The sequence below is a fragment of the Juglans regia genome, chromosome 13 (genome assembly GCF_001411555.2).
Source record: "Juglans regia cultivar Chandler chromosome 13, Walnut 2.0, whole genome shotgun sequence".
Classification (NCBI taxonomy): Eukaryota; Viridiplantae; Streptophyta; class Magnoliopsida; order Fagales; family Juglandaceae; genus Juglans; species Juglans regia.
In genome coordinates, this window is record NC_049913.1 from 37462433 (window position 1) to 37523380 (window position 60948).

General features: G+C 37.1%; 7 protein-coding genes and 1 pseudogene across 11 annotated transcripts in view; 4 read left to right on the forward strand and 4 right to left on the reverse strand.

Annotated features, from left to right (window-relative positions):
- Nucleotides 1–4784, reverse strand: part of LOC109011681 (protein DETOXIFICATION 12-like) — a 5434-nt gene extending 650 nt beyond the window's left edge. The window contains exons 1-7 of one of the 2 annotated variants that reach the window (XM_035683990.1): nucleotides 4435–4542; nucleotides 2619–2725; nucleotides 1091–1635; nucleotides 905–991; nucleotides 699–755; nucleotides 287–525; nucleotides 6–211 (exon numbers count right to left, since the gene is read on the reverse strand). In XM_035683990.1, the coding sequence (XP_035539883.1) occupies nucleotides 6–211; nucleotides 287–525; nucleotides 699–755; nucleotides 905–991; nucleotides 1091–1629 (1128 nt within the window). In that variant the 5' untranslated portion in view covers nucleotides 1630–1635; nucleotides 2619–2725; nucleotides 4435–4542. Of the gene's footprint in view, nucleotides 1–5; nucleotides 212–286; nucleotides 526–698; nucleotides 756–904; nucleotides 992–1090; nucleotides 1636–2618; nucleotides 2726–4434 lie in introns of both variants that reach the window. The other variant, XM_035683989.1, reaches the window with a different exon arrangement.
- Nucleotides 4785–9049: 4265 nt separating this feature from the next.
- LOC109007899 (protein DETOXIFICATION 16-like) lies at nucleotides 9050–10102 on the forward strand. Its single transcript, XM_018987793.2, has 2 exons — nucleotides 9050–9363; nucleotides 9554–10102. The coding sequence occupies exons 1-2, from the start codon at nucleotides 9076–9078 to the stop codon at nucleotides 10100–10102; spliced, it is 837 nt and encodes a 278-aa protein (XP_018843338.1). The 5' UTR covers nucleotides 9050–9075.
- An 11406-nt stretch (nucleotides 10103–21508) lies between these two features.
- LOC118344146 (protein DETOXIFICATION 12-like) lies at nucleotides 21509–26947 on the reverse strand. 2 transcript variants are annotated; one of them, XM_035683934.1, is made up of 8 exons: nucleotides 26598–26705; nucleotides 24775–24881; nucleotides 23247–23791; nucleotides 23061–23147; nucleotides 22855–22911; nucleotides 22445–22683; nucleotides 22164–22369; nucleotides 21509–21806 (listed from the first exon to the last, which is right to left on the reverse strand). In XM_035683934.1, exons 3-8 carry the CDS (start codon nucleotides 23783–23785, stop codon nucleotides 21723–21725), a joined length of 1212 nt encoding a protein of 403 aa, XP_035539827.1. In that variant the 5' UTR covers nucleotides 23786–23791; nucleotides 24775–24881; nucleotides 26598–26705; the 3' UTR covers nucleotides 21509–21722. The 2 variants fall into 2 exon arrangements, with proteins under 2 accessions (XP_035539827.1, XP_035539826.1); XM_035683933.1 differs by lacking the exon at nucleotides 24775–24881 and having other exon boundaries at nucleotides 26598–26947.
- Nucleotides 26948–28386: 1439 nt separating this feature from the next.
- LOC109007873 (protein DETOXIFICATION 16-like) lies at nucleotides 28387–36750 on the forward strand. Of its 3 annotated transcripts, XM_035684730.1 has the most exons (7): nucleotides 28387–28661; nucleotides 28859–29403; nucleotides 29622–29708; nucleotides 29923–30284; nucleotides 30395–30459; nucleotides 30580–30666; nucleotides 36517–36750. In XM_035684730.1, the coding sequence occupies exons 1-7, from the start codon at nucleotides 28542–28544 to the stop codon at nucleotides 36574–36576; spliced, it is 1326 nt and encodes a 441-aa protein (XP_035540623.1). In that variant the 5' UTR covers nucleotides 28387–28541; the 3' UTR covers nucleotides 36577–36750. The 3 variants fall into 3 exon arrangements, with proteins under 3 accessions (XP_035540623.1, XP_035540621.1, XP_035540622.1); XM_035684728.1 differs by having other exon boundaries at nucleotides 30395–30666; XM_035684729.1 differs by having other exon boundaries at nucleotides 28863–29403; nucleotides 30395–30666.
- Nucleotides 36751–37814: 1064 nt separating this feature from the next.
- LOC109007906 (histone chaperone ASF1B-like) lies at nucleotides 37815–40190 on the reverse strand. The gene is made up of 3 exons (XM_018987807.2): nucleotides 39917–40190; nucleotides 38551–38666; nucleotides 37815–38465 (listed from the first exon to the last, which is right to left on the reverse strand). The coding sequence occupies exons 1-3, from the start codon at nucleotides 40023–40025 to the stop codon at nucleotides 38109–38111; spliced, it is 582 nt and encodes a 193-aa protein (XP_018843352.2). The 5' UTR covers nucleotides 40026–40190; the 3' UTR covers nucleotides 37815–38108.
- Nucleotides 40191–42348: 2158 nt separating this feature from the next.
- Nucleotides 42349–46659, forward strand: LOC109007847 (ATP synthase subunit beta, mitochondrial-like). Its single transcript, XM_018987710.2, has 9 exons — nucleotides 42349–42910; nucleotides 44054–44129; nucleotides 44231–44319; nucleotides 44436–44553; nucleotides 44640–44743; nucleotides 44858–45016; nucleotides 45121–45345; nucleotides 45442–45753; nucleotides 46226–46659. The coding sequence occupies exons 1-9, from the start codon at nucleotides 42428–42430 to the stop codon at nucleotides 46337–46339; spliced, it is 1680 nt and encodes a 559-aa protein (XP_018843255.2). The 5' UTR covers nucleotides 42349–42427; the 3' UTR covers nucleotides 46340–46659.
- A 1269-nt stretch (nucleotides 46660–47928) lies between these two features.
- Nucleotides 47929–52985, forward strand: LOC109007957 (annotated as a pseudogene).
- A 2219-nt stretch (nucleotides 52986–55204) lies between these two features.
- On the reverse strand, nucleotides 55205–55938 carry LOC109007933 (sarcoplasmic reticulum histidine-rich calcium-binding protein-like). The gene has a single exon (XM_035684404.1). It carries the CDS (start codon nucleotides 55928–55930, stop codon nucleotides 55205–55207), a length of 726 nt encoding a protein of 241 aa, XP_035540297.1. The 5' UTR covers nucleotides 55931–55938.
- Between the last annotated feature and the right edge of the window lie 5010 nt (nucleotides 55939–60948).

The window sequence follows — 60948 nt, forward strand, 5'->3', positions numbered from 1 at the left end:
CAGACCTGTTTTTCCCAGTTTGTACAACTTGTCACAATAAAGAGCAAAACAATCTGAACAAAAGCACCAGTTTGTACTCCAATCCAAAGGCCCCTTCCTCTATACTGAGCCCAGAAACCCAGTACTGCAGCAGCTGGAATTCCACAAAGATAGAATGCCCCCAGGTTGATATAAGCCCCTATATGCTGCCACCCAGATCCTCTAGCAACACCTGATTTAATGAACTCTTAACATAATTCTGTAAAACTTAAAAAAGACTCAGCTGACAAAAACAAAGATTTTCTACCTGAAAGAACCCCTTGTAAGCTATCAAGTATAATTGATACAGAAACGAGAGGAGCCATGGTTGTTACGTAGTCCACAACTTCCTTCTCATTGCTAAAAGTGTAACCAAAAACATGCCGGCTGGCAAGAAGGGTTGTGCTCACTATACATGTCTCTATGACTGCAAGAAACAACACAGCAAAGAGAGCTACACGAGCAGCTTGTGGGTTCCCTGCTCCTAATTCATTTGAAACTCTAGTACTAAACCAAAAAGGAGACAATTTTTAGAGATGTGCAATTTAGACTACAGTAGACACCTGTAAAATGTAGCAATAGATGTCTTTTACATATATGTGTGTACATGCATGTCTATATCTTTGTATGTGGATATGTTCAATTGAACAAACCTTGCAGAAAAAAAAAAACAAACCAACCTTGCTGCAGCACCAAGTCCATATGGTATCGTATAGAGTGTTGTGATGGTTGAGAGACTGTACAGAGAAGTTGATAGTAAGGATCATTACCCAATGTTGAAGTGAGGTTAGAATCTTTTGAGGAACGCATATTATAGTGCATAAAGATGAGAAAGTTTTAGAAGATCCAAAGTTTTCTTGATCTGAAATACTACAAGAAAATTTACCATACAGAAAGCACTGAAGTTTCTAGCTGTGGATTGGGTAAAAGACCGGACAGTAAAATGAGAAGCTCAAACGACCACCACTCAAGGCTGCATTATTAAAATGAATAAACACATCAGAGAAGAATGATATATTACAGAAAAACACACAAACTCCACATTTCAACGAGAGAAAGTGATAGCAATTACCAAATCATTATAGCAGAAGGGATAGCAAATTGAAAGAACTCCCCAATTCCTTGGAACAGCTCCATAGAAATTGGAATGCGAGTTTTTGCGCAGGCAGAAGAGTACTTCATGTATAATCCAAGCAAAATCACATTTAACCAATATGAAATGCTAATAGCTAATGCTGCTCCGATGTTTCCCAGCCCAGACTTGAATACTAAAGCCCAACATAGAGGTATGTGAAAAGAAAGAATGGCAAGAGAGCTGATAAGCATTGGCATGACAAGACTTTGTGTCTGAAAGTATCTAACAAGTGGCTGAAGTGTTGCATATGCAAAGAGCGCAGGAACAAGCCAGATTATGAATTTGCCAGCTTCGTGTGAAATTAGAGGGTCTTGGCCTATCAAAGTTAGAAACCTCCCAATATAGATCCATATCAAAGACACGGGAAAACAGACTAAGATCATAGAAAATATAGCAGTGTAAGTTTGAACGCCAAGTTTCCGATACTGCTGAGCTCCATAAGCTTGCCCACATAAAGTTTCCAATGCACTTGCCATTCCTAACTGTTCACAGAATACAAAGTACAAATCCATTTAGTTGTTTGAGACAGAACTCTATTCATATAACTAGGTCCCAAAATTCAATTTGACATCTTCTTAAGAACATTTGACTCACAGTCTAAGAATCTAGGCATGATTTCATCCATATTTTCTACAAGCATTAACTTGATGAAACCCATATATGTCAGTAATATTTCAAGTACACTTCTATTGTAAAATTTCATCCATTTGGTAAGCATATCTAAACTAGTATTCGTACAGGCAAGCCAAGCTTTATCATGGTAGCAGAAAGTTTGGTACTAAACTGACCCACCACATTGATCAGCTGCAGTCAGAGGTGCATTCAGAGTAGAGCTTCCTGGGTTTAATTATTAATGCATCGCTGGGTGAAATGTATTGGTGAAAGGGCATATGCATGATAAAAGAGGTAACTTTCAAAGCTATATTAGAGAAATGCCATTGACAAGCTAATCATTCAAAGCTCTGGCCATTACTTTCAAGCCAAATACACCACATGGGACATAAGGAAATCTTTCTCCATACATCAGCAATTTGGGAATTGCCCTGAAACTCTTTCCAACAAGCAAACAAGTCCACTGCCCTCCCTGGCATCACCCATTCAAGTCCGGTCCTGTTAAAGATCTCAGCCCATAACACCCTTGCTACCTAACAGTGAAGTAAAAGATAATCCACAGATTCACCACTCTTCTTACACATGTAGCACCAATCCATCACAAAGAGTCCATGCCGAAAATTTTTTCCAAGATGCAGGAAAAAGAGTGAAAGGGAAAATTGTTTTGAATGTACAAAGTAACAAAGCTTTAACTTCACAGGTTGTTATTATATAACTAAAGGGTTAATGGGGCCTTGGCACCATGATAACTTCACAGGTTGTTGTTACTAAATTTTGCTGTGATATTTTGCAAGGACTATAGTTAGGTCTCCTACTAAATCTGTACAGATATTGAAACCAATTATGTCAATACCTGCAAAAGATGAAGGAGCTACTAATGGACCATTTTCCTCCTTTTGTTATCAGTTGAGTAGAAAAGGCTCTTTACTGCATTTTGCATCGTCTTGTTTAAGAGCTCCCCTACGAATTGACATACCTTAAAATTTATTATAAGAACCTTAACCGTTCACCAGAAACCCTTTTGCCAAAAAATATAAAAAGTACATAAAAATGAGTAGAACTTTCCTATAGTAACTTCTTCAGAAATACTTGAAGAGCACATTATTTCTTCATGCATATTATTACAGGCCTTCATAAGATTCAGTAAGCTATTTCGTGCCTCACTTTGTGCTTAAGGTTTTCGAGTGTCTTCCGGAAGATTGTGCATCGAGTCGTACCATGTGTAACACCCAAGTGTAACACGCACAAAATATAAATAACATTGCAGACATTGATGTCAGGCGCATCAACCTTATGATTGGCTTAACTGTTGGTCACGTCAGAGGTGTCACACGAGTATTACACTTGGAATTCTCTTATCATAACATATAGTTTTTGTAAACTTTTAAGCTATTGTAATATCACGACTAGAATTTTCCTTCTGCATTCTCTTATAATAACTTATGGTTTAAGTAAACTATTTTCTTATACGTAGCACACCTTACGTATCACGGTTTTGTTCTCTCTCTCTCTCTCTCAAGCCCGTTTCTCTCTTCTCACCCATTTTCCCCTCTCCTTCCCGTTTCTCTCTTCTCACCCATGTCCCCGTCGCAGCCTAGATCCGCCGCGGCCATCGATTCGGCCTCCCACCACAGCCACCGATCACCACCACCAAGCCCGTCCTCCTCCCCCAGCCCGAGGCCCATAGCTCCTCCGCACGCATGCCCGTAGCTCAACTCCACGCACTCACGTCGCGGCTCACATTCCGTCACTTACAACCGCGTGTCGCCGCCCACAAGCACGCCGGATGTCCACCCCTCGGCCATACCCTCCTTCCCCAGCCCACACCGACCGTTTCTCTCTCCCTCACATGCCCTCTCTCTCACGGGTCCTCTCTCTCTCGCGGCCAAATCCACCACCAGACTACCGATTGATTTCCGACATCTCGACAATCGCCACCACCTCGATAGTCTACGCCCAAGGATGGGCGAAGGGGGGAGGCCTTGGGCGAAGGGGGTGGTGGGGAGAGGAAGGAAAAATGAAAGAAAAAATTTAATTGTAATCGATTATGCGTATTAATACGAGCATCCATTTAATATGATTGGTCAGAAAATATATTTTATTAAAAATAATATTAATTTGAATTTAAAATATGAAAGTAATAATATTAGTACGTAGATCGATACGTAAACTTGTTTATATATAATAAATTTTAAAATGAAAGTGAATTTTGTTGTCATAGTAATGTTTTGGATGATTTAAACAGTGGAATACTTTTCTCGTGAGAAATAGGCTACATACATGTTATGATACGGAAAGCCTATAATAAAATACTACCAGGCTGCCCAAGTCAGTATGACCTCACCTCCAGCTACCCTTTATTTTCTTTCTTGCATATCTTAAATCGTTGCTCAATCTTCTTCTTTTTTAAATTTTTTTTTAATGCTAATCTCACTTTAAAGAAAAATGGACGCCATTCAAGAAAGAAATGGACGCTAGTAGAGCACGAAAACCATTTTAATTTTCTGATTCTAATTTGTTTTTTTCTTGGAGAAAAGACCTTTTATTAGTCATCAATTTTTATTTTTTTTTGGGCGAGAAAAGACTTTTCTTCGGTATATATGAATCATTGATAGTCGCCAATAAATGCATGCCTTTTTTCAAAAAGAGAGATAATGACGAAGGCTTACAAGAAGACTGAAGCCGGTGACCCCAGCAAGAGAGATGGCAATCGCGGTGCTAGAGAGAGCAAGTTCACCCAGATGACCCACCATCATCGTTGAAATGACCTGCAACATGAACTGTGATAGAGTCACCGCCACCATAGGACCAGCCAAGGGACCCAACCTCTTTAGCTCCCCAGTGAGCAGACCCCATGTTATTGATGGAGTCTCGCTTCTTTTATCTTCTCTTCCTTTTTGTAATAGACTCTCTTCCATGTTCTTCTCAGTGTCTCCCATGGAAGCCAGTGTTCTAAGCCAAAACACTCGCTCAAATTTTGGAATTCAGAGAGAGAGAGAGAGACGTAAAGAGCTTTCCTAACTTTTGGCATTCCATGAGCTATATAAATAGACGTGAAGTGTTTTGGCCATAAACCGAGAAATGACATTATTGGACCATTGGTGCTTGGTAGGCCATAAACGAGTATCTTTTGTCTTCTCAAAATGACATATACAAAGGTATAATCATCTAAAAGTAAGAAATATATTTTAACCATAAATAAATTATATAAAATTTAACTCATCACGTGATTTAATATAATATGTTAAATTATAAAATTATTTTATAATAAAAATAATTTTAACAAATCTTATAAAATATAAATTTACGTCATTTAATTTTATATAATTTTTTTTATATTTATAACAGTTATTCAAAGTAAACCGCGCTTAAAGCCAAACACATAATCGACTATGCGAGCCTTATAATTTGGATGTTTTTAATTTGAATAGTCATCGGATTAGAGAATTTAATTGGATCTAGGAGGCCTTAGATTGGGAAATTTAATTGTTTCTTAATTATCCTTTCAATTATTTGAGATGCATTTGGAGAATTTTTTTTACCAAGAACTTATGGACTCTTATCCCATTTAGATAGTGAGAGTATTTTATCTCATTTCGTCTTATCTTATTATTACAAATTTCTTAAATTCTCACACAAAATATAATAAACAATTTAATTTTTTAAAATATCAAAATAATAATAATAATAATATTAGATAATAATATTTTATTCAATTTTTAACTTTTATTTAAAACAATCTCATCTCATTTCATTATCCAAACCATACCTTATATTATTTAGATTTTGTTCTCAAGTGTCGCATTTAAAGACAAACTATGATGGGACAAATATGATTTTATTATGTTTTGATTAAATTTAATATATAAAAAATAGTCCATACACGAACGAGAGTGTTAAGATATAAATTTAATAGTCAATTGTATCTCTTTCAATCAAGATTTCACATAAATGATGCTTACTTGTGTACTAGCCATATAGATAGTTGCATGCTTTCTTGACCTTATTAACAAAACAAAAACAACTTCACCTACTCCTTAATTTATTGTTTAGACTAAAGAATAGCGAGTGAATGCATCTACGAACAAGTGCATTTTTATGTGCAAAACGCCAAGAAACTGAGTGCTTACTTTCCCCAAAAAGATAAATTTAGTTTTACGATCGTAAGCGAATGTATTCTCTTGGGATTGATGATGATGCAAGTTGTTGATTACATTTTTCAATTCTTCTACAGACAACCGGGCTGAGGACCCGGCGCGGAACCGGCTGACGTGGCAGCCTGCCACGTCAGCTGATAAATAAATAAAAAATTAAAAAAAATAATAAATTGAAAAGAACAAAAAAATAATAAATTAAAAAAAAAACATGAAATGAAATGAAACATACCGTGCGGATTGGGAGGGAAAGTCGAAACGAAAACAAAGCAGAGAGATTTCGAGCGAAATCGAAGAGGGAGATACCCAGTGCGTCTGAAGGAAGTCTGTTCGCCCATTCCGGTCGCCGTCCCGCAGTCGCCGTCGTCACAGCCTACAAGTCTCTGGGTCACAGCGTCATGGGTGAGACGGAGCTCTGCGTGAACGTCGTGAGAGTTTTCTGTCGCTGCTAGCTGCGTGAACGCTGTGAGAGTTTCCGTCGCTGCTAGCTGCGTGAACTCCGTGAGAGTTACCGTCGATTCTTCAAGCCGGTGAAATTTGTTCGGTAATGGCAAGTTTGATCTTCTAGAGTTTTGTTTGCGTACTATCTCAGTAGAATCCGAGTGAAATTGAAGTAAAATGTTCTTGCGATGTTTGTGAAGTGAAGTAAATTCGGGAGCTGCAAATTAGTTGTACATTTTATACCATGTTTTTTTTTTCAATGGGTACTGAATCTAAGAAAGTTACTTCCCTGATGTGTATGATGAATTTGATGGTTGTTTGTCACAAGTGAGAGCTCGGAGAGAGTAAGACAAAGATGGACTAATGATACCACTCTGTTTCTTTAGTTTTTGTTAGGGAAAAAGAAGAAGAAATGGATTTTCAAGGGTTTTGTCTTAACCTCTCACTTGATGTGTGTATGAGATTATATATTGATGCTGAAATTTACCTATAAAAAAAGTCATTGATGCTGAAATTTATTAATACCTGTGTATAGTCAATGACTATTTATGTGCCATCATGGGAAACTTAAATGATGCCCAAACAAAAACAGGTTCTAATTAGACCAAAAAGGTTTAATTAAACTGTCTACATTAGAAAGAATGACACATTATAAAGCTTGATGTAACATTACTTGTGTCTTTTGAAATACAAATGTAGACATGTTCTGATTCATATGCTAAACTAGGGAAAAACAAAAACAAGTTGTAATTCATTAAACTGACTTGATGCTAAACTAAGACAGGTCCTAAAGAGTCGACATGAAGAATTGTAACTTTACTTGTAACATTGTAAGCAAAAAAATCTAATTCAGAATGCAACAAATAAACTAAAAAACTATAACATTACTTGTAACATTGTAAAGATTGATGTAAAAGTAACATTCTAACATTTACATTGTAAACAGTTGATGTAAAAATTAATTAAGAAACTATAACATTACCTGTAGCAGAAAGCAGTTTTCGAAACAGAGGTATTCTATTTGGTGGCTAGGAAAATGTAAATCCAGAGTTAATTACAAACGTCCACATCAGTGTTATTCAGCCTTTCAGAAGCATATATTTGTTATGTTATCGAGAACAAAAGCATCAGCATCACTACAAATGTAATTCAAGTCTATGCTGGAATAAAACAATCCATCAAAAATTATTAAGTATAATTGATATTTAAAAGAACAAAAATACTCTACATACAAAAACTATGCTCGAAAGTAAAACCAAATCCACGTGACCAAACTGTAGGATAACTAACCTGATCTACACAGTGGTTGATGTTAGGGTTAGGGTTTCACTGGCGATTTTGGACAAGTTAGGGTTAGCATCGAAGGGACTGGGGTTTGAAGTGGGAAATGGGTTAGGGTTAGGGTTACACTGGCGATTTTGGACAAGTTAGGGTTAGCATCGAAGGGACTGGGGTTTGAAGTGGGAAATGGGTTAGGGTTAGGGTTACACACACGAACGAAGGTCAAATGCCGTGATTGAGGAAGAAGGAAACCACGGTTTCATGGGTCGATTTTGATGGAATGGGTGAATCGATCGAAGGTTAGGAGTAGGGTTACATGCACAAACGAAGGTGAAATCCTCAACAAAACCACAATTTCGTGGGTATATATTGATGGAATGGGTGAATCGGTGAATCGAACGAAGGTTAAGGTTAGGGTTACACGCACGAACGAAGGTGAAATCTTCAACAAAACCACGGTTTCGTGGGTCGATTTCGATGGAATGGGTGAATCGAAGGAAATCTATGAGGGGAAAGGGGAAAGGAATCGAAGGGAAAAGGAAATCTATGAGGGGTTAAGGTTAGGATCGAAGGGGTCAGGGGGAAAGGGGGGGAAATGTACAATCGAAGAGGGAGAGACGCAAGGAGAGGGAAAGTGGGATTCTGGAAAGGGGGAAGGGGGGGAACGCGGGATAGCGAAAGAAGTGCCGAACTCACTCACTCAACCAAAACGTTACGTTTTCGTTTTGCCACGCTGGCGCCGGTTCCGCGCCGAGTCCCCAAGCGGTTGTATGTAGAGTTTTTGTTCCAAATTGTTTTTGGAAACAAGAATATATATATAATAATAATAATAATAATAATAATAATATAGCAAAAAGCGTCACAGTGCAGTGATTGCCGTTTGGCTGTTCGTGACAGATATTATTTAAATTCATCAATCGTTTGTAGTTATAGTCGTCAATGATATTAAAGATAGCCGACTTGGCTGTCTCATATTCTGTCCTATTAAAACACGTTGCTACCATTTAGATATTTTCCAACATAATTTTTTTTTTTTGGGGAACAACATAATATTAGATTAACTCAACGTTCTCTATTTATTTTCCAGTAATGATATAATCTTATTAAGTATACTTCATTTTTTTTAAAAAAAAAAGGTCCATTATTAAAAAAAATAATTTTTTTTTATATATTTTTTAAATTTATACGCTTTCACCTGATTTCCTTAACGTATTCTATGTCAGTTGTAAAAAATTTTTTATATCAAACAATATTTTCCTATATTTTTAACAGTGGCATGCACTGTTTGATTGATTGCATGCATGCATGTTGCCATTATTCGTCCGTATAAAAGGTAGTTTGTTTCTCTAATGAATAGAATAATACGGTTGAGATTGTAAAATAACGATGCTTCCTCCTTCGTCCTCTTTCTCGCATTGGGTAGAGAAATCGAGGATGAAACGAGGAGAAAGTTCATCAGCTCTTGAGTCTCATCTGATGATTACGATCCAAGAAAGAAGGCATGATGATCAAGAAGAAGAAGAAGAAGATTGTTGGATAGGAAATTATGTGGAAGAAGCAAAAAAACAAGTGCGGTTAGCAGTGCCTTTAATAGCAGTTAGTATGTTGCAGTACAGCTTACAGGTGATATCGATAATGTTCAACGGTCATCTTGGAGAGCTTCCTCTTTCCGGTGCCTCTATGGGGTCTTCCTTTGCTTCAGTTACTGGCTTCACTGTCCTGGTAACAACAGCCTTCTGATCTTCTGCTTTCTCCTACGTACACTACATACTAATATTTTTCTTTTTCTTTTTGGTAAACTGTAATCTTTGTATAGGAATTCATGGAAAGCTTAACCAGTGTTAAATGTTTGAAAATCCTCACAAATTCAGGAAAATTAAATTATTTCCTCTGTTTCAAACATGTCATGTAGCTAGGGATGGGTAGCGCATTAGAGACGCTATGCGGACAAGCCTATGGAGCGAAACAGTACCACATGCTAGGTGTTCACACGCAGCGAGCAATGCTAACCCTCCTAGCCTTAAGCATTCCTCTAGCACTAATTTGGTACTACACAAGCACCATTCTCATAGCTCTAGGCCAAGACCATGAAATATCTACTGAAGCCGGAGTTTTCAATTGCTGGATGATCCCAAGCCTTTTCGCCTTTGGCCTCCTTCAATGCCTAAACAGATTTTTACAAACCCAGAACAATGTTATTCCTATGTTGATAAGCTCTGGAATCACGGCTTTGCTACATGTTCCTGTTTGTTGGGTTCTTGTGTTCAAAATTGGATTTGGGATCAAAGGAGCTGCCTTGGCAATTAGTATTTCCAATTGGGTTAACGTACTTTTGCTGGCAATTTATGTAAAATTTTCTCCAGCTTGCGTGAAAACTTGGACTGGGTTTTCAGAAGAAGCCTTGCATGATCTTCTCAGCTTTATAAAGCTGGCTGTTTCATCAGCAATCATGATATGGTAAGTGCTATTTGCTTCTCATGAGTAATATGTTTCCAGGCAACAGAGCTGATCTTCTATTAGCAAATGAAACTTGGATCATTCTAGTTATCTGCTTATTGATTTGCATGCAGAAAGCATGAATGATATACCATTGTAATTGCTACATCTCAAAGCCACTCTGTTAAAGCCTTTAGAATAGTATTTTATTTATTTAGGCAAGAGTGTTCAAATTCCTTTTAAAAATACTAAACGTCTTGAAAGTGTCTTGAAATATTATTTTTTTATTTAATTATTAAAGAAATACTTTTTAATGAAGTTATAAATTTTTTTTTTATAAATATTTATAATGATTAAGAAAATATATAAAAAATAAAAATAAAAATAAAATAAAATCGACAATTCGTGACAGCAATTCGATAGGTGTAGTATTACTCAATTCCTTTTGTCAAGGAAAATATCGCGATGACAATGAAGACACCTGGACGGTAACAGAAAAACATGTATTCATTTTTGCCTCTGTGTCTCGTTTTTTAAGATTTTTGTTCATTGCTAAAAACAAAATCAGAACGTCTTTTTCGGCCATGAGTCATGACCCTTTCTTCGAGGACGGATTTTCCAGAAGAATATGTCATGTTTTATTTTCAATTTATATTTTTTTGTAGCTGACTCGGGGCCGCCACCCTCTTCTCTTTTTTTTTTTTTACTTGAACTTTTGAAAAGACAATTTCAGAGTTTCACAGAATTTAATCATTCACCAAACGAAACAAAAAAAAAGAATATTCTCTTGGTTAATTATTAGTTATTGGGTTATTAATATTTGCAATAATAATAAAAAGACAAAATAAAAACAAAGATTTGACACGACGCATGACATGATACTCTGTTGCGTCTTTCTTGTAAGTTTGAAGGATCCACCCGTATAGAAATTTTATATTCTTTATATTATTTAAAAATATATAATTTTATTTTTTATTCTTATATTTTATAAATATAAATGTAATAGAGAAAAGTCATTGGTCCCCCCCATCTCTTTCTTGCAAGTTTGAAGGATCGTGCCGTATAGAAATTCTATATTTTTTATATCATTTAAAAATATATAATTTTATTTTTTATTTTTATATTTTATAAATATAAATGTGATGGAGAAAAGTCATTGGTTCCTCCTCATGATCATGTGGTGTGTTAAGTACATGAGTTAGGCCACCGATAAGGTCCAGTCCAATCACAAGAGTCCGAGCTGATAAAACAAAGCTCAATTTGGAACTGGGATAAACGGAGCGGGCCAAGACAAGAGATCCAAAGGGAGGTCAAAGAGAAAGAAAAGAAAAATGTGACATGCCTCGCTAGACGAAGGGGGTGCGGAGCAGAGGCCACGTCACATTTAATGCGGCTCATAACAGAGACCACATAGCATTTAATGCGGCCTAGAGCAGAGGCCATGTCGTATTTAATGTGGCCCAGAATAGAGGCTCTGTTGCATTAAATGCGTCCCAAGGAGTAAGATGTGCGGCATTAAATGCAACCCAGGATTAGAGCAGTGAATGAAGAAGGCCCTAGGGCCATCGCTGCTCGATAAGAAAATAACGCTAAGGCTGCTCGGTATTGAAATACGAAGGACAAATTGCCCGTCCAACCCAGAACACCATCGTGGGGAAATCTAATAGTGTAAATATAAATAGGGGTCAATCCAGCGACAGGTAACATATATAAAAAATACACTACCGTCTTGGTTCAAATTTTGGTTATTTGGTTTTCTCATTGGTTCCATATACTAACTCAAGCATCAGAGGATTAACGGATCAGGAGGTCCCTTCTCTCCATTTTGATTGTGCAAGATCGTGCTTGGATACCGGGGGTGAGAAGTTGCCTAGGCCCGCGAAACATGACATCAACAATAAAATAAAAAAATAAAAAAAATAAAAAAATAAAATCATATATTTTTAAATGGTGTATAAAAGTGTGGAAGTCTAATTTTGAATAGATTTTCTTTTATCTATTAAGGAGATCAGGAAAGGATAGAAAGTTCTGCTTGGTTACCAGAAAAAATCGTTGGTTTTTTACCTGCATATGCTCTAAGATTGACGGCACTCATGTTTTTCATCATTTTTAAGCATGCACTCATGTAACCACTGACATATAACAGCATGCACCAACCTGTAATTAGAGTTTTCTGTTCTGCAATGCTATCTTGACTCTAACTCGTAGTGGCGGACATGCATTTTCAGTGGGCAATTGAAATTTTAGAAAATATTTGAGTATATAACAAATTTTGATCAATAATTGAAAAAAATAATTACCATTAAATGCAATTAAAAAAACTTTGTAAATAGAATCTTTTTTATAAGAGCACTCTCAATGGATCATTCATCCTATCCTTTAAAATATATATTCAAAACCTACTTTTTCTATCTTATATATTGACTTTTACAATATATCATACATCAGCTTATCTATTTTTTCTTCATATCATTTAAATATTATACTTTTTAATCTTTTTTATTTATTTCAAATATTTTTTTTAACTATCAATGATATCCTCATATTTTTTTATATTGTTGAGAGAAAAATTAGTTGATTGGCATATTTTTATGAAAAACTATATAAACTTGTGTTGTAACAAGTGTGTAATGTGTCAAAGTGAAAAAGGGAGGGCCGACTCAAGTCAGAGAGTTCGCTCGAAGTGGCTAGACATTTCGCTCGAGCGAACTTCAAGTCAGAGACTTCGCTCGACATGCTCGACACTTCGCTCGAGCTACATTGAAATCCGAGAGTTTGCTTGACTCGGCTCGACACTTCGCTCAAGCGAACTTCAAGTCAGAGAGTTCGCTCGACATGGTTTAACACTTCGCTCAAGCTAAATTCAAGTCAAAGAGTTCGCTTGACTTGGCTCGAGCGAAACTAAGTTCGCTTAACACTTCGCTCGAGCCAATGTTCTGGAAACCTAATTCTCTTAGGTTTGAACGCCTCTTTCCTTATTTGTATAAAAGGAAACCTTTTGGTCTTTCCTTGGGGTGGAGAAATCAAAGCAAAAACACAACCTATTTCCAAGAGCACTTAAGAGAGTTTTTCTCCCCACATTCAAGTTGCATATCTCTTGGAAATTATACATCCACCATAATACACTCAAAATAAAACACATTCAAAGTCCATTGAAGTGGATGTGTTGATTGTCCGGAAGGTTTTCGGAGCTGTTGTTGATGTAGAGATCGAGAGGTTCTCGTGGGAAGCTATAGAAGGTCGGAGTTCCGACACTACATGCGTGTAGAGATCGAGTTGGTCACTTGTAATGTTGCAAGCCAAGTTTAGGAACTACAAAGATTTTGTGAGTGTCTCTAAATTGGTTGTAATAAACTTTTTCTATAATGGATTTTAGGTGTGGCTTACACCTGGAGTGGTTTTAGAATTTGAAGACGTTTTTCAAATGAGTTTCCATTTCGTGACCAAATCTTTGTGTTGATTATTTGTATGATTTGTTTCATCTTTTAATTGCTTACTTGTCTTATATTTTATTAGACAAGAAAATTTGAACTGCACCTATTCACCTCCTCTAGGTGTTGTATGGGATAGAACCACTGTTTTTCAGATATTTACAATATCTCCTCATATACAATGTCATATAATTATATTCTATTTTAAATTAATCCAAATTTATAAGTTAAACCAAAATATAAATTAATTCAAAAAATAAAAAGAATAGATTATATAATGTTCGATGGATGGCACTTTTAGAGCTTTTACAGCATACGAATGGTTAGCATTTACAACATATAAATTGATTCAACAAATAATACGAGATTATATTGAGTAAGCCAACCATTTTTGTTAAGACAACCATTTAACTTCAATAAATTTCACTAAGCCAACATTTTTGTTTAGACATTTTGCTACCTCATCTATTGTAACACCCCGCTTCTCAAAAAGATCTTTTAGAATTTTCAGGGAGCTAGTGTGCTACTACTATACTTAAACTGAATAGCTTTTCTTTTTAACAAAGCGTCAGATGCGAAAAGTTTTCATAAATAAAACAAACTTCAATAAATACTGAAAATCCAAAAGAAAGTCTGCGGAAACACTTATTTTAAAAAAATACGAAAGTATCATGTACTTATCAAAATAATTTATTTAAACCTTAAACCATAAAACTAATCATAGCATAATTTATCTAGGCCTCTGCCTCGCCTCCCAAGGTCAAGTCCTGTCTTGCAGTCTCATCTTGATAAATTTCATCACCTGGGTAGTTTAAAAACATGAAAACAAATTAAAATGAGTCGAAGACTAGCAAGAAATCTATTACAACGTAAACATAATAAACATAAGGTTTTCATAAAAGTTTTCATACTAATGGCTTAAAAATTCATGATTGTTCATATTGATGCTTATGTTATGCATAACTGATTTATCTGAATTAATTGACTGATCTGACTTATTTATCTGATTTAACTAATTTATCTGACTGGTTAACACACTTAACCATGTGTGCGAGGTTGTGCACCGGCCCCATGTCCCGCTGCAGCAAGGGGAGCTGCTGATAGTATTCTGGCATACTATGGTGGACCATGCTTGAGTCCGTGGCTTTCACATCCCTGATCTGAATTGCATTGGTACCACGTATCTGAATGGTCATCTGATTAACTAATATAATCTTATCTTGCACTTGAATTTAAGAAAGCTCACGTGTTTTATACACATGAGATGCATGACATAATAAATACATAATTAAAATTTCTGAATTTGAACATGATGTGAAATGACATGATCGTATGCTATGTTGGATGACATGTTTGCATATGACATGAGTGGTTCATAAATAATGGATGTCAATGAACTGGCTTGAATAATACTTATATATAAGTTGAACTGTGATGATCCTAATTTATTATCAAATTACTTACCTCGTTGCGCTAATCCACTATTTTCAGCTCGTAATCGATCACCTATACAATGAGCGTGTAATTTCCATAAATTTTCCAATCAAACACATGTTTAAATATTTAACCCTGAAATGCTAAAATTAACCTATTTTAATTCTTCAATACTTAAAATTCTCATAATCCCTAAAATACCATCATTTCTCTAATTTCATCGACATCCAACTGATATTTACTTACCCTAATTTCAAAACAATTCTATTTAAGAAACAAGTCTATCCCACTTAAGTAATATAACCGTTGCTTTAATAAAATATTATCAAACCCAAAATGATGTATAACCCGAATACAGCATATGTGTTTATCGTAATGGTAAATTAAAAAATAACTTAACTATAATTAAGATCGTAATATACTTGTTTAGGCTCATTACAAAACAAACTAAACTAAACTAAAAGGGAAAAATTGTCATATTGTTACAAACTAGAACCTACATGTCGTTTGAAACCATGCAACAACGTAGAGAGACACATAGCAGGGCTTACCGAGAGCTAGGCGTGAGGCCTTCGAGCTTGGTGGTGCTAAACGGCGGAGCTGGGTGGTTCCTCGGTGGCTCAAGGCTGGAGAGATGGAGAGAAACCAAAAGCTTGTGTGTGTGTGTGTGTGTGTGAGAGAGAGAGAGAGAGAGACCAAGTGAGAGGTACGAGATGAACGAGAGAGGGAGGACACGGCGTGGGGGAAAATGGAGACTTACCGTGAGACAAAGAGGAGGCGTGCGAAGGTCTGGGGTGGCTTGAGGTGATGGTGGCATTGGGGTAGCACGACCGAGATGTGGTTGTGACGTGGGTGGCTGGCTTGTGGCTCATGGTGGGGAAGAATATTTCCTCTGTTTCGGTGTAGTAAAATAGAGTATTTTGTTGGTGTGGTTTCTCAACGGCTGGGCAACGGTGGTGGAGGGAAGAGTTATGGTTGCTGCGTGTGGGAAAGTTGGTGGTTCTTGGTGTACTGCCGTGTGTGTGGTGGTCTTGTGTTTGTTCTACGATGAACGTTGGTTGTGTTTGGAGGTGGATAAAACCGAGACTCTCTCGGTGACGACTTGCGGGTTGTGTGGTTCTGTGTGGTGTTGTGGCTGAGGGAGGAGACGTGGAGGAGCTTCCTACGGCACGGGTGCAAGCAGGGGTTAGACTTTTTACTGCAACGTGAAGGTTCCTTTGGATTGGTTCTGTGCAGTGGGCTAGCGGTTTGGGGCGCATGTGAAGGCTTGGTTGAGAGACGGTGGTGGAGGGCAGCGACGAGGGGCTTGCCTTTCTGTTCTAAAAACCCTAGGATATATGAAAGGCAGTGTGTGCAAGACTGTGCATGAAGTGTATAAATAGACATAGTGACATGCATGTGGAGGAAACGGATGAAGCTGTGCATGATGCGTGAGAGGAAGATTCATTGTGGAGGACTTGCGGCTTGCAGTTTTGATGAGTGTAACATATATACATACATATATATTATATATATATGATTGAGAACCCAAAAGAAAACCCTAGATAATAATAATGATGATGATGGAGCCTTAAAAAAAATAATATATCTGATAAATTTTCTAATGGGCTTTTAACTCATTTATTGAGTTTAACAAAATTATCTGTAATTTATCCCTAAAAATATAGGATCAGGTCGTTACATCTATATTCTATCCATTTCTCTTAAATAACATACAACCTAGTAGAAGACTCAAAAGTAATACATAATTAATGATAACTAGAGTTGGTTTTCAACCATAAAAGAGGCTGAACATTCAGCCCAATACCAACTTCATTCACCTCTATACACCCTCTCCACCAACCCATTCAATTCATATATATATATATATATATATATATATACATATAGATGGATAATTGTGAAGAAGAAAAGGCTCAGAGTTCCAAAGAAAGACGCCAATCAACAAAGTAGACAAGAGTTATCAACATATTCGTTTGAGATAATTGTCTTTGTGGTTGTATCTTAAGTTTTGGATGGGAAGATTTTCAATCATGGTGATTATAATTTCCTTTGCAGAATGCTGATAGGCCTACATCAAATCCTCTTCTTCCACAATCTGAAGCTTTTTCTAGTTATAAGAATGCATCCTCGACAGAGCATATTTTAAAGAAAAAAATATGCAACCATCCTCATCCCTCCCAAAGTCTAACAAAAAACCCTAAATATTCGACCATCCCCAAATTTGAAGAAGAAAAGACTCCAAAAAATACTAGCTCGAAAATTCAAGATTTCATCTACTAAAAATTATCACATAACTTATTAGAAAGAGAATAGAGAGATTTAGAGAGAAGAGGTTGAACCATACCCAAAACCCACTCAGAATAGGAGTTGCGCTGGGATAGATGGAAGATGAGAGTAGAATGCAACTCTGGTGATCGTGGAAGACGTGCAGAAGGCACCTATGAGGAAGGGAAGGCGCGAAATAAACAGATGGAGTGTGAAAATGGGCCAAAATGAAATAAACTAAAACACGGTAAGGGAGGAGAAAGTACATAGATGAGAGAGAAATAATTAAAAAATGATTTACAGGTTTGAATAGTTACCACTAGATATAGCGATGATACTGTAGAGAAATGAAAATTACAGATGAAATAGATCATCCGTTGGACGCCACTTTCAGACCATTTTCTTTAAATTATACAAAAATAGAGTTTTTAGATAAGTCGTTGGGAGTGCTCTAAGGGCAGGTTTGGGGGGTGAGATGAGAATTTTGTATTTTGTTTGAGTGTTTAAAATATTATGTTTTGGTATTATTATTGTATTGGGATTTGAAAAAGTTGAATTGAGATTTGAAAAAGTTAAATTGTTTATTATATTTTGTATGGAAATTTGAAAAATGTGTAATGATGAGATGAGATGAGATGAGAATTTTGTGTCTCATCCCACCCCCCAATACAATTTGTGGGATATTATGGATAGGTTTGGAGAGTGAGATGATAATTTTGTATTTTGTTTTAAAGTTTAAAATATTAAGTTTTAATATTATTATTGTATTGGGATTTGAAAAATGTGTATTGGGATTTAAAAAAGTTGAATTGTTTATTATATTTTGTATGGAGATTTGAAAAAGGTGTAATGATGAGATGAGATGAGATGAAAATTTTGTGTTTTGTTTGATGTCCCAAACCTGCCAGAATTCATTAAATTCTAAGAACTTAAATTGCACTGGAATTATATTTTGCTTGTTTCAGAAAATATATCAATTACTTAATTTATTTATTGTAATTCGTCTTTACATCCATTAAGACAATATTATTTCCAATAGAGTAATGCTAGATATAAATTTAAAGTGTACAAGTCGTAAGTTTATGGCAAAAAAAAAATAATTATTTTTTTTAATAATTTTTTATTAATTGTGGAGTCTATTTCTTTATAATAAAACTGCGTGAGACTTGTACAAATCATTATTCTTATTTTTTATTGAAATAATGGAAAAATGCTTAATCTGATTAACGAGAAATGTACTTTTAATTCATCATCAAAATTTGAAACATAGAAGGATTTCTAAATGAACAATTCCTGCATACATCCGTGATGGCCGATGGGTCCTCAATATGGGTGTCAATATGTGACACGACCCATTAACCCAATACGAACACGACACGATAAAAGTGGGTTAGGGTTTACCCTTAACGGGTTCGGGTCAAAACGGGTTGACCCGTTAAGACACGATAGCTTAATGGGTTGATAACGGGGTCAACCCGTTATGACCCGTTAAAAAAATTAAAATTACAATTATACCCTTATGCCTAAAAAATAAAATTGTTGGGATTTTAATTTCGATATTTTTATTATTTAGATTGTAATTTTAGACTTGTAGTTAGTTTTATATTTTTTATAGATATTGTGATTTTAACATTTATATAAAATTATGTTAAACTTAACTAGATTAAAGAGGTTAATTTTGGGTTTGTTTCAATCCATTTACATAAATAGATCAAAACGAGTTGACACGACACGACCTGTTATGTTAATGGGTTGTGTTAGGGTTTGAGATTTTAACACGATAAGCTTAACGGGTCGGGTTAGGGTTGACCTATATAGTATAATATACATGTCTTGACACGACCTGTTAACACGATTTGACACCCCTAGTCCTCAATATCCTCTATTGGAAAGAGTAGTAGTACCACTACGGCAGATGGCCATTGGATTTCTTTTTCAGCTGAAATACATGAAAAAACAGGTCATCAAAATCATCTGCTCGCTCACATCAATCCATTTTCTACTGAAGATCTTCTCAGAAGTATCCTGCTAACAGGAGACCCATGAAAGTAATTTTTTTCCATGGTGGCTGTTGTAGTTCATGATGATCGTTAAGTATGCAGAATTATCAGTAAATTTGTTTTCTATAAGAAAAAAAAAAGAATCTAAAGTTATAATTTTTGTTAGATGAAATTTTCCGGCAGGGTTAGAGTCAAACAATATAGTTGAATGGCACACGATAATGTAGAGAAGTGATCCCTTGAAGTATTGTTAGATTTATAGAGATCCCCTCATTTTATAGAGGTCTTCTTCCTTCTTTGAAATAGTTTAGTGCATGTTTGAGATTGTGATGAGAAATATAGCTTAAAGTTGTAGGGTTTATAGCTTATAATTTAAATAATAAGTTCTATAGTTCAAAAGTTGTTTACTATTTGATAAACATATATCTAAAGCACTTTTAAAGTTAGTTACATTAATTTTTTAAAAATATATAGTTATCTACATGAGTTTTTCTATAAAAACTTCGATTTGGTACTTTTTAAAAAAGTAGACTTTCAGCTTTTTTAAGTGATTGAAGTATTTTTTATAAATTTACCAAACATATAATTTTTTCTTTAAAATAGCTTTTAAATAATTAAAAGCACTTTTTAAGCTTTCAAACTCAATCTCAAATTGACTCTAACTTGATGTAACTTTTACTTTTTTTTTTGTATATCAATCTACTTCTTTTAGTTTTATCTTTTTTTTTTTTTTCTTTTTCATCTTATCTCTTCCTTTTTCTTGGTAGTAAATTTTTAATAGGATGGACTCTAGTTCATTTTATATCCAATAATTTTTATTTTTGTTATTATAAGTGCTTTAATTAGTTCACCATTGTTGTCAACAGCTTCCTTAATCATCTCAATATAATAATGAGAATGGAACTTTGATTAATAAGACCTCATATCTGTGTTTCTTGGAAGTACAATTTTAATCGCATAGAAACACACGTTGTCATCCACCTCTCATCGATACAAAGCCGTTTGTACAAGAAAAGAGAACGAGAATTTTAAGATGCTGAAATGAAATGAATTGAGCAGACTTCACTTGTTAGAATGAGCCTTTTGCTGTTCAGGACATGACATTGTTGCATCTGTGAACGGTGAACCCCCTTGATTGTGGAGGATGGACTATTACTCAACTAGTGATCAGTGAAAAATAAGCTGCTTTGTCACACATTTGCTTCACAATTTTTCTACAAATTCCATCTCATTGACCATCTAAGACATGAACTTGTGTTGAGAGCTTCCTTGAACATGCCCGTAGGGGTGGCAAATCATGTTTCGGTCGTGTTTGTATCGTGTCCAGTCATGAACATTCGACTATATAGGTCAACTGGATTCCAACTCATTAAGTTAAACGTGTTAAATTTTCAAATCCTAACCCAACACATTTAGATAACAGGTCGTGTCGTGTCGTGTCATTCTTTTTGACCTGTTTAATAATTAATTAGAAATATATTAACACGACATGACTAATTTAAATCAGTTTGTTTCATATAAATGGATTGAACTAAAACGCATAACTCATTTAATTTGTTAACATAATTTCACATAAAAGTTAAAATCTATATTTATTAATAACCACAATATCTTAAAAACTATATATATCAATATTTTTCAAATTTTAACATATAATAAAACTAATATTACGAACCATACAATAACAAATATAAGCATATGTCTAAAATTACAATAAAAGCATAAACACTAACAAAAACCAATACTACAACTTAACAATGATAAAATTTTAATTTTGAAATAAATTCTAAATGGGTCAAAACGGATTAATTTCATGTTAAGCAGGTTGACCCGTTTATAAATCGTGTCTTAACGGGTCAACCCGTTTTGATCCGAACCTATTAAAATCAAACTCAACCCCTTTAATTCCGTGTCGTGTTGGTGTTAGGTTCACAGGTCGTGTCACATATTGATACCTCTACATGCACGGCACAGCTCTAAAACCAGACCAAGTTGGTTTAGCCAAGCTGCACAGCCATGAACACCAGATAAATATAGAAACAGATTTAATCAAGCTCGTAGGAAGATCAACGGAGAACAAAAACCTTGCTTAATGCAGTTTTAGAGCCTAGGCTTTATGAAAGTAAGGAATTCAAGTTCTCACTTTTGAGTACTCCCAGGCACTTTTGAGTACTCCCAGGCATCTCTGCCTGCTTGTTTTGGAGGAAGGCTATTAATCTAGTTCCCCATGAAGTCCCCAAAGTGGGTTGTTAACATGAGAAATGGTTGGACAGTATTTGCATGCAGTCTTCCTGTACATGTTTTTGGCAAGGAAATTATTTTGCCCATTTGGCTATGCCAATTCTTATTTAGGGTCCATTTGAATCTTAACCAAGTTCAAATTTGTTACAGCGATATCATTTAGAGTGATTTGGGGCCAAAAGAAACAAAGACAGACGAAAAAGAGCTATTAAGCTTGTAAGCTCTCATTCAAAAGCAATGTTTCTCCTTACAAGTTCAATAATAAGAAACTTTAGCTGACCAAAATTCCTTGTTGACTTGTATCATTATCTTTGGGAAGTCTCCCCACAAACATCCTCTCCCTTGCCTTGCTAGCCTGAAATATCAAGAACCCAATAACCCATGAAAAAGGCAGAAAAACTTACGCAAATAGCTAAGTTGTTATTGACCATTACAATAGAGTTCATTGGCCAATTGTCCCAGTGAGAATGTCCTTAATACCCTTTATCTCAAGAGGTGCTCTCGTGAATTGACTAGAATATAGAGGAACTGATCATACAAAGATATGGAAGAAAAGAAGCAAATTTGAGAATTTAAAAAGCGTCTTAGGAATACAGGGGGTTTCAAAACACTACCAATTTTTCCTCACTTTCCCCCCCAAGCATCTTCACAGCAGACCAGAGCATATGGGAATCTATCAAAAGCATTGAGACATAAAAAGTGAAGGACAGACCTGTTTTTCCCAGTTTGTACAACTTGTCACAATAAAGAGCAAAACAATCTGAACAAAAGCACCAGTTTGTACTCCAATCCAAAGGCCCCTTCCTCTATACTGAGCCCAGAAACCCAGTACTGCAGCAGCTGGAATTCCACAAAGATAGAATGCCCCCAGGTTGACATAAGCCCCTATATGCTGCCACCCAGATCCTCTAGCAACACCTGATTTAATGAACTCTTAACATAATTCTGTAAAACTTAAAAAAGACTCAGCTGACAAAAACAAAGATTTTCTACCTGAAAGAACCCCTTGTAAGCTGTCAAGTATAATTGATACAGAAACGAGAGGAGCCATGGTTGTTACGTAGTCCACAACTTCCTTCTCATTGCTAAAAGTGTAACCAAAAACATGCCGGCTGGCAAGAAGGGTTGTGCTCACTATACTTGTCTCTATAACTGCAAGAAACAACACAGCAAAGAGAGCTACACGAGCAGCTTGTGGGTTCCCTGCTCCTAATTCATTTGAAACTCTAGTACTAAACCAAAAAGGAGACAATTTTTAGAGATGTGCAATTTACTACAGTAGACACCGGTAAAATGTAGCAATAAATGTCTTTTACATATATGTGTGTACATGCGTGTCTATATCTTTGTATGTGGATATGTTCAATTGAACAAACCTTGCAGAAAAAAAAAAACAAACCAACCTTGCTGCAGCACCAAGTCCATATGGTATCATATAGAGTGTTGTGATGGTTGAGAGACTGTACAGAGAAGTTGATAATAAGGATCATTACCCAATGTTGAAGTGAGGTTAGAATCTTTTGAGGAACGCATATTATAGTGCATAAAGATGAGAAAGTTTTAGAAGATCCAAAGTTTTCTTGATCTGAAATACTACAAGAAAATTTACCATACAGAAAGCACTGAAGTTTCTAGCTGTGGATTGGGTAAAAGACCGGACAGTAAAATGAGAAGCTCAAACGACCACCACTCAAGGCTGCATTATTAAAATGAATAAACACATCAGAGAAGAATGATATATTACAGAAAAACATACAAACTCCACATTTCAACGAGAGAAAGTGATAGCAATTACCAAATCATTATAGCAGAAGGGATAGCAAATTGAAAGAACTCCCCAATTCCTTGGAACAACTCCATAGAAATTGGAACGCGAGTTTTTGCGCAGGCAGAAGAGTACTTCATGTATAATCCAAGCAAAATCACATTTAACCAATATGAAATGCTAATAGCTAATGCTGCTCCGATGTTTCCCAGCCCAGACTTGAATACTAAAGCCCAACATAGAGGTATGTGAAAAGAAAGAATGGCAAGAGAGCTGATAAGCATTGGCATGACAAGACTTTGTGTCTGAAAGTATCTAACAAGTGGCTGAAGTGTTGCATATGCAAAGAGCGCAGGAACAAGCCAGATTATGAATTTGCCAGCTTCGTGTGAAATTAGAGGGTCTTGGCCTATCAAAGTTAGAAACCTCCCAATATGGATCCATATCAAAGACACGGGAAAACAGACTAAGATCAGAGAAAATATAGCAGTGTAAGTTTGAACGCCAAGTTTCCGATACTGCTGAGCTCCATAAGCTTGCCCACATAAAGTTTCCAATGCACTTGCCATTCCTAACTGTTCACAGAATACAAAGTACAAATCCATTTAGTTGTTTGAAACAGAACTCTATTCATATAACTAGGTCCCAAAATTCAATTTGACATCTTCTTAAGGACATTTGACTCACAGTCTAAGAATCTAGGCATGATTTCATCCATATTTTCTACAAGCATTAACCTGATGAAACCCATATATGTCAGTAATATTTCAAGTACACTTCTATTGTAAAATTTCATCCATTTGGTAAGCATATCTATACTAGTATTCGTAAAGGCAAGCCAAGCTATATCATGGTAGCAGAAAGTTTGGTACTAAACTGACCCACCACATTGATCAGCTGCAGTCAGAGGTGCATTCAGAGTAGAGCTTCCTGGGTTTAATTATTAATGCATCTCTGGGTGAAATGTATTGGTGAAAGGGCATATGCATGATAAAAGAGGTAACTTTGAAAGCTATATTAGAGAAATGCCATTGACAAGCTAATCATTCAAAGCTCTGGCCATTACTTTCAAGCCAAATACACCACATGGGACATAAGGAAATCTTTCTCCATACATCAGCAATTTGGGAATTGCCCTGAAACTCTTTCCAACAAGCAAACAAGTCCACTGCCCTCCCTGGCATCACCCATTCAAGTCCGGTCCTGTTAAAGATCTCAGCCCATAACACCCTTGCCACCTAACAGTGAAGTAAAAGATAATCCACAGATTCACCACTCTTCTTACACATGTAGCACCAATCCATCACAAAGAGTCCATGCCGAAAATTTTTTCCAAGATGCAGGAAAAAGAGTGAAAGGGAAAATTGTTTTGAATGTACAAAGTAACAAAGCTTTAACTTCACAGGTTGTTATTATACAACTAAAGGGTTAATGGGGCCTTGGCACCATGATAACTTCACAGGTTGTTGTTACTAAATTTTGCTGTGATATTTTGCAAGGACTATAGTTAGGTCTCCTACTAAATCTGTACAGATATTGAAACCAATTATGTCAATACCTGCAAAAGATGAAGGAGCTACTAATGGACCATTTTCCTCCTTTTGTTATCAGTTGAGTAGAAAAGGCTCTTTACTGCATTTTGCATCGTCTTGTTTAAGAGCTCCCCTACGAATTGACATACCTTAAAATTTATTATAAGAACCTTAACCGTTCACCAGAAACCCTTTTGACAAAAAATATAAAAAGTACATAAAAATGAGTAGAACTTTCCTATAGTAACTTCTTCAGAAATACTTGAAGAGCACATTATTTCTTCATGCATATTATTACAGGCCTTCATAAGATTCAGTAAGCTATTTCGTGCCTCACTTTGTGCTTAAGGTTTTCAAGTGTCTTCCGGAAGATTGTGCATCGAGTCATACCATGTGTAACACCCAAGTGTAACACGCACAAAATATAAATAACATTGCAGACATTGATGTCGGGCGCATCAACCATATGATTGGCTTAACTGTTGGTCACGTCAGAGGTGTCACACGAGTATTACACTTGGAATTCTCTTATCATAACATATAGTTTCTGTAAACTATAAGTTATTGTAATATCACGACTAGAATTTTCCTTCTGCATTCTCTTATAATAACTTATGGTTTAAGTAAACTATTTTCTTATACGTAGCACACCTTACGTATCACGGTTTTTGTTCTCTCTCTCTCTCTCTCTTGAAAACCCGTTTCTCTCTTCTCACCCATTTTCCCCTCTCCTTCCCGTTTCTCTCTTCTCACCCATGTCCCCGTCACAGCCTAGATCCGCCGCAGCCACCGATTCGGCCTCCCACCACAGCCACCGATCACCATCACCAAGCCCGTCCTCCTCCCCCAGCCCGAGGCCCATAGCTTCTCCGCACGCATGCCCGTAGCTCAACTCCACGCACTCACGTCACAGCTCACATTCCGTCACTTACAGCCGCGTGTCGCCGGCCGGACGTCCACCCCTCAGCCATACCCTCCTTCCCCAGCCCACACCGACCGTTTCTCTCTCCCTCACATGCCCTCTCTCTCACGGGTCTTCTCTCCCTCGCAGCCAAATCCACCACCGGACTATCGATTGATTGCCAACATCTCGACAATCGCCGCCACCTCGACAGTCGACGTCCAAGGATGGGCGAGGGGGGAGGCCTTGGGTGAGGGGGGTGGTGGGAAGAGGAGGGAAAAATGAAAGGAAAAATTTAATTGTAATCGATTATGCCTACTAATACGATCATCCATTCAATATGATTGGTCAGAAATTATATTTTATTAAAAATAATGCTAATTTAAATTTAAAATATAAAAGTAATAATATTAATACGCAGATTAATACGCAAACTTACTTATACATAATAAATTTTAAAATAAAATTTGAAATGAAAGGAAAGTGAATTTTGTTGTCATGGTAATGTTTTGGATGATTTAAACAGTGGAATACTTTTCTCGTGAGAAATAGGCTACATACATGTTATGATACGGAAAGCCTATAATAAAATACTACCAGGCTGCCCAAGTCAGTATGACCTCACCTCCAGCTACCCTTTATTTTCTTTCTTGCATATCTTAAATCGTTGCTCAATCTTCTTCTTTTTAAAATTTTTTTTTAATGCTAATCTCACTTTAAAGAAAAATGGACGCCTTTCAAGAAAGAAATGGACGCTAGAAGAGCACCATTTTAATTTTCTGATTCTAATTTGTTTTTTTCTTGGAGAAAAGACCTTTTATTAGTCACCAATTTGTTTTTTTTTTTTTTTTTGGGCGAGAAAAGACTTTTCTTCGGTATATGAATCATTGATAGTCGCCAATAAATGCATGCCTTTTTTCAAAAAGAGAGATAATGACGAAGGCTTACAAGAAGACTGAAGCCGGTGACCCCAGCAAGAGAGATGGCAATCGCGGTGCTAGAGAGAGCAAGTTCACCCAGATGACCCACCATCATCGTTGAAATGACCTGCAACATGAACTGTGATAGAGTCACCGCCACCATAGGACCAGCCAAGAGACCCAACCTCTTTAGCTCCCCAGTGAGCAGACCCCATGTTATTGATGAAGTCTCGCTTCTTTTATCTTCTCTTCCTTTTTGTAATAGACTCTCTTCCATGTTCTTCTCAGTGTCTCCCATGGAAGCCGGTGTTCTAAGCCAAAACACTCGCTCAAATTTTGGAATTCAGAGAGAGAGAGAGAGACGTAAAGAGCTTTCCTAACTTTTGGCATTCCATGAGCTATATAAATAGACGTGAAGTGTTTTGGCCATAAACCGAGAAATGACACTATTGGACCATTGGTGCTTGGTAGGCCATAAACGAGTATCTTTTGTCTTCTCAAAATGACATATACAAAGGTATAATCATCTAAAAGTAAGAAATATATTTTAACCATAAATAAATTATATAAAATTTAACTCATCACGTGATTTAATATAACATATTAAATTATAAAATTATTTTTATTATAAAATAATTTTAACAGATCTTATAAAATATAAATTTACGTCATTTAATTTTATATAATTTTTTTTTTGTATTTATAACAGTTATTCAAAGTAAACCGCGCTTAATGCCAACCACATAATCGACTATGCGAGCCTTATAATTTGGATGTTTTTAATTTGAATAGTCATCGGATTAGAGAATTTAATTGGATCTAGGCACCTTAGATTGGAAAAATTAATTGTTTCTTAATTATCCTTTCAATTATTTGAATTTAATCCCATCTCATTTCATTATTCAAATTATATCTTATATTATTTGGATTTTATTCTCAATTGTTGCATTTAAAGACAAATGATGGTGGGAAAAATATGATTTTATCATGTTTTGATTAAATTTAATATATAAAAGAATATAGTCCATACATACAAACGAGAGTGTTAAGTTATAAATTTAATAATCAATTGTATCTCTTTCTATCAAGATTTCACATAAATGATGCTTACTTGTGTACTAGCCATACAGATAGTTGCATGCTTTCTTGACCTTATTAACAAAACAAAAACAACATCACCTACTCCTTAATTTATTGTTTAGACTAAAGAATAGCGAGTGAATGCATCTACGAACAAGTGCATTTTTATGTGCAAAACGCCAAGAAAGTGAGTGCTTACTTTCCCCAAAAAGATAAATTGTCTTACGATCGTAAGCAAATGTATTCTCTTGGGATTGATGATAATGCAAGTTGTTGATTACATTTTTGGAAACATGAATATATATATATAATAATAATAATAATATAGCCAAAAGCGTCACAGTGCAGTGATTGCCGTTTGGCTGTTCGTGACAGATATTATTTAAATTCATCAATCGTTTGTAGTTATAGTCGTCAATGATATTAAAGATAGCCGACTTGGCTGTCTCATATTCTGTCCTATTAAAACACGTTGCTACCATTTTAGATATTTTCCAACATAATTTTTTTTTTTTTTTTTGGGGAACAACATAATATTAGATTAACTCAACGTTCTCTATTTATTTTCCAGTAATGATATAATCTTATTACGTATACTTCATTTTTTTTTTAAATAAGGGTTATTATTAAAAAAATAATTGTTTTATATTACGGTTGAGATTGTAAAATAACGATGCTTCCTCCTTCGTCCTCTTTCTCGCATTGGGTAGAGAAATCGAGGATGAAACGAGGAGAAAGTTCATCAGGTCTTGAGTCTCATCTGATGATTACGATCCAAGAAAGAAGGCATGATGAAGAAGAAGAAGAAGAAGATGAAGATTGTTGGATAGGAAGTTATGTGGAAGAAGCAAAAAAATAAGTGCGGTTAGCAGTGCCTTTAATAGCAGTTAGTATGTTGCAGTACAGCTTACAAGTGATATCGATAATGTTCAACGGTCATCTTGGAGAGCTTCCTCTTTCCGGTGCCTCCATAGGGTCTTCCTTTGCTTCAGTTACTGGCTTCACTGTCCTGGTAACAACAGCCTTCTGATCTTCTGCTTTCTCCTACGTACACTGCAGACTAATATTTTTCTTTTTCTTTTTCTTTTTGGTAAACTGTAATCTTTGTATATGGAATTCATGGAAAGCTTAACCAGTGTTAAATGTTTGAAAATCATCACAAATTTAGGAAAATTAAATTATTTCCTCTGTTTCAAACATGTCTTGTAGCTAGGGATGGGAAGCGCATTAGAGACGCTATGCGGACAAGCCTATGGAGCGAAACAGTACCACATGCTAGGTGTTCACACGCAGCGAGCAATGCTAACCCTCCTAGCCTTAAGCATTCCTCTAGCACTAATTTGGTACTACACAAGCACCATTCTCATAGCTCTAGGCCAAGACCATGAAATATCTACTGAAGCCGGAGTTTTCAATCGCTGGATGATCCCAAGCCTTTTCGCCTTTGGCCTCCTTCAATGCCTAAACAGATTTTTACAAACCCAGAACAATGTTATTCCTATGTTGATAAGCTCTGGAATCACGGCTTTGCTTCATGTTCCTGTTTGTTGGGTTCTTGTGTTCAAAATTGGATTTGGGATCAAAGGAGCTGCCTTGGCAATTAGTATTTCCAATTGGGTTAACGTACTTTTGCTGGCAATTTATGTAAAATTTTCTACAGCTTGCGCGAAAACTTGGACTGGGTTTTCTGAAGAAGCCTTGCATGATCTTCTCAGCTTTATAAAGCTAGCTGTTTCATCAGCAATCATGATATGGTAAGTGCTATTTGCTTCTCATGAGTAATATGTTTCCAGGCAACAGAGCTGATCTTCTATTAGCAAATGAAACTTGGATCATTCTAGTTATCTGCTTATTGCTTTGCATGCAGAAAGCATGAATGATATACCATTGTAATTGCTACATCTCAAAGCCACTCTGTTAAAGCCTTTAGAATAGTTTTGTTCATAACAATATGAATAAATTTTATTGACAGCTTCGAGTATTGGTCCTTCGAAATGGTTGTTCTCTTATCTGGTCTTCTCCCAAATCCAAAACTAGAGACATCAGTGTTATCAATAAGGTATTCCTTATCGTATTCCTAATTTATGAAAAGCTAAGCATCAATGTTCCTGTAACTCGGGGTCACAGACTACAATTTTGCTACTTACATCATTTTGTAAGACAAACTATACATTTCTGCATAAAAATAAAAAAAAGTTCCTTAGTTCTGTAATTTTTTCAATTCTACAGTCTTAACACATGTTGGATGGTTTATATGATCTCTGTTGGTCTAGGCGGCACTATAAGGTTAGTCACACAATATGCTTCAGTAATATCTCATTTCTCTTCACACCAGTGCCATGGTCAATTCCAAACTCAATGACCTGCTCCCAAAAACTAAGAGATTCTTCTTATAGTACAAGAGTGTCAAATGAACTGGGTGCTGGGCGCCCACATGGTGCACGCTTGGCTCTTTCGGTCATGATCATAGTGTCCATCTCAGAGGGTGCAATCGTAGGAATTACTACAATTTTGGTGCGCAATGTTTGGGGAAAGCTCTACAGCAATGAAGTAGAAGTGGTCAGATATGTTGCTAAAATGATGCCATTGCTTGCACTATCAGACTTCTTGGATGGATTCCAATGTGTCCTCTCAGGTCTTAAATTCTATCACAAGTAGTAAGTTCAAATGTTCAATAATCAATGATTCTTTGATTTTTCTTGCTTAGTTTAAGCGCTTTATTATTACTGCTGTTTGGCTATCTAGGGGCTGCTAGAGGATGTGGGTGGCAAAATCTCTGCGCATTTATAAATCTTGGCGCTTACTATGTTGTGGGAATTCCTTCTGCTGTGCTCTTTGCTTTTGTCTTCCATTTTGGAGGGATGGTGCATCTCTCTCTCTCTCTCTCTCTCTCATGTCGGTATTCAAGTTCTGAAATTGGTTTTAAGCAGGGGCTTTGGATGGGAATCATATCAGCACTTTCTGTTCAAGTTATTGCACTAATTACAGTAAACCTATACACCGATTGGAATATAGAGGTATGATCTCATTCTCATCAATGTAGGACCTTAACTTGGATATAACTAATAGGGACATTAAGAGTTAACCAGAAATTTCAACCCACAGGGGGCACTTTAGCTAAAGGTACAAAAATTGGGAACCATTAGTTACACAGATGGCTTAACTAAGGGCTAGAGGAGTGCAGTTCATGTTGGGGAAATCAACACAGCGGAAGGGATAAAAGCGGTAATAAAAGAGTACACTCATGCACTCAGTGACACCAAGAATTTAACGTGGTTCGGCAACTGCCTACATCCACAGAAAAGAGCTTCACTAATAAATAGTGGAACACAAGAAAATATTACAGAGGAGGAGGATTACACTCCACTCAACTCAACTCTCTTCTTTTCTCTCAGAGCTCTCTCGGCTCTCTCTCTTTTCTTTTCTCTTTGGGTGTATTTGATGCTCTCGTCTGAAGCTTCAATTTATAGGCGCATTACTTCACGTATGAATGCATTTATTGTTGCATTCATTAGGTGGTTGGGCGCTGGGGGTTGAGGGTTAAGCGCTGAGCAGTCAACAATGACTGCTCAGGGCATGGACTTCAACAATTCTCCCCCTCCATGCCCATTTACCTATATGTTCTCCATCCCAGCTATGTCTATGCATAGCTCAAGCTTCTCACTTGTAACCACCTTCGTCAGCATGTCTGCTGGATTCTCTTTCGTATGGATCTTCACAAGCTTCAACAGCTGTTGTTCCATCGCTTCGCGTATCCAATGATAGCGGATGTCAATATGCTTGGTGCGGGAGTGGTACATTGAATTTTTGCTCAAGTCTAGAGCACTTTGACTATCACAATGTACCTTGTAGTCCTCTTGACTAACTCCTAGTTCTTGGAGAAAACGCTTCATCCACAACATCTCTTTCCCAGCTTCCGCTGCGGCAATGTACTCTGCCTCTGTTGTGGATAAAGCAACACACTTTTGCAACTTGGACTGCCAAGAGACAGCTCCTCCTGCAAAGGTGAAGAGAAATCCCGAAGTAGATTTCCTGCTATCCAGATCTCCTGCCATATCTGAATCTGTATAGCCTTCCAAAACTGGTTTAGCTCCCCCAAAACACAAACACATATTCGATGTACCTTTCAGGTACCTGAGAATCCACTTGACTGCTTCCCAATGATCCTTTCCTGGATTTGAAAGGAATCTGCTCACCATGCCTACAGCATGAGCAATATCTGGTCTGGTACAAACCATTGCATACATTAGGCTTCCTACTGCTGAAGAGTAGGGGATTGCTTCCATTTCTTCAATCTCTTTCTTTGAAGAAGGACACGAGCTCTTGCTCAATTTGAAGTGGTTTGCAAGTGGAGTTTTGACTGGCTTAGCATCTCCCATGTTGAAACGTCTAATGACCTGTTCAACATATTTTTGTTGTGATAGCCACACCCTTTTGACTTTCCTATCACGAACAATCTTCATGCCCAAAATTTGCTGTGCTGGGCCTAAGTCCTTCATGTCAAAGGACTTGGATAGTTCCTTCTTTAGTTTGTTAATCATGGACCTATCCTCACCAACGATTAACATATCATCAACGTAAAGAAGGAGTATGACAAACTTGTCATTCTGGAACCTTCGAACATAGACACACTGATCTGCAACAAGTCTCTTGTAACCATGACTCATCATGAATGAGTCGAACTTCTTGTACCATTGCCTCGGCGCTTGCTTGAGGCCATAGAGACTCTTCTTCAGCTTGCAGACTAAGTGATCTTTCCCTGGAGCTGCAAACCCTTCTGGTTGCTCCATATAGATCTCCTCCTCCAAATCTCCATGGAGAAAGGCTGTCTTCACATCCATCTGTTCGAGTTCCAAATTCAAGCTGGCTACCAATCCGAGTATGACTCGGATCGACATCATTTTCACCACCGGAGAAAATATCTCGTCAAAGTCGATTCCCTTCTTCTGTTGGAATCCTTTGACAACCAATCTGGCCTTGTGCTTCATCAGCTTTCCTTGGCCATCTTTCTTCAGCTTGAATACCCATTTGTTCTTTAGGGCTTTCTTTCCTTCAGGAAGTTTCACCAACTCATAGGTCTGATTTTTCTGCAAAGAACTCATCTCTTCTTGCATTGCCTGCACCCATAGGCTTCTATCAGCATGAGTTTGAACTTCCTGGAAGCTCTCTGGCTCCCCCTCATCAGTAAGCAGAATATAGTCTGATTCCGGATATCTCCTCGACGGAATCAGTAGGCGGCCTCTTGCCGATCTTCTTGGTTCATCAACCAAAGGAGGTTCATCACCATCTAACCCTTGTGGTGGTACACCAGCTGCTGGTGGAGAGGATTCTTGCTCCCCCTGCTCGACACCCTGAGCTTCTTCTTCTGCTTCTGGATCTCGATCCTGCATTTCCTCATTATCTGTGGCGGACTGTAATGGTGCAGGATTTGGAGTATCGGAACTAAGCTCTCTTGATGAAGCTTCAGTTCCTATGTTCTGGTTTTCATGGAACACAACGTCCCTACTTCTGACAATTTTCTTTGTCACTGGATCCCATAACTTGTATCCGAATTCTTCATCTCCATATCCAACAAAGATACATGGAGTTGACTTGACATCGAGCTTCTGTCTCAGCTCCTTGGATACGTGTGCAAAGGCTTTGCACCCAAATACTCTCAGGTGAGAGTAAGAGACATCTTTTCCAGACCAAACCTTCTCAGGAATTTCAAATTCCAGTGGTGCAGAAGGTGATCTGTTGATCAGGTAACAGGCAGCTAGAACAGCTTCACCCCAGAATGGCTTTGGTAACTTGGCCATACTGAGCATGCATCTTGTTCTTTCAATGATGGTCCGGTTCATTCTTTCGGCTACACCATTGTGCTGAGGGGTATATGGGACCGTCTTCTCATGTCGAATACCGCGATCAGCGCAGTATGCAGCGAACCTTTTGGAGACATATTCTCCTCCGTTGTCCGTTCGCAAGCACTTCAACTTCTTTCCCGTCTCTCTTTCCACTAGGGTGTGGAAATTCTTGAAGTGCTCGAAGACCTGATCCTTTGACTTCAAAACATATACCCAGACCTTTCGTGAAGCATCATCAATGAATGTCACGAAATATCTGTTACCTCCCAATGACTCTTCTTCCATGGGACCACATACATCAGAGTGTACCAGACTCAACAACTCTGATCTTCTCTTCGTAGAGGATTTAAACGAGACTCTACATTGTTTGCCAAACAAACAGTACTCACAAGGGTTTAACGCTGTTCCTTTGGCAACTTTGATGAGTGCCTTCTTCGCAAGCGTATCCAACCCTTTCTCACCCATGTGTCCGAGTCTCTTGTGCCACAGATTCGGTGATGCCTCGTCTTCCACTGCATTGAGGCTATCAGAACCGATCTTCACATGGGTCTTGTACAACGTACCGCAAATATGTCCTCGGGCGACAACCATGGCACCTTGTGACAGCTTCCAAGTGCCTTTGCTGAAGTAGCTGTCATAGCCCTGTCGATCAAGGGCTGTCCCGGAAATCAGGTTGAGCCGAAGGTCAGGAATGTGTCGAACATCTTTCAACACCATGGTGCAACCAACGTTGGTTTTTATCTGCACTTCGCCAACACCCACGATCTTCGAGGAACTGGCATTCCCCATCCTTACCGTACCAAAGTCTCCTGCTTTGTACGTAGTGAAAAATTCACTGTGGGAAGTGGCGTGGTATGATGCTGCTGTGTCTACCACCCACTCAACATCATGGCTTGCAACGTGCAGACACGTCTCGTCACTGGTGGAGAGTATTGCCACATCTCCAGAAAGAGTGACAAGGGTTTCACCATCTTCTTTCTTCAGCTTACTGCTTTGACCTTGCTCCCTTAAAAACTTGCGGCAGTGTTTCCTCATGTGGCCTTCTTTGCCACAGTGGTAACATTTCATGTTACCCATCTGCTGGTTCCTGCTACTGCTGGACCTTCCACGTGGTTGAGGCTTCCCTCTGTTTCTGCCTCCACTTCTCCCTCTATCATTACCTTGAGGCCTTTCTCTACTCTCGGTGACAAGGGCATGAGTTTGATTCATGCTTGTCTCTTTTCGTCTGGCCTCCTCATTAAACAGGGCATCCTTAACCATCGTCATGGTAAGTTTGCCATCTGGAGTAGAGTTACTTAGGGAGACCACCAGCGTCTCCCAACTGTCTGGTAATGAACTGAGAAGTAGCAGGGCTTGTTCTTCATCGCCAAGATTCAGGTTGACGGACCCGAGCTGGTTAACTAGGTTTTGAAACTCGCTAGTATGCTCGGCAACAGAGGTATCGCTTTTCAACTTCAAGTTAACAAGCCGTCTCATCAAGAGGGCCTTGTTTCGAGCAGTTTTAGCCTGATACATATCCTCTAACTTTTTCCAGAGGTTATATGCATCCGTCTCCTGGGCCACGTGGTGAAAAACACTATGGTCAATCCATTGCCTGATCTGACCAATAGTCTTCTTGTGCATCTTTTTCCACACTTGATCCGTAACTTCATCTGGCTTCTTCCCTTCATCTTCCAAAGGGTCAAACAGATCTTTACAGTTCAAGAGATCCTCCATTCGAGGTCTCCAAAGACTGTAGTTTGAGGCAGTCAGCTTTATCATGGCGCCTGATGCTGAATCCTCCATGGATTTAGACTGTTCTAAATACAAAATACAAGTACAGGATCTTTGAGGTGGAATATCACAAAACGGACAGCACCGTTGTGTCCGGAACGTCTGATTTTGTTGGAAACGAGTCTTGTTTCATCAAAATCGGACTCAGATAGCACAAGGAATGAGCAAAAGAACCAAAACAGGAACTCTGTCGCGCGTGCAGTGCGTGGCGCGACAAACAGCGCGTAGGCGCGTGTAACTCACGCACCTGAACTCCTCTGGTGCGCGTGGAACGCGTAGGCGCGTGTCTCTCACGCGCTTTTATGGAGTCAGGGGCACGTCAGGCGCGTGAACTTCACGCGCAATGGCTCCCTCTGGAGCGCGTGTGGCGCGTGGCCGCGCGTGGGACTCACGCGCTAGGTACTCTCCTTGGCGCGTGTGACGCGTGTCGAGAGTGGGTCTCACTCTCCGATCTTCAGACGGCGCGTGGAGGAGCGTGCGGCCTCCGTTTGGCCTCTGGTTTCCACCGCTTTTCTTGTCTGGATGAGACGAATACAGTGGTATACTCAAATTTGAAAACTGAGCTACACACTAAAACCGAATTTTCTGTAAAAAACTTCTTCCAACAAACGCTCTGATACCACTTGTTGGGGAAATCAACACAGCGGAAGGGATAAAAGCGGTAATAAAAGAGTACACTCATGCACTCAGTGACACCAAGAATTTAACGTGGTTCGGCAACTGCCTACATCCACAGAAAAGAGCTTCACTAATAAATAGTGGAACACAAGAAAATATTACAGAGGAGGAGGATTACACTCCACTCAACTCAACTCTCTTCTTTTCTCTCAGAGCTCTCTCGGCTCTCTCTCTTTTCTTTTCTCTTTGGGTGTATTTGATGCTCTCGTCTGAAGTTTCAATTTATAGGCGCATTACTTCACGTATGAATGCATTTATTGTTGCATTCATTAGGTGGTTGGGCGCTGGGGGTTGAGGGTTAAGCGCTGAGCAGTCAACAATGACTGCTCAGGGCATGGACTTCAACAGTTCAAACTTAAAGTTGTAAAACCAATCTGTCATAAATTTCTGCTGCCAAATTGTAACTTCAGTATGATACTGACATACAAAGACTCCAAGAAAAGGCTATCGTCTCCAAAGTTCATGTCTTCTGGCTTCCAAGGCATAAATTAATAGTCACTGCTACCAGAATTGGGTTTTATTTTACAAATATGATTTTTTTAAATAATGTATTTTCTTTCTTTCTTCCTTCAGGCAATGAAAGCTGCGCGTGGTGTTCAGAAAAGTGACATAATCATTGACACAGAAACATAGATTTGGTTTTCAAACCAAGAAAAGAAATTGAACCGACCGTTTAAAATCATTGCCAAACAGAAAAGGTAAGGAAATTGTTCCCACATAATTCCCAGGTGGAAAAACTTTCAGAAGTGTTTGCATCACTTTATCAGGATTTATTTCAAATGCTCGGAAAGAGTGTGTTTATTTCTCCGACTTGGATTTTTTTTTTTGCACTGCATTGTTTGTTTTTACTTCTTCGTGTTCATCGAAGATTTTTTTAAGAGAAATGCTACTTACAGTCGTGAGTGTGCAAGTGCCATGCAGTCGCTTTAAAAAAAGTGAATAAATATGGGATCCACGTAAAAAGAAATTAATTTTTTAATTGTGGATCCCACTCTTTTTCAAAACGACTGTACGACGTTTGCACACTCCACAACTGAACGTAGCATTAATCTTTTTTTAATGTTTGTTGAAGCTTGACACCCTCCTTCTGTATCTGTTTTATAAGTTTAATGCAATCTTGATAACCCAAAAAATAAATGCCAGTATTTGACACAAGGGACAAGGGTTACAAATGGTCCTGCAGAATGATTTGGATACGCACCTAAACCTAGAGAGTTCATAAAATCACGTGAAGCCGTGAGTATTTTCCAAAACAAACCACTTCGGGCTCCGTTCCAACCTCAATGCGTGCAATGCGAAGTTAAGTTTATGTTGCCTATTATATTGTAAGTTTTATCTCTAGCCAACGATGGAATAAGATATATTTATATAGATAGGCAATAGATTTCATTAGAAAATTATGAACTAACGGTAAAAGTCTTATAAATTGACTAGTTTAATTACACAGTTCGGATGAGATGAAATGTTTTGTTGAAAATTAAATAAAATATTATTATAATATAATTTTTGTTTTAAAATTTAAAATAATTGAATTATTTATTATATTTTGTATGAAAATTTGATAAAATTGTAATGATTATATCAAATAAGATTAGATAGTTTGGTTTTATGTAACCAAACCAGCCCTTGGCAGTTATGTGATTGGTGACATATCTATGATAAATTGTAGCACTTTTAACATCACTCTTTTTCTCAACTATAAGGTAGCATTTCTGCTTCCGTTATAACTTATAAAACATGGGTTATTTTGATCATTTCACTTGTCAATAGGAAATGAAATGACTAAAATACTCTATGATTTACACTAAATGGATACTGTTCATTTCAGATGAAATGGACAGAATCCTATTACCCGTTACAAGCAATCCAAGGGAAACAGAAAATACAGCGTTGATGTTTTCTCAATAGAATCGGAACTACAGAGCAAGCAATGAATTACTTGAGAATAAGAAAGTTGATTTCAAAATTTCAGAGGCATGAAACACCATATATACCATATTGTAGCAACACAGACACAAAAATAGTACAAATGAATCCAACTGACACTTCACAATACATATGGATATTTTCAATATTAGCAAAATCAATTTCACACGAAATGATCAGTATGTTAATATTTGAAGTAGGAATGTCCCATTGTGTTAGGCAGCAAGTTCAACTTACAACTACTGGTCGCTGGAAGGATGATCAGGAGAAGGGGGCGGAGGTTCCTCTCCATTCTCACTGGTTTCAATGGCATGTTCTGGTAAAGGTGGGGTTTCTTCACCATGCTCATTGTTCTGGGGATGAAAATTGATTGGGAACTTTGTAACCCTGGGCTTGTCAGCCAAAATATTTCTTTGAACCCTATCGATCAACAGCTTTGGCGGAGGTTCCTCCCTTAATTGTTCATCATCATAATCGTTGTTCACATAGTATCCAACTCGAACAAATTCTTGTCCTAGATAAGAACATGTCAATAGTAGTACCGTGACACCAATGATATCTTCATCACGGATTTTTGATGGGTCTGGAGGCTCTGCCTGCCAGGGGTTTTACGATAAATAATTCAGTATTATTTTCATAAGCAAATTGGCACTCAAATGCCAAGCAGTAATGAAAAATAACCTGAAGGACAAATCGGTAGTTGCCAATGTTGACAGGCCCAACAAGCACACTTTCAAGAAGCTGGTCATAAGTCTCATCCTCAGCAGATCCCACATATATGAGTTTCCATTCCAAATCTGACAAGTTTTACAGAGTTACGACATGGAATCTATAGGAAAAATGGAACTCAAATGAACAATCCTTAATTTGTAGAGGCCTCACCACAAACCAGTAAAGAAAAATACAAAGTTCTATAACTTAGAGAAAAACATATAGTTCAGAGAGAAAGATGACCACTTCTGGTTTGTATGATTATGCTCTGGCCTAAAAGGAAGAGTGGAGGGAGAGAGAAAGATGGCAAGGAATAGATCAAAAGGTCAATAGGCTCCAGTGCCATTTTCATAACATTAGGTCCTTTCTCGTCTCATCCATATTGGCATATCTCAAAGCATTAATTTCAATACAGCACTAATTAAATCACCGTCATTTTTTTACCTCTCTCTTCCCATTGAGCACTTCATCCTAAATTTAGAAAGTCTAAATTTTTAAGTGACAAGTTGTTTAAAAGTAAATACTACTTGTAGACTATATCGACTACAATCCTAATCGTGACTCAAAGGTACACGGTAATGGACTTTCCTTTTGCAAATTCCAACTCTTATAATTTACATTTTGAACTCCAGCTTTACTACCACTTGAAAACATTCCAATGCACTACAGATTCTAGAAAAAGTTCCAACTTTCCAATCCATATGTAACAACTCAAAAAGAAAACGTTAGTCACATTTACCTTGTAACCCCAAAAAAACTGGGTAATTTAAAACCTCTCTAAAATCACTTAAGATTTTACCTAATAAGTAGTCAATGTTAAAGTTAGCACCTATGACTACCTTTATAACCTACTGAGTTATTTGTATACTCAATGTACAAGTTGTTACGCTTCCGGATCAAATAAATATATATCGGGAATTCTATTTTAAAAACTATACATTTTCACCATAAAATTATTTGTGTCGGTAACGTCAGTTTCCCAGCTCTCCCGTCAAATCTGTTCTATTGACACTCTAAATTCCGAATCTTTAAATTTTTTGAGGACCTCATTACGAAAATGCCAAACACTTCAAAGATCAAACTAGATTTTCACATATTTTTCAAACAGGACAACAGTTTGTTGCCCACTACTTTAATTGAAGTATGAATAAGTTCAACGATTAGTTTGGTCATTACTCTAACGAACATCTGCAGAAGAACAAAAGAAATAAATATATGCGGATTCACCACCAGAAGGACCAACTAATGTTCATAATTTCCATAAACCCTAAATGAAGCTCGAGTGCACGAATCACCAAACATGAATCATAAATGATGTTCCTCGTATTAAGATTACCGTCTTTGAGGGGGGCCAAGCACTCGTAGGAAATTTCGAACTGGAAGGGGTTGAGGAACGCGTCTGGGTTGTCCAAAACGGCAACGTTTGTGAGGTTCACTGCGCTCATCGTCTGGAACCGGAACAGGTTTCCGCTGCTTTCGGATGAGAATGGGTCCTAGGCCGGGATTGGATGTCAGTCATCGAAGAGGGGAAGAGTCCGGAATAGCTTTGAACGGAAAATGGCTTTGAGCTTTATATACAGCTTCGAGGACCGAGGTGGGTTTGTTTCGAGGAGGAAGTGCGGGATTACATGCTGCAGCCGGTAGTGGGTCTGGAGGGAAGTGGGGTTCACAATTTGGCGGGAGTTTTTTTTTTTTTTATCTTACTGATTTTTATTTAATTTAGAGATATTACTGATTTTTTCATTGCACAATTTAATACCTAAAAGATAAATATTTTAGTCATAAAAAAGTTATATAAAAATAAATTTATAAACTGACGTGATTTGATATAATGGGTTAAATTATAAAGTTATTTTTATTATAAAATAAATTTAACGAATATCTTTAAATTATATCAATTTATGAATTTACTTTTACGTAATCTCTTTATGTCTGTAATAGGTTTTTATCTAAAAACTTGTTTACTTAAAATGTATTTGTGTTGTTTAAAACACCAAATCGCCAACTCCTAATTCCTAAGAGGTGGGTCAAAAAGGACTTCGTTTGAAAGTTGAGTTTATCTCAACTCATCATTATAATTTTTTCAAATCCTAATATAAAATATAATAAACAATTCAACTTTTTCAAATCCCAAAATAATAATAATAATAAACAATAATATTCTAACAATATTTTATCATCTCAACTCAACTCAATTTACTTCAACATCCAAACCCACCCTAACTATTGTACATATATTTTGAAAGTATCTAATGATTATTTTGATAATAACATGACTTGAATTTTGTTATTCTTGAAAGTTTATATTGCAATGTTACGAAGATTATTATTGCAGTGTGGTTATTATAATATTTATTAAGTATTTTTATATTCATTTTGCTAAGCAATAAAGGTTTATTTAAGAGAGTATCAAATATAAAGGTGTTATGTTGAAATAAAAATACCTACACTTCTGTTTTGTTATTTCATTCTTTCAAAAACCCGAGGCGAATTCTCATAAATATGATAAATAAGGTAACTATGAATAATCTTTAAATTATTATTTTTAATCCAAAAATTAGTGAAAAATGCCACACCAATGTAAATTGTAAAAACTAAGAAGACAAGCGTGGGTGGAAATATACTGAATAAGAGCATTCTAAATAGTTCATTCATCTCATCTTTTAAAATATATTATTAAATTTCATTTATTATATTTTACATACTAATTTTTACAATATATCATACATAAGTTAATATATTTTTTCTTCATATCATTTAAATAATATTTTTTTATTCTTTTTAAACATTTCCTTTTTACCAATAAATTTGTAAGATATATAACTTTTATTTACAATATATTATTATATTCAGTGTAATATAATTTAGTCTTATACACACAAAAATAAAAATATACAAGCCACATAACAATTAAAAAATAAAATCAAATATGAAAATTTTGGATAAATAGTGTTTTCAATATATGTTTTAGGAAAAAAAATATAGGTGTTTTAAATGATCAACAATAAAAATAAATTGTTTTAAAATGTAAAAGTAAAAGGAAATGAGAGAATTTTGTATTTTATTTGAAAATTTAAAATATTATATTTTAATATTATTATTGTTTTGAGATTGAAAAAAGTTAAATTATTTATTATATTTTATATGATAAATTAAAAAATATATAATAATGAGATGAGATGAAAATTTTATATTTTATCTTGTAATCCAAACCAACTCTTATGAAATATAAATAATAATAAAATTGTTTAAATGATGAATAGTATCCGCTATACAGCGGATTGCTATAGTAATTTATATTTTATATATTCTTTTACATAATCGGATAAAACTTATTTTAAGAACCGTTTTTTAAATAATTTATATTTTTTATATTATATATGCTATACTTAACTTGACATCATTCTAACTTGTTATTTAAAAAAAAAAAAAAACTAAGACCAGGATTTGCAATTGGGCTTCGGCCACATGCAATTGCACCACCTTTTGACTTCTTGTTAGCTGGTCACCAAGTTTAGTGGAGAATATGTACGAGGGTACAAAAGTCTTTTACTTCAGTCCATCTCAGACTAAAAATGAACTTTTACGGCTATCACCAAAAAATGAAATGATTCGCCAAGGCCAACGCCAACTATTACAACACGTTAGACGACATCGTTTCCAGGCTAAAATGCCGCAACTGGCCGAAGTTCCGCAACCTTGGCAACGTCAAAACGATAAAAAAAAAAAAAACGATAAATTCAATATTCCCATTTTAGCCACTATAGCTGTACTTAATAGTCCCACACCCGGAGTCCACAAACCCTAGCCTCTCTGCCTCTCTCTCTCTCTCTGAAGCTCTTACACAATGGCTTCTCGAAGGGTCTTATCCTCTCTTCTCCGATCGTCAGCACGGCGATCTTCTGGCAGATCTCCGATCTCCAGCCCTAGCCCTAGACTTGCATCCCCAGCGCCCCCAAGCCGCGCGTTGCCGTATGGCTACCTCCTCACGCGCTTGGCCGAGTACTCGACCTCTGCTGCCGCGGCTGCTCCGCCGACTCCGCCGGCTCCGCCAAAGGAATCCGTGAAGGGAGGCAAGATTACCGATGAGTTCACTGGAGCTGGAGCGATCGGGCAGGTGTGCCAGGTGATTGGTGCTGTGGTGGATGTGAGATTCGAGGAAGGGCTTCCCCCGATCCTCACGGCGCTGGAGGTGCTGGACAACTCGATCCGGCTGGTGCTGGAGGTGGCTCAGCACTTGGGGGAGAACATGGTCCGTACCATTGCTATGGACGGTACCGAAGGGTTGGTCAGGGGGCAGCGCGTACTCAACACCGGTTCTCCTATCACCGTGAGTTACATTCATTTGGTTTTTGTTTTTTGGTTGATTGTTCTTATTTGACGAGATTTGGTGATGAAAGATGAGTAATTTGGTGTTCAGATTTGTGTAAATTAGCTGAGCCATGGCTGTTCTTGTGATTTGTAGATCTGGGTGTTGTTTTTTTTTTTTGGGATGAGCAAATCTGGGAAGGAAAAAATTTTATATTTTTTATTAAACAAGACTTCACTCTGACCAGCTAGTCTTAAACGAACATTTTGTGCCATTGAAAATAATTTTTCCCCGTATTCGGAACAGAATCATTAATCTTTTTTGCGAAAAAATTGAAATGAATAAAGTTTTTATCATAAAAAAAGAATCTCCCCTTTCTCTTATTTTGTAGATATTTTTATCGCCACATCTATCGATCAATAATGTCACTCATTCGAATATGATATATAAGACCATTAATTTTGACATAAATATTTTAGTTTGTCGAATATAATTTAGCTTTTTCTTACTCTTCTAATCTGTTTTCGAGTTATTGTTTTGATATGGAATAATGGACCAATTTCTTGTATACGACCCGTGTACATGGGCTATATGCCTATGCTATAAATAAAAGTTCGTAATTACCTATTAAAAAAATTGGAGCAATTGACCAAGGATATTATGAAGCCTAGATTTTGTTCTGGTATTGGTCGAGGGTTAATATGATGCATGAATCCTTGAAGTGGTAATCATGCTGCTGTGTTGCTGTGTTGCTGATTGTTGCGAAAGGTCAATATCTTTTGACTAGCATAATTCAAACTCTGTGAATGCCTGTTGCGGATCAATATTATGCTACTATAATCAGGGTTAGCCACTGGAACTCCACCAGTACCCAGTTCCTTATTTTAGTTTACTCCAGGATATTCAATTTGGTTTTGTAAAAGCGATATATTACTCTTTTTGAGAAGAATTTCTTTATATTTGCTGGGTATTGTTACTTGTCAAAAATATATAAATATATAAGCTCGGTATTGTACTTTTTTGTTAGAAAACCTGCCGATTTGTTTTCTTCATTTATTTATTTTTTGATATGTGGTTATCAACATGTTTTGCGATTTATTAATTGTGTTGTCATTGATAACCTTTTATTTTCCTCTCCTAAGTTACTTTTTATATATCCTTTAGGTGCCTGTTGGTAGAGCTACTCTTGGCCGAATCATAAATGTTATTGGAGAGCCTATTGATGAGAGGGGTGATATCAGTAAGAACTATATAAACCTTTGAATGTATAGCAGTTCAAGATTACTTGTTGATTCACATGGTGTGAGTTTTCTGACAATTTCACTGCAAATACAACAACAGAAACCGATCACTATTTGCCCATCCATAGAGAAGCTCCATCATTTGTTGAGCAGGCAACTGAACAAGAAATCCTTGTTACTGGAATTAAGGTATTTTCTGCTCGTCCCTTCTATTGTAGAGCCTGGATTCTTGTGTAATATAGAGTTGGATTAAGTGTGTTGTGATAAACTTGGCAAATTTTTATTTTAAATTTTTTTATCTACAGGTTGTCGATCTCCTTGCACCATACCAAAGAGGCGGTAAGATTGGTCTGTTTGGTGGTGCTGGTGTAGGAAAAACGGTGCTTATTATGGAACTTATCAACAATGTTGCCAAAGCTCATGGTTGGTTTGATTTTACTCAATATGCATGTCAGGCACTATTTGCTAATCAATTTTCTTAGTTGAAGTTATCCGTGTTTTTTTTACAGGTGGTTTCTCAGTGTTTGCTGGAGTTGGAGAACGCACTCGAGAGGGTAATGACTTGTACAGGGAAATGATGGAGAGTGGTGTGATTAAGCTTGGTGATAAACAGGTTAATAGAATGCATTAACATGTTTCCTTATCTCGTTGGTTGCTGCACAACTGTCATTCTTTGAATTTTGTTTTCAATTCCTCATATTTTAGCAACATTGTTTCCATCTTTCAGGCTGAAAGCAAATGTGCTCTTGTCTATGGTCAAATGAATGAGCCCCCTGGTGCTCGTGCTCGTGTTGGTCTTACTGGTCTGACTGTGGCCGAACATTTCCGTGATGCTGAGGGGCAGGATGTGCTTCTCTTTATTGACAACATTTTCCGCTTTACGCAAGTAAGTTCAAGGAGCCTTTGCCTTCCCTGAAGGATTACCTTAAATCATTCAATTTATCTCGCTAATGATGCTGTCCTCCCTGTTCTTTCTGGTGCATCCTGCAGGCTAACTCTGAGGTGTCTGCTTTGCTTGGTCGTATTCCATCTGCTGTTGGTTACCAGCCAACTTTGGCTACTGATCTTGGAGGACTTCAAGAGCGTATCACAACCACCAAGAAAGGGTCCATTACCTCTGTCCAAGCTATCTATGTGCCAGCTGATGACTTGACAGATCCAGCTCCTGCCACCACCTTCGCTCACTTGGATGCCACAACTGTGTTGTCTCGACAGGTTTGCCCATGTTTGATGAAGTGCTAATAGTTCCTGTGGAATCATTATTACCCAATTTATCGTGTATTTACTTCTCTGTTGCTTTAATGCAAATAGATCTCCGAGCTTGGTATCTATCCTGCTGTCGATCCTCTAGATTCTACATCTCGAATGCTCTCCCCTCACATTTTGGGTGAGGAACACTACAATACTGCTCGTGGAGTGCAGAAGGTTCTCCAGAACTACAAGAATCTGCAAGATATCATTGCTATTTTGGGAATGGATGAACTCAGTGAAGACGACAAGCTGACCGTTGCTCGTGCACGTAAAATTCAGAGGTTCTTGAGCCAGCCTTTCCATGTTGCAGAAGTGTTCACTGGTGCTCCTGGCAAGTACGTTGAACTGAAAGAGAGTATTACCAGCTTCCAGGTACGTCCTATGTCCATCCAATACTAGCATTCACAGCTGATCGTGAATTTTGGGAAAATTTTCAAGTCTGTATGTCTAGATCATCCATATGAAGAAATCTTTACATCTTTCATTGGATATTTATGCCCACTGGGATTTTAATCTGGAACATATTGAAAGTTCTTAAACTCAATTGAATGAAATAGTTTTTCATAAACTTATTTAGAAGTTGAAAAATTAACAATCCTACGTGTGGGGCCCAAGGCATTGAATGGTCACAGATCTTCATGTAATTTGTCAAGAATGTTGGTTTCATGTGGTAGGGATTGTATACTTAATGATTGTGCAAATAAACAAGCTATGAGGCATCCATCTGCACCCGCCAGCTGACGGATACATGCTCAAAAACAATGGTTAATTTTGGTGCCTAGTTTTGATGACACTGTCCATGAGCTTTACTAATTCAGATATTTTGCTGTCTTTTGGTTGACAGGGAGTGTTGGATGGAAAATACGATGACCTTTCGGAACAGTCGTTTTACATGGTTGGAGGTATTGATGAGGTCATTGCTAAGGCAGAGAAGATTGCCAAGGAATCTGCATCTTAGACCTATACCTTTATCTCCCTCATTTCTCATAATTGCGAAAAATCAATAATTTAGGTGGTGTTGACAATGCCAGCAATGGGTTTTTCATATTTTTTTGAGACTGAATGTATCAGAGTTTTCCATTTCTGTTTCAATCTGATTGCAGAGTGAAGGAAATGGAGAGAGGGTGGCCTGCCCCTTTTTTTCTTAGTTGTCTAATAAGGGGAAAAAGAAAGCGGACATGTATATTTTTTACCCTTTTTTGTGTTCGGAACATTGAAACCTGTTAATGTTTAACCCCTCCTTTTTTTTCACATGGAAATTATTTACTATGAGATTCAATGCCTCGTGTTTTTAAGGACTTCGCTTATATTGAAGTTTCACTTTTGTCCTCCAGATTTGGCAAGGTGTAATCCGTCCGATTTTGGGAGAGGTAACAGACTGAAAATTTTGGTCCCTTAATTTTGCCGGATTGGACCGTTAGTTATCAGTACATGGTCCGATTTGGTCAAAGAATATTTTTTCTCTCTTTTTGACGGAAAAATTACTACAAAATTAATTAAATTATTAAAATTAATGTTAAGTGATCTATTTAACATTTTATATATGATTAATAAATATTAAATAATTTTATTTTATATATGGTTAGTGGTAATTTTTTTAAATAAAAATTACATAATTAACTTATACAATTACTATATAAAATAGTATATTATATAAATAAAATATTTAAAAGTATATAAAAATATATATTCTATAAATTTCGATCTAGTCCGGTTTAAAAAAAATCAAACTCTGAGATCGATCGATAAAATTATTGGTTAGTGATTCGATCGATTGATTTTTTCTAACCTAACCAATGGTCCTACACAAAGTTCTAAATTCCGTATTGTATTGGCTAGTACGACTAATATTTAGCATATTGAGACAGCGATCGGTACAGGAAATGTGTGTTTCATACTAGGTTAAATATCGGCCGATTTTGATGTACTAGTTGATTTTTTGTTGTTGTTGTAATTAATGTAAAAATTCTGATTTTCTTTTATAATGTTCACTACAATTCTCATATCTGAAAACTATTTTCTTAATTTTTTTAATTTTTTTTTCGAGAACTGAAATCAAATCCATAATTTCCTTTTCATGATGAAGATGAGTAATTATTTTTTTAAAATAATTGGATTGAAAACTTTGAGGTATTATATATCGAATTTTATAAATATGTGTTTTAATTTTTTAAAATTTGCATTGATGTTATTTTAAAATATAATTTATACATATATAATTAATTTATTATATATAAATTATCTACCGATACTAAAATATTTCGTAACTTATTCGAAACCGTCACCGAATCGATATTAACTTTAGGAGTCCTACACCCATGGCATGTCTAGTTGGTTGGCAATCCAACAGAATTTTATAAATAATTTCCTTCAGGAAAAATAATATTTTGAAAAAAAATTAGAATATTAACTCCTAAAATCCTCCGTTGGGAAAGCGAGTAATAATTGTAGGAGCTTTCCCGTTTGTTCGATGTAGCATAATACCTGTCGGGTCTCAAAATTCAATACATTGTACGGCTATGATTTTTGTAGGCGACTTATAAGGTTATGAAAAAATCATTACACATCGACAAGATCTCTTACTTCACCGTCTTAAGAAGCGACACGTTAAGCCGCGAAGACCGAGTTAATAGTGAACGCTTCATAGTAGGAAACGAAAGCATGTTCTTTACACTCTCTCCTACTTGCCTCTGTGTAAAGCCTTCTCTTCACCATGCGCACTTTAGACCTCACCTCCCTCCCATGTGTATCCTACGCTGCCCCAACCTTTGCCAATTGAGGCTCCATCGTATCTGCCATAGTAGTACAACAGGATACCACCGTTTGGACCCAAGCGTCCCTCTCCAAAGTAGAGCCAGCCGCTGAGTCCCTCTTCCATGTGTCCATCGACCTATTCGACGCCCCCGATGTAAGGAACTGTGAGGCAGATGGAAAATATAGTGGAGAATGAATGCGTGCTGAAATGTATAGGATGAAATAGAAGATGGAACTCAGGTGTTTGATAAAAAGCCACTGAATATTCAGATGGACAATAGGGTACTTTGAGGGATCCCTTAACCTCCAATTCAGAAAATATTCCTTAGTCTTTTTCCCCCTCCCCAGACTGTTGACAATTCAGGCTTTACATACTACTCTGACATTGGAACAAATTCATTGGCAGTGTTACACGTGTAAGGAAGGATAACAGAATAAAACAAACAAAACGACAACTGTAAAAGTAAACAAAAGAACGACAACTATGCTAATTAAACAACTGGTCCTTATTGGATTAAACGGTGTGTGTGGCCTTCCAACGAAACGTTGCACTTCATTCCAACTCAAACGGTGCGTTGCGAGATGCGGCTGTAGACAAAAGGTGTTGTCTCGATAGTTCACTTCACTTAGTTCCAGATCCCTTACTTCCCTCCATGGAACCCTAACAATCCCCCCTGTTAAAGCACCTTGTCCACAAGGTGGGGATAGAGAGCACGTAGTTTCCAGAGTGATTCCCATGTATTATTCTCATATGAAGTGCCAACCCATTTTACTAAGACTTCAGTCACTGCGCGATGGCCGTGCTGCTTGATCCTGCGATCCACAATCGATTCGGGTTCAGCTAAATTCGGGTTCAGGTAAGACTTCACCTTCTGCATTTACCAGTGGAACTTGGGGTAGAGGTGCTATTTGGGCGCCCAATTTCTTTTTCAGGCATGAGACATGGAATACAGGGTGGATACAGGAACCCGAAGGAAGTTCAAGCTTGTATGCCACTTTACCCAGACGTTGGATGACGCGAAAAGGACCAAAAAATCGCAGTGAGAGCTTGAGAATAGAACGAGCTGCCAATGATTTCTATCTGTAGGGCTGGAGTCGGAGGTACACCCAGTCACCCAACTCAAATTCCCTTTCAATTCTCCTTTTATCTAAATACAACTTCATTCTAGACTGTGAGGCTTCTAGATTGTGTTTGAGTATGGATTTGAGTTGTTCTTTGTTCTTTAATAAACTATCCACTGAATCATTGGCAGCTGTACCTGGAATGTATGTGAGAAGTTTAGGAGGACTGTATCCATATAAAGCCTTAAAGGGAGATAACTTCGTAGCTGTGTGATATGAGGTATTATACTAGAATTCAACCATAGACAACCACTGAGTCCATGCTTTAGGTTTTGCCCCTGAATAACACTTAAGGTACCCTTCCAGGGTTTTTTTAAGGGCCTCGGTCTGCCCATCTATCTCTGGGTGGTACGCAGAACTGTAGTTCAATGTGGAGCCATGTAGTTCAAATAGAGACTTCCAAAAAGAATTGAGGAAGATGGGGTCTCTATCTGAGACTATAATTTTTGGATGGTCGTGGAGTCTAAAAATCTCCTGAAAAAAATTTTGAGCTACTACAGCCGCAGTGTAAGAGTGTGATAGAGCAATGAAATGACCATATTTAGTCATTCTGTCCACAACCACTAGAATAATCGTAGCCCCATGAGAGTTGGGTAGACCCTTAATAAAATCAAGGGATATTGCCTCCCATGCTTGATTAGGTATAGGAAGAGGCTGTAACAACCCTGGATATGGAACAGTTTCTATCTTGTTAACCTGGCAGGTGTGGCATTCCCTCACAAGCTTTTTGATGTCATGTTTCATGCCTTGCTAATAAAAATCTCTCTTGCCCCTATGATAAGTTTTGAGAAACCCAGAATGTCCAACTTGCAGATCATTATGTATAAATGTGAGGACTTTGCTTTTAAAAGGAGAGTGTGTATCAACCACAATTCTGCCCTTCTTGAGCATTAATCCATTATGTAGGGTGTACCCCTTGTTGACTGGCTGGTTGGTCTGTAATTTAGTCAACAAGTCCTGCAACTCAGGAGAAGAGACATAGCTGCTTTTTAGTTCCTCAATCCATGTGGGTGTGGGAAAGGTAATAACTGCCAGTGATCCCTCGGTTAAGTGTTCAGCCTCAAATTTTCAAGATAAAGCATCTGCTACTTCATTTTCCTTGCCCTGTTTATACTCAATAGTGAAGTCATACCCCAAAAGTTTAGTAATCCACCTTTGTTGTGCCACTGTACCCACTTTCTGCTCCAACAAGTATTTTAAAGCTTGTTGCTCAGTTTCGACCTTGAAGGCTTGGCCCAAGAGATAAGGTCTCCACTTATGGACTACTGTTACCAAGGCCAACAACTCTTTCTCAAAAGTTGAAAGAGCTAAAGCCCTTCCTTTCAAGGATTTGCTCAAAAATGCAATAGGCTGCCTGTGCTGCATAAGCACAACACCTATACCCCTTCTACTAGCATCACATTCAACAGTGAAAGTTTGGGAAAAGTCAGGCAGCCTTAGCACAGGTGGTGATGACATTGCTTTTTTTAACTCCTCAAACGCTTGAGTAGCCGTATCAGTCCATAGAAAAGAGTCCTTTTTAAGCAAATGTCGTGGGCTCTAATTACCAATTGTAAGGAACTGTGAGGCAGATGGAAAATGTAGTGGAGAATGAATGCGTGCTGAAATGTATAGGATGAAATAGAAGATGGAACTCAGGTGTTTGATAAAAAGCCATTGAATATTCAGATGGCCAATAGGGTACTTCGAGGGATCCCTTAACCTCCAATTTAGAAAATATTCCTTAGTCTTTTTTCCCCTCCTCAGACTGTTGACAATTCAGGCTTTACATATTACTCTAACATTGTAACAAATCCATTGGCAGTGTTACACGTGTAAGGAAGGATAACAGAATAAAACAAACAAAACGACAACTATAAAAGTAAACAAAAGAACGACAACTATGCTAATTAAACGACAGGTCCTTATTGGATTAAACGGTGCATATGGCCTTCCAACGAAACGCTGCACTTCATTCCAACTCAAACGGTGTGTTGCAAGATGCGGTTGTAGACAAAAGGTGTTGTCTCGATAGTTCACTTCACTTAGTTCCAAATCCTTTACTTCCCTCCATGGAACCCTAACACCCGACCTCGTCGCATCCCACACCTGTGGTGGTCAGTACCTCCAGCTCCGAGTACCCGACGTTGCCAAGCTTCCTTCCTCGCAATTGCTTCCCCGCCCTAATTCGCCATTGAGCGTGGCGCTTTCGACTTCCTGGTGAAGAGCGTCTCTGGTTCGACCGCTGAGCTCCTCTATGCCTTGAAGAAGGGAGATGTGGTTGAGCTCAGCCAGGTCATGGGGAGAGGCTTTCAAATCGACCGGATCGAGCTGCCCGAGGTTTATTCTATGGTTCCAATTTTTGCCACAGGATCGGCAATTAGGTCAGATTTCTAATTGATTTTCATAGCTTATTGTCGTTAGGTCCCTATAAATTACTGAAGCAGAAGGGACCGTTTTGTACCTAAAGAACCTTTTTCATTGCTTACCGACTGTACTCGAAGTCGAAACCTTTTCTATTTAAAGATTAGAAGTCCTTTGCGCCACCATTTTTTGAGCAAAAGGATTCCAGTTTACATCTTTTCTGAGCCTCATTCCCTATAATGTAAGGCATGCAAAGCAAACTACATAGAGTTTTTTGGCTGATATCATCAGTGGTTTGAATCTTGGCATAAAAATTGTAAATTTGATCGAGCACCTATGTTCTCTTAACTAACTTTTGTCAGCTGAATCTAATTTTCTTGCATTATTATGTTAAAGACTCAATCATTGATCCAAAAGCTTTAGGACTATTGTATACTAATTTAGTTAAGTCTTTAACCCTTAGGAACAGAACATTCTACCATGCTTTTGAATCCAACATTCACGGTGGCCAACCAACTATATCGATACTGACCTAGTGGTAACCTTTTCCCTTTTGGCGGCTTCGTTCATCCATCAGTATTCAACGACTTAACATGCCCATACATAGTATTAATGCATTTTAATGCGGCCTATAGGTCGCCCCCTCCGTGTCTTGAATTCGTAACGTGATCCCTGCTCTAATACCAATTGTTAAAGACTCAACCATTGATCCAAAAGCCTTAGGACTATTGAATACTAATTTGGTTAAACCTTCCCTCAGGATCATAACATATTCTACACTCCGGACCATACCAGATAATTTGATATTGTCAATTGATCTCCATTCAAATGTCAATGCTTGTATATTTTTCCATCTTCACTTTCTCATCATTTACTAATTCTCATGACTTTACAGTCCCATTCACTCTTTCATTGAGTCGGGATTTAATGCTTCTAAGAGATCTAACGTGAGGCTTTATTATGGGGCTAGAAACCTAAAACGTGTGGCTTATCAGGTTTGCTTACTGTTTGTAGTTTGTGTTACATGTTTATTTTGTAGAATGCAGAGCTAGTCCCCTAAATAGAAGCCAATTTTAAAACTTGTGATTTGCCTTCTTATAGGATAGATTTAAACATTGGGAATCTTCTGGGGTTAAGATTGTGCCCGTATTATCCCAGCCAGATGACAGTTGGACTAGTGAAAGTGGCTATGTCCAGGTAGAGTGTACACGCAAGAAATTGAGCTTTGGTCTTGTCTGTCCGAAGAGTTGAATAAATATCTGCGTACGTGTTTGATTCTGCAGGTTGCTTTCACTAGAGAGAAGCGAATTTCCAGTCCTCAGTATGTTGGTGCTGTGCTCTGTGGGCATAATCAGATGACTGAGGTCTTCCATTCTTTTTGTTAAATTAGTTTTACTTGCTTCTTTCTGTCTCATAACAGATGATAACCTATCTTCAAGTTCATGATATGCCTTTTGGGCCCTATATGCATCAACACTATACTATAATCCAAGGCAGTAGTTAGGTAATAATGTCCAAAACTATGGGTACTCACTCTCGTTAGGATTAAAAAGCCAAAACACATTAAAATTATGGTGATTGGAGGTGATTGGATTTTGTACTAGTTGGCATTTAGAATATAGTCTGGTTCACTTCCAATTTGTGAACATCAGGTCTCATGTCATTAACACCTAAAACTATAGGAGTAGCAACCTATTAATGAACGGATTGCAATGGGAATGAGGGGGATTACTTCAAGTGTATGGGTAGTAACTTGAAATGGATGAGATAGACACCACAATTTCTGAATTGAATTTGCTTCCTTACTGTGTGAGTATTATCTGAACGATCACATAATTACTGCATAAGCTGCTACATGTAACAACTATGCTGGAGTGTTGAGATATGGGGAGACGAGGGGTTTAGTTTCCCATAATCTTATGCTACAAGTAACTTTGTAACAGTAATGGAATGTCATAAGAACTTATTTCAACAGTTAGCTTGGGAAAAGCCTTGAATACCAACAATTTTAGGTGAGCTACATGAGACACGCACGCATGCTCGCACACACTTTTCTACTATTTGGATCTACCACTGTTAAGGTCTTTTCTTGTGAAGAGTGTTGTGCCATATTTTCAATGCCTTTATAGATCACTAGTGTAGCATGCACAATGCCGCATGAAACCAGTTTATAATTGTAGATGCTTTCTGATAGCAGCAGCATGGTATCTGTCTTCTGTTAATCTACATTACTTTCCCTTTGTATGTACATGTGTACATGCCACTTTTTTTGGTTCCCCCTTGTCAAAAAAAAAAAAAAAAACCAACCCAAAAGCACAGTATTATGTCAATCATTGATAAGGAGCTAGTGATTTTAGCAGTAACAAATTCAGGCATCACGTCATCATCAACAAAATTGAATGGTTAGTATTAACACTATTCTGCTTTTTGTATCAGATGGAGTGTCAAGTGAGAAGATACTAAAGAACTTTTGACAAACCAGATACTCAATATTTATGTTAGCTTTTCATAGAAAAATAAAACCCAATTTTGAGATTCATGAGAATCTTCTTTGTACGTGAGAAACATTGAAGCAAAGCTAAATTATAGGATTCATACATGAGTTTTGACAAAGGAGTAAACTTGCAGTGCAGATCTGAATGATGACAAGTGTAGCAATAATAGGATCCTTTCCAGTGGATGTCTATAATTTTTCTTTTCTATCTTAGAATCTGAGTGTATCATATAGGTCGTAGACCTCAAGTGAACCTGCGGTTTTATGAGAATGGAATATGGAGGTACATGCTATCCTGCAATGGACTTGAACCCTTACTTAATTAAAGGACAGCGTACAAGGAGATGATGAACCCCGAAGCTTGACTTTTTCGTGTTGACAATAATTTTGTCTGCAATTTTCTTCTTGCTTAAGCCGCAAGAGTCGTGCACAAAATCGTGAACAATCTAATGAAGAAAAATGATGGCTAGGTAAATAATGCAAGACTCAAATGGATTCCAAAAATTCTTAGTCTATATTGTAATCAAAATGTTTGGATTCTTTGGAAAGTTGCAGTCGAGGAATTTAGTTAAAATCAAATCGAACTTTATATTTGGAATGAACAACGACAGTCGAATTACTATCCTACGAAAATTCCACCATGGAGGTGAAATTCAATCAGAGGGCAAGGTAAGAGAAAATAGAGTCAGGCAAAGCTTTAAGCTACCGCAGATGGAATCACAAGATGGGAAATCATGATCAATCAGATTTGGAAGCTAAAACTTATAATAATAAAAAAGAAAAGAGGATTGGAAGCTAAAATTTAAACCTTAAGAATCATATCAACTCCAGACCAAGCAAAAAGAGCCCAACGGCTATACAAAAACACAAACTAAAAATTGATTCTAAAAACTCAATCTAGTTTAGAAATACATTAGGAATCTTGAATTACTAACCAAGTCTGAACATGAGACTTCCACAAATTTTGGTACCAATCACGTCCAGTTGTTGTTTGCATTAACATTTCATCACGGATATCAGAAATCTTCATACATGTCACCATCACGAGCAAAACTTTTGTTCTGAATCCTCCCTGGGCAAATGGTTTCTGTCCCCATCGAAGTGATGCCGTCAATGTTTGTGGCGGTAGTGGCCTTGGGGGCCAGAAGTCTTGTGCCTCGCTCGTTTACCTGCTTCTTCATGGTTGTCGTTTGATGAACTTTTAATAGACTCACTCCTTTCACGGCGTTTGTGGTACTTTGCATGACTTCTCTTTCGAATTGTGACATCATCGTTCTCACTAAAAGAATCTGAAGTACTAGATTCCAACCGCCTATGGTGTTTGTGACGCTTTGCATGGCCTCTTCTCTTGATTACCTCACCATCATCATCACTCAAAGAACTATAAAAATTAGATCTTGAATCATGATGCTTGTGCCTTCTGTGGTTTTGCCTTTTTCTCTTCCAATCTTCACCTGATCCACCTTCATGGTCATCAGCACTATCATCACTTGTGCTAGAGGATTGTCCCCTCAGCTTTTGCTTGGTTTTCTTCTCCTTCCTTTTTTCATTGTCACCACTCGAGTCAGAGTGAGCATGCTTCCTGTGCCTCTTGTGGCCTCTTTTATTCAACTTTGTTCCCCCATCACTATTGTTACTATCACTGTCATTATTTGAATGGGACATTGATTTTCTTTTATGCTTTGTAGCCTTCAGCTTCCTCTCTTTGGCTTCAGCATCAGCCTTTGCCTTAGCAGTAGCTTCTAGCTTTTGCTCCCATTTCAAACGGGCCTCCTTCTTCTCCAAAGCTCTATTCTTTTTCTCCTCGACCAATTGGATGAACCTCTTGGCGTCCATTGAAATACAAAAACAGTTCAATACCTGCATTTTGGTATGATGATGACCAGAAGTACATCTCACAGAAGAGAAAAAACAATGTTAGCTCTTCCATCTTTGCAAAATAACATGTATTGTACAATAAAACATACTTTCAATATTCCTCCTAATGAGATACATATAATATACTCAAATATAGGTAATGTAGCCAAGAGCCTGATGGCCTTATGACATATGGCCTGGTTCTCCAAATGGAAAACCTGGGTTCGAAACCACCCTTTAAAAAAAAGGGTAATTCATCAGATTGACAATGAACATGGAACATACTTTCAATATTCACCAGACTGACAATGACAAAGTTTGTGGCACACCAAGCTACCCAACACACATCTGTAAAAAGAAGACATTGAAAACAAGCGTAGATTAGGCAATACGTCCACAATCATAATCCTACGCACTACAAGTCTTAATCATTAAAACTCAAAATGAAAAAAATGGACATCCTTTTTTGATACCAAAAAGATAAAAGATAAAATAAAAATGCAGTCCAAGTATATGCATTGTCAACATCCCGTCAACTAAGCAAATAGTTCTTTTGCGAGTGATGAAGTTGAGGTCTTTTGTTTCCTAGAGTCCCCGATCCAGCAAAAGGTTAAATTATTTTTTTTTCCGTTCAACTTATTTATCTTAGCAACCAAACATGTAATTGAGAACATATCATTATGAATTGCATAAAATGCATTTATCATTATGAATTGCAAGCAACAAAAAACCCTAAAACATATCGAGAACGCATAAAAATACGAATCTATACAAACCAACATTGATCAAGAACAAATCCAGCAATTTAACAATTACAACATAAATAACAAGAAAACCTGCATCTTCCAGATCATCAAACGTCGGAAAAAGTAATCAACAAAAAAAATGACGGAGAAAACACTAGAACGCCTCAGCAGGTGAGTAAAACGTAAAATTGAGGATCAAAATCTGGTACCTGGGTCGAAGAATAAGCAAAGGAGGACCAGATTGAAGAGACGTGGTTGAGCCGGCTTCGAGCTTGAACTCGGGCTTGACTTTCTCTGGTCTCACGCTTCTCTCCAGAATTTTCTTCGACGTCTGATTGGGTGTTTATAGACGAACGCGCACTGCCCACGCTAGAGACTGAGTTAGAAAAAAAAACTTTTTTCTTTTTTAGAAAATATACACTGTCAACTATTTTTTTTATAATTTTTAAATAATAATATTTTATGAATAATACTGCTCATTATCTAAATTCTTATATTTTTTTTTATTTTATAATATATCATTAGATGATTAGAGACTATTTATTATATTTCACTCGTGAACTTATTATTTAATGTCACATCATGGGATTGTGAGGAAATGTTAAGAAAATGAACGATGAATATATTTTTTCTCTTTTAAAAGATATATTTTTATGAGATTTTTTATTCATCATTCCCACACACCAAATATCACACTTATTTTATTTATTTTTTGTTTTATTCTTTCTAAACTAGTTGATTTCTTCTACGCATCATTTATACACTACACATTTATTAAAACAAAAAAAATTATGTATAGTGTATGGTGCAAAGATAATGAGTTGAATTTTTCTATTTTTATAAAGGACAACACTAGAGTGACTATCAAATGTGCCCACTAATATAAATGAGTTTTTTTTTTTTTTTTCTTTAAGTATTTTTTAAACAACTATTAAGAAAAATATATATAAATTTACTAATAGTTACTTCTAATTAAGAAAAAAAATATTAATTTATACATTTAGTAGATATATTTGGTAGACGCTATCATTTTCCTTTGAGTATTGACACACACAATACATTTTAAGGGTGGGTAATGGGACCCCGCACCCCGCTGATCCGCCTTATTCGCCCTACCCTCGCCCATACGAGGCGGGGGTTCCGTCTTGCTCCCAGGGTGCAGGGGGCCCCGCCCGCACCCCAGGGTTCATGCGGAGGCGAGGAACGGAGGGGGCAAAGCCCCGCTCCGCTTTTCCCCCGCCCCGCTTATATATATATAAATTAAAATTGTAGATATAAATAAATAACCATAAATAAGTAAACGGTGCCGTTTCACTTTTAGAGTTTAGTTAAACCTTAACTAATAGTGAAACGACGTCGTTTCACTTTTAGTTAAGGTTCCCCCCCTCGACGTCCAGACACCTTCTCGAACTCTCTTCTCTCTCACTATCAGACTCACTCACTCACTCTCTCTCTTTCGATCTCTCTCGCTTGATCTATTCTCTCTTTCCGTCTCGCACGATTGCACGAGCATGACCACCGAGACTCCAGTTACTCCAGTCTCAACCTTCATTGACTTGTGCGAACCTATTTTGAAAGTTGAAACTTCGCATTCGCCGCCACTCAAATTTAAGAAATCCAAAACCCTAGATTTTATTTTTTTAGTTTTGGATTGGAGATTGGAGGAAGGATGTGTTGAATCGGAGATGGAGGATGAGAATAATTGTGAACTTGTGTGCTGTGGAGAAATTTGTGCATATGTTTGATTCGTTGTGTGTTTGTTTGTTTGTTTTTATTTTTTTATTTTTTTGTAGTTTTTTCACTTCTTGGCCTCTGGGTTTTCAGATTTGGAATCCTAAATCAATTTAGTATTCCAATCCGAAACCCTAAATTGAGTTAGGAGTTTCAATTGAAACCGTTTAATTTTTAATTTAGGAGTTTCAATTGAACCCCTTAAATTTAAACCCCTGGTGTTCAATCTGAAACCCCTAAATTTTGTTGGTTTTGCACTTTGCCTTGTTTTTTCATGTGTGGTGTATTATTATGATTTTCTTATGTCATGTGTTGATTGATTTTATAATTTTTTATTGTGTTGTGGAATAAGGAATGTCTTCTCAAAGGGATTTCACTGATAGCTCTCGTACCCCTACCAGTACTCCTGCCCCAGCACCTAACCCTATTCAAACCCCATGGAGTGGGAATACACCTTGCCCCGCCCCCAAGCCCACACAAAGTAAGAAACTTGTTTCCGTAGTTTGATCTCATTTTCCAAATTAGAGGGTGGTGACCCCAATAACCCCCAAGCTAAATGTAATTATTGTAGGAAAATATATGGATGTCATTATAGAAAACATGCTACATCCCAGTTAAAGGTCTATCTAGAGGAACAATGCAAGAAGAGTCTAATATTAAGATCCTTACTAGAGAACTGTCAATCTAGACTAGAAATTTGACTGAAAAAAATGACAGATGAGAGTAGTGGGGTCCAACGTTGAAGGGGTATACAAATTATAATATTGATGAGTGTAGAAGGAAGTTAGCTCGTTTGGTTATCATAGACGAGCTACCTTTTCAGTTTGTGGATGTGAGAGGGTTCAAAGAATTTGTCCAAGAATTGGAACCTAAATTTACGATTCATTCTCGCCACACTGTGGCAAAAGATATTAAAAAGATGTACTTGAAAGATAAAAATGTGTTGAGGGGCCAATTGGCAGGGTTGATAGTTTGCCTCACCACCGATACTTGGACTTCTGTCCAAAATTTTAATTACATATCTTTGATGAGTACGAGGGTTTAGGAAAGCCTAATGATGATGATTGAGAGGTAATTGCTACTTTTGTTAATTTTCTCGAGCTTTTTTACGATGTCACGTTGAAGTTATCTGCTTCTTTACACCCTGTATCCCATGAATTTTGTCAACAAATATGTAGGGTGAAAGAATAATTAGACGACATGTGTAGGGGTTCCAATCTAAGGATGATGGGGATGGCATTGACCATGAGGGTCAAATATAACAAGTATTTGGGAGATTTGACTAGACTAAATATTTTGTTATATGTGGCTGTTATTCTTGATCCCCGCCTAAAAATTTCAGGCATGTTATATGGTTTGTGACTTGCGCATGATCAGATATGGACTGATCTTATTGGTGAGATGGCCCGAGATACCCTTTATAAATTTATGATGAGTTTAAAACAATTAAAGGTGGTACTGCATCTACTATTTCTACACCTACCCCAACACCTCTTCCAGACACTAGGGCAACAAAGAAGCGTAGATTGGCATGAACTAAGACTCTCGCACATAATCTCATACTAGTCCATCAATCTACGAATGTGGTTTCAGAGTTAGATAATTATTTGTCAGGGGATCTTATTCAAGATGATGATGATTTTGACATATTAGAATGGTGGAAGGCAGTATCAAAGAAATATCCTATCCTCTCTGAGATTGCCCGTTGTATGTTGGCCATCCATATTAGCACTGTTGCCTCGGAGTCTGTCTTTAGTACTGGAGGGCGCATATTGGATCATTTCTGTTGTTCATTGTCTCCTACAACTGTGGAGGCATTGATATGCACACAGAGTTGGATGATGAGAAAATATATTTATGTTCCGGATGTTTTAGATTTTAAAGAGACCGACGAAGAGGGTGGTGATCAGTCTAGATCTGGACCATCTGGTAATTATTGTTTTTATTTTATTATTTTGATTTATTTATATTCATTTCAATTTCATCAGTATTAATTTTAGTATTGATTGTTATAGCAACACATGAGACGACTCAGACAATGTCTACCTCTACTGCAATATGAATATGTGCTCAAGCCTCAAAAGACTATCCATCTGGCCGCCCCAAATGTCACAGTCAAAGACCCAAACATCTCGTCTCTTTTTTTAGATTATTAATTTCTTAGAATATTGAAATTTGAATCAGTTGTACGTATTATGTATTTGATTTGTAATTTTGTAATGTTGATACAATGTTCCTTGGACACTTTTTGATTTTATAATTTTGTAATTGTTTAGAGTTTCCATTTTATTTTTGTAATAGCTTAGTTATTATTATTATTTTTTAGTTTATTAGGTAGTAGACTTGTAGTTTATAGTAATACTTCATTAGAGTCTTAATTATATAAAATTGTGTATGTATATATTATTTTTATTCATGTAACTTTTTTTCTTTTTTAAACTCTTTTTTTTAAAAAAAAAGAAAATTTCTATTTTTATGGGCCCAAAATGGCCCAGAAGCTGTTTTTGGGCCATTTTCGGC

Coding starts and splice junctions, on each gene's coding strand:
- LOC109007899 (XM_018987793.2), top strand. CDS start 9,076: ATGAAACGAGGAGAAAGTTCATCAGCTCTTGAGTCTCATCTGATGATT. Junction 9,364..9,553: donor TTACTGGCTTCACTGTCCTG/GTAACAACAGCC, acceptor CATGTCATGTAG/CTAGGGATGGGTAGCGCATT.
- LOC118344146 (XM_035683933.1), bottom strand. CDS start 26,867: ATGGGAGACACTGAGAAGAACATGGAAGAGAGTCTATTACAAAAAGGA. Junction 22,684..22,854: donor GGACTTGGTGCTGCAGCAAG/GTTGGTTTGTTT, acceptor TTTTTGGTTTAG/TACTAGAGTTTCAAATGAAT. Junction 21,807..22,163: donor GTACAAACTGGGAAAAACAG/GTCTGTCCTTCA, acceptor TTGATATTTCAG/GCTAGCAAGGCAAGGGAGAG.
- LOC109007873 (XM_035684728.1), top strand. CDS start 28,542: ATGTTGCAGTACAGCTTACAAGTGATATCGATAATGTTCAACGGTCAT. Junction 29,404..29,621: donor TCATCAGCAATCATGATATG/GTAAGTGCTATT, acceptor TTTTATTGACAG/CTTCGAGTATTGGTCCTTCG. Junction 29,709..29,922: donor ACATCAGTGTTATCAATAAG/GTATTCCTTATC, acceptor CTGTTGGTCTAG/GCGGCACTATAAGGTTAGTC.
- LOC109007906 (XM_018987807.2), bottom strand. CDS start 40,025: ATGAGCGCAGTGAACCTCACAAACGTTGCCGTTTTGGACAACCCAGAC. Junction 38,667..39,916: donor CTTGGCCCCCCTCAAAGACG/GTAATCTTAATA, acceptor AAAACTTGTCAG/ATTTGGAATGGAAACTCATA. Junction 38,466..38,550: donor ACTACCGATTTGTCCTTCAG/GTTATTTTTCAT, acceptor AACCCCTGGCAG/GCAGAGCCTCCAGACCCATC.
- LOC109007847 (XM_018987710.2), top strand. CDS start 42,428: ATGGCTTCTCGAAGGGTCTTATCCTCTCTTCTCCGATCGTCAGCACGG. Junction 45,346..45,441: donor CAACTGTGTTGTCTCGACAG/GTTTGCCCATGT, acceptor TAATGCAAATAG/ATCTCCGAGCTTGGTATCTA. Junction 45,754..46,225: donor AGAGTATTACCAGCTTCCAG/GTACGTCCTATG, acceptor TTTGGTTGACAG/GGAGTGTTGGATGGAAAATA.
- LOC109007933 (XM_035684404.1), bottom strand. CDS start 55,930: ATGGACGCCAAGAGGTTCATCCAATTGGTCGAGGAGAAAAAGAATAGA.